Below are 72,089 nucleotides of genomic sequence, written 5' to 3'. Positions count from 1 at the left end.
AAAATTTATGTATTGGCTCTCTATCAGTATACAGGACACCATGATTGGGCACATACACGATGCCAAGTCCCCCAAGGAGGCATGGGACACCTTGGTAAAACTCTATGAAACGAATACCAAGGCATGAAAGATACAGTTGAAGAATGAACATACTGTGGAGAAAAAGAGTATGTTTGTGTGAATGACTATGCATTGAAGATCAAGGGTATTGTGGAATCCCTTGCATCTATTGGCGTTTTAGTAGATGATGCTGAATGATGATGATAAGATGGTGGAAGTCTGTCTACGTGGTCTCGGGCCACAATACAAGGCATTCAAGACGTCTATTCTTCAGACTCGGGAAAACATTCCCAATTTCACAGATTTGGTGTCTATGTTGATTATAGAAGAGAAGAGCTTAGGTGAAGACCAACAGACTTCACAAAACAAAAACAGTTCAGAGCAACATGCCTTCTACACAAGTTCAAGAAGAGGACGAGGTAGAGGAGGCCATGGACGTGGCCAAGGAGGTGGCCGAACAGGTAATCAGAATTATGGCCAGCACCAGCAACAACAACAGTCCCAGAATTCACAACAACAACAACACGTAGGTGGAAGAGGCCAATTCAGAGGTAGGGGGAGTCAAAGAGGTCGTGGAAATTGGAAAGGTAGTATAATGATACACGTGGACATGCTTTTATTACGTGGACATGTGCAGGCAGATTGTTATAAGAAGCAGGCTGACATGCAAAATGGAAAATTGCAGCAAAACAACTATGCATCCTCGAGCAGAAACAATGAGGATAATGAAAGATTGTTTGTTATGCAGCATGTCATTAATGCCATGTCTGAAAATATTGAAGCAGCACATAAAGATGATGTATGGTACATTGATTCAGGTGCTTCGAACCACATCACAAGTCATGGTTCAAGGAGATGAAAAACCTTGAAAGACCAGGTTTTGTGGAAACAGGGGATGACAGTGCTCATCCAATTGCCCACGTTGGAGATGTGCCATTGTCTATGCAGGATGACAAAGTGAAATACCTTGTAGATGTACTTCATGTTTCGAATATAACAAAGAATCTGGTTTCAATTGGCCAGATGATTGAGCAGGGTTTGGAGGTTCGGTTTAAACCTGATGGTTGTTATGTTGCAGACTTTAAAGACAAGTGCAGGTTGGTTGCAAAGGGCAACAGAGTGGGTAGAATGTTTACATTGAATGTAAACATGCCTGAAATGAGTGTTGCGATGTTTGCAAATGGTTCAAGAATTGTTGCAGACACAGACATTTGGCATAAAAGAATTGGACATGTGAATGTGCAGAGAATGAAGTCTATGCAGACTAAAGGAATTGTGACAGGGCTGCCAAAGTTTAAAGTTGAAGGTATGCAAAAAATATGTGAAGCATGCCAATTTGGAAAGCAAACAAAGCATGTATTTCCACGTGACAGAAATGTGAGCAGAAATGCACTAGATGTTGTGAGCAGAAATGTGAGCAGAAATGCACTAGATATTGTGCATTCAGATGTATGGGGTCCTACTAGGACCATGTCTATGGGAGGCTGTAGGTATTATGTGACATTTATTGATGACCACACAAGGAAAGTGTGGGTATACTTCATGAAGGAGAAGGGTGAAGTGTTCACTCATTTTCAGAATTTCAGAGTTACGGTTGAGAAAAGCAAACAGGGAAATATGTTAAGTACCTAAGGTCAGATAGAGGGGGAGAGTACTTCTCCAATGAGTTCTCTGAATTTTTGAAGAAGAATGGTATTCGGAGACAGTTTACATATGCAGATACACTCCGCAGCAAAATGGAGTTGCTGAGCGAAAAAACAGGTACATTGCTAAGATTGCGCGAGCATTGATAGGAGAGAAGAATATGCCGCATAGCTATTGGGCTGAGGCTATTTCTATAGCAATTTACATCATGAACAGGACTCCAAGTACAACCATACATGATGTAACTCCAGAGGAGAGGTTTACTTTGGCAGAAAACCTGATTTGTCTCATCTGAAAGTCTTTGGATGCATTGCATATGTGCATGTTCCAGATGAGCTGAGAACTAAGCTAGATCCAAAAGCTGAAAAATGTGTGTTTATTGGGTATTCCCTTAAGCAAAAGGGATACAAGTGTTATAACCCTGCTACACGTGAGTTGAGGGTAAGCAGGGATGTTGTTTTTTATGAGATGAGCAACTGGTATGCTGTTGAAAAAGAAGCTGTTGGGGCTGATGTGAGTGGAAATGTAGTTGCACAGAATGCATGTCAGCAATCACAGTCTTTGAGTGGACCAGGAGAGTCCTCATCTAGTGGTTCAGTTTGATAGACCATGGAGTGGCAGGCTGCATCATAATACCAGTCCTGCAAATGTGATTAGTACATCACCACATAAAGGCAAAGAGAAAGTGATTGAGTCCCTTAGTATGCCTGACATTTCTGCAGGACATTCTCATGTTGATGGAGAGTCTAGTGGCTCAGAGATGAGCCTTGATGAGGATCTTGGGATACGAGCTATGAGAACACCTGGTGTAAAGAAGGCTATGAAAGCCATGAATGCAAAGCTGCGAAGATATGAGGGGAGAGTGAAGAATCCTGTGCAGAGGTTTACCTATGATGGTTATATGGCACATCACTATGCATACATGATGGTAAAAGTTGTGCAGGTTGTAGAGCCCACATGCATTGATGAGGCTGTTGGAAATGTGTGTTGGGAGAAAGCTATGGATGAGGAGATGGATGCACTATATGGAAATGAGACTTGGGATTTAGGGCAATTGCGTGAAGGCAAGAAAGCGATTGGATGCAAGTGGGTGTACAAAGTAAAACATAACAGTGATGGAAGCATTAGCAGGTACAAGGCTAGATTGGTAGCCAAAGGATATGCGCAGACATATGGCATTGATTATGAGGAAACTTTCAGCCTAGTTGCCAAGATGGCAACAGTGAGAGTTGTGATAGCAGTGGCTACGTCAAAGCAGTGGTCTTTACATCAGATTGGATGTAAAGAATGCATTCTTGCATGGGCATTTGCAAGAAGAGCTGTATATGTTTGCATGGGGATTTTCAAGAAGAGGTGTATATGTTTGCATGGGGATTTGCAAGAAGAGGTGTATATGTTGCAACCACTTGTTGGTTATGAGGATGTGAGTCACCCCGAGCATGTTTGCACGTTGAAGAAAACGTTGTATGGTATAAAACAAGCACCAAAAGCATGGTCTGACAAGATTTCTGAATATCTTGCACTATTGGCTTTCATGTAGCCAATGCAGATTTCTCGTTGTATGTGAGACACAGTGATAGAGGGGTTGTGCTTGTTGTCATCTATATAGATGACCTGATCATTACGGGGGACCATGATGCAGAGATCTTTGATGTAAAGATCTTGCTTAGACAGAAGTTTGAGATGAAGGATCTGGGGGAGCTTAGATATTTCTTAGACATTGAGGTGATTAGGTCACCACATGGTATTGGATTACTGCAGAGACAATATGGTTTGGACATATTGTCCAAGTATGGTATGACAGGCTGTAAGCCTATCTCAGTGCCATTGGAACAGAATGGCAAATTGAGTGCAGATTCAGGAGAGATTTTGGAGGATCCTACTATGTATAGGCCCATAGTAGGAAGCTTGATCTACATGACGATCATCAGGCCACATTTGAGCTATGCTGTTGGGTTGATCTACATGACGATCATCAGGCCAGATTTGAGCTATGCTGTTGGGTTGGTGAGTCAGTTTATGCAGGTTCCTCGAAAGCCGCATTTGGATGCATTGAGACGCATACTGAGAGGTATGTGAGGTCTACTTTGCATTGTGGACTATTTTATGAAACTGGGATAGAGATATGTGTACATGGGTACACAAATGCTGATTGGGCTAGTAGTATCTCAGATAGGAGATCTACTAGTGGCTTCTTGTTTTCTTTGGGGAGTGTTGCTGTGACTTGGAGCAGCAAGAAGCAGCCTACAGTTGCTCTATCCAGTACAGAGGCCGATTACAGAGGTGCTACTATGGCATCATGTGAGGTAGCTTGGTTGAGAATGCACAAATTTGGATCTATCAGTGGATAGACAAGTTGTCATTTTCTGTGACAACATTAGCAGTATACATTTGACCACGAACCTAGTTTTTCATGCTCGCACAAAGCATATAGAGGTCCACTACCATTTTGTCAGAGAGAAGGCTTTGGTAGGAGACGTTGACCTTGTTTATGTCAGCACACAAGATCAGGTCGCTGACATCTTCACCAAAGCATTGGGTACAAAGAAGCTCCGCGAATTCAGGGCTTAGCTTGGTGTACATGAGATAGAGTTGAGCTCGAGGGGGAGTGTTGAAATATCGAGCTCATCTAGTGAGGCGGTGGACACTTATGACCCGCCTGGGGGATAGGCCCCATACTTACACCACTGGCATGGTTGGTGAGATCATGGGTGATATGTGGCCAGTGGGATGACAGGCTGTGTGAGACAGCCATTCTAGAGACTGTCATAGTTATAGCGCCAGCTCATTTAGTTGGGTTCACACTATAGAGAACCCTAGTATGTATTTGGTTGAGTACCTTTTCATATTTGTGTGTACTCTTATCTTTGTATATGGTGTGTTGAGTGTTGTGTGAAGAAGAAGAAGTTTTTCAGCCTCTCACCTTGTGTGTTCTCTTTTAGGGATTTGTGAGTGTGTGTGTGCTTGCAAGAGCTCAAGCTCTCTTCTCCCCTGCATCTTTTCATCGGAGCACTAGTGTCACCATCCATATAAGAGTTACATGTTGATAGATCATGAAAAAAAAATTGATCCACCTTTTCCTTCTCTTTGCCATGTGATACGTGTATCAACATTTATAGTACCACGAGATAATGCATCTACATTCCTTGCATCTGTTCTTAGCCTACCTAACCATGGACTGACGCTAGATCCACTGTAGGATTCTCGAGGTCCACTAAGCACCTACATTGACTGCTCTCTACATGTGAGACATCATCATTACTGACTACATCTGCATCTTTAGTTTCCTTCACCAATGCATACTAGCTACCCATCTCATCAAAGAGACAACATCTCTGGTTACTCGCATCTCATGAGAGTGATAGGGTTATAGAATATGTAACCTTTTTACTCCAAAGCATAACCAATGAAGATGTGTTTCTCTATCTTTGGATCTAGCTTGGTTCTCTCTTCATCTCACAAACATACACATATACTACAATATATCCAAACACTTTTAAGTGAGGCACACCTTGTTTTTTGCATGTAAACTTCTGTTTAGACATCATCATACCATGGATAGCTACAATGGAGGGTATGTTCATAATGTAAACAGCTGCTTGCTTTAGCCCAAAAATAATGTGGCATATTCTTTTCACATAGCAAGGCACGAGAAACTTTTACAATGTGCCTATTTTTCCTTTCTGTATAAAACCTTGTGGAGCATACTGTATATGATTTGCCTCTTGATTCCCTTCTTTCTCAATAAATCCTTAAAACTCTGGAGAAATATTCTCCCCTACCAACCAATCTTAAGCATTTGATCTGTATACCTTTTTCCTTCTTGACCAAGGCTTTATATCTCTGAAAGTGAGAAAACGTCTCACTTTTCTCGTTCATGAAGTAAACCTACACTTTTCTAGTTTGGTCTCATCAATGAATATAACATAATACCTACAACCTGCCAACTGTTATAGCCTTGGTCGGCCCGCATATATCAGAATATATAACATCCAGTGATGTGCATTTTATGTGGGAAATGGTTGGTCTGCTTACCAAGCTAGCATGTTTTACATACTTTGTGCATAACATCAACATTAAGCTTTCACTGCAACAATATTTTGGACCCGCAGAGACTTCAATCGCCAATGTATATTCACATGACCAATGCACTTGTACCATATGTTAATATCTATAATGACACATGTGCCATATGCAAACATGGCTTCCTTCACTAGGCATGTAAATATCCAAAGTAAACATTGTGCTATTTCTATTACCCTTTGCAAGCAAGCCTTTGCAAGCAAGCGGCACTCATTTTTAAATTCTTTCACAAACCCTTTAGAATTGACACTCACTTGCAAACCGTGCTCAATTATCTATCTAATGAAAACCAAGTTTTTTATAATACTAGGAACGTGAAGTACATCTACCAAGTCTGTTATTTTGCCATCCTGTATAGACAATGGCACTTTACTAACATGTGCAATAATGGAGTGTGCAGTATCATCACCTGTTTTCACATACCCTGGTTTTTCCATTTTATGCATATCTCTAAACCACTCACCACCATGACTAGTCATGTGGCTAGAGGTGCCAGAATCTACATACCAAATATCTTCCAATATTGACACATCTTTTGTCATGGAACTAATCATGTGCTACATCACAAACAACCGCTCACTTCTATCATCATCCTGTTTACTTGTGATAATGCATAGTTTCCTTGATGTAACTTTTTACTTTTGATATCATTCTACTTTTTATAACAGTCCTTTGTAATATGATTTATAACAGTAATAGCACTCCATGCTATTTGTATTTTGATTTCTTTGCCAACCATCTTGGCCTCTCTAGCTTCCCCTGCCTCTAGAGTGGCCTCTTCTTTATGATGATCTGTCTCTACCTCTATATGTATTTAAGCATAAGGCCTACTCATGCAAATTTTCAAAGACTAAACCTCCCCCAATATTCATTTCCTCTCACGGATGAGGAGAGAAATCAATTCTTTCCACCTGTTTGTACATTATATTCCTCTTGCAGTCCATGATTTTTGTTTCCAAAACTGCATGCACCTCAGCCTCTAGATGATTATCTGCATCTAACTCTATATGTATTTGAGTAGAAGGCCTATTCATGTAAATTTCCAGAGGTTAAATCTCCCCCAATATTCATCTCCTCATGGATGAGGAGAGAAATCAGTTCGTGAAAATAAAAAAAGTTATCTCAAACTTCAATAGAGGTCTAAAACTGGATGTATTCCTTGCTAAGGCCATTTAAGGTCACCGACACCATATTATTGCCATCTACTAGTGATCACTAAGCAATCATTTATACTTAGTTCAAGGTCACCGACACCATATTATCGCCATGTACTTAGTAATCACTAAGTAATCATTTACACTCAGCTTCTCTCTAGTCAACATTACGGAGTCCTTGCTTTAGTTGTATTTTTTGAGCTTGAGTGTTCGTACCGACACCATATCATCTCGTCATCTACTAGTGATCAAATAGAAGCAACGAAATATACAAGTCCTTTAACCTTCATTGAGTAATCATTTATACTCAACTTTTCTAGTCACATTATGTAGCTCCTGTTTTAGCTACATTTTTTGAGCGTGAGTGTTTGTACCTGTACATCTTCACCAAGGTGTCCCGAGACTCCTTAGGCCTTTATGCATCATGTATATGCATAATCATAGAGTCTGTCACACTGATAGATAGCCAATACAACGCCTTTTGAGCCCTTTCATACCATGCTTTACATGAATGCACCTGCTGTGGGGTGGGAATGTCTTCAACAATCTCTAGCTCATTTCTGTGATGATGAACTCTCAATGTACTTTTTCGATAAGGAAATTAGTCTTGTGAACTTCCATGCTTGAAAGTTATCTAGCTTCTCTCTCACAATCTGGGATAAACTACCAGACATGATTACATGTATATCAACTTACCAAAATAGTACTTGTAAATACTTTTGTACTTACAACAAACTTGCAATCTCCAACAGAGCGATATCGTACACGTGTTATACTATAACTATATATGAAACAGTCACACAAATACACATCCACCAACAACTTGCAAATCTCAGAATCTTTGCAAAGACTACCTTATAACCAAATTTCTATCGCAACTATACTGCAACAAAAAATTGGACATACACGGTCAAAATTGACATTTTCATTTGCAGAGCCAAAATGGGACCCGTGAAATGCACCTGAAATGCCTTGAAACACGAAAAACAGTAGTTAACAAATTTCTTTATACACGAGAAGATTTTCTTTCTTCACACCTAGGAAGATGCCTCAATTTGAGAGAGTGACTTTCCTGCCGCCTATCTGTAGCTCATAACGTACCCAAAGGTATTGCTTACCCTTGTACCGCTTCCTTTGCTTGCCTCTTGATCTCTTCACACAAATCGACGCTCTGATGGCATGAAAAGAATGTAGAGGATAGGATGACCTTAAGCTCCTTGTTGTGCAAGCAAACACACACACACACAAGCGTAGACAAGCATGAAAGAGAGATGGATGGTTGAATTTTCTTCTATACTCTTCCCTTCTCTACAACCATAACATAAACATGGATGACTAAATTTTCTTCTATTCTGTTCTCTTCTCTACAACCATAACATAAAGATATAAGAGTACATACTAAAGGGAAAGTACTCTCCTACTATAACATAGAAAGTCGGTTCATAGTGTGAACCCAACTACATAAGCTAGCGCTATAACTATGCCATAACTATAGTACACCAAAGTGACAATCACATAACCTGTAAACCACTAGCGGTATATCACCCATAACCTCACCAACCATGCTAATGGTATAAGTGCGGAAGCTATCACCCAAGCAGGTCTTCAATGTCTGCAACACTAGTTGAGCTCGATATTTCAACACTCTAATGCTTATGTCCTTATGCCAATATTCATCATACCTTCCATGATGATCATGGTGTTTCCCTTAAAGTCCATGGTATTTTTTTCCCTCATTCCCATGACGTTATAAAGCCCCTGAAGCCCAACATGCTGCATAATTATAAGCCCTTGTATGGCTTTAATGTTGCATGTTCTCACGTATATGTTGGCTTTTTTTTGCAATTAAAGAAGCCATGTAGAAGGTTTTAAACAAGACCATGCCCTCTTCTCTAATGTTCTCTTATACCCATGAACTCATATGAGGACCAAGAACTCAATGATTTTGCATATGAACACCATGATGCCCAATATGTCCTCTATTAAGTCCACGAAGTGTCCTCTATCAAAGAAGTAATTGTCATGACTCATGTCCCATGTCTCTTAGCCAATTCTTGAAGCCCGTGTTCTCCATCATCTTGGCATTTGTTTTTGCATGTAGAAGTTAACTCCTTATGCCAATGTCCATCATTGATCACATGAAGCTCATGATGTTGTCCTTGAAGTCTATGCTCATTCTCTTTCTCATGACCATGAAGCCATTTTCAATTCTATAAACCCAACATTCTCATATCCTCCCCTCTCAAGCCCATGATTCTTGCTTTTTCGGATTTAACTATCCTTGCTTGGGCAACTTTCTCCAAATAACCATGCATTGAACTACTTTTTTTTTGTTAAGGTCGTGTATACCATTATTAGGACTTGGAATTTTGTGGTTGCGTGCATTTCTTCACTGTTGATCTGATGTTCTCACGATGAGACTAGCTCGTTTAAATGTTGCTATGTCTATTGCAATTCTTTCATGTCATAACTAAAGATAAATCTATCAAAATATTTGTGAAAGTATTTGTAGAAGTGCCTGATTTTTGTGTTTACATGAATTTGCACTTGTAGATTTGACATGACCATCCAAATTTTCTTTCAGTTAAAAGATTTCCAAACACACATTAGTTGATATGTGCTTGCAATAGGGATAGTTTCTTCTATAGTTGCTCACAATGCTCATATAACCCGGTTTGTAGTGTAATTTCCCCGACTACCATACAAATGCCGGGATTTATAACTAAAATGCACAAATTCCATCCCTTAAAATTAAAGACAATGTGGAGTCCTAAAGTTTTTAGTGATTTTCAAGTTTGAATCCCAAGTAAGCCTAAACATTGCTTTTAATTTTAAGGTTTGAAAAAAACATTTTTTTCGAGCACTGCTTGGTCGTGTTTTCTGCAGTTGCCACACCAATTCGAGATTTTTGGTTGGCGGGTATCATGCTTGGGAACTATATGATCAAATTTCCTTTGTAGAAGCATTGGGGTTCAAGTAAGTATTAGGGTGCCCAATGCTGTTGGGACTTTTCTTGTTTCATACTATATATGCCAACTCATATAGTCATTGATGACTTAACTGACTTGTCTATTGACTCACCTACCTGTTGGCTCATCCATTTGTCAAGTAACATGTCTTCATGGGCATAAGATTAAGAGCAAAAGATTTCCTCCATTAATTCTGTCAGAATTAGGGTTTAAGCAAAGGAATTAGCTTGCACATGGTGGAATCTTTTTCGCGAGGGTTGAGAGAGAGAGAGAGAGAGAGTTCTTTTTTTTTTTTTTTTCCGGAAAAAAGATCCTTCTATTAGTTAATGAGAAAACGCCATATGGCTACAAAGCTCACCTCGCAAGGAGGGATAAAACACAATGAACACCTGAGCTCCCCCCCGTGGCTGGCCGCTCTCTGGGGGGGGCTACCTAGTAATACATGAAGGAGGTGAGAAAAGCCAAACTGGTGGCCGATAGTGCCAAATGACATCCTCGTCCCTCGCGGTGAGGAAAGGGCCAGGCTGCCAAGTGCGGAGGAAAGCCTTGCGGCGCCCTCTCATGCGATCCGAGTCTCCCTGGAGTTTCCCCCAGTGTCCTCTCAAGGTGTGGATGATGTCCACCCAGAGGGCCTGTATGACCTCCGCCGGTGGAGTCGTCTGGTGGTCAATGGCCTCCCTGCATCGGGCTCTCCATATGTGCCAGGCCGTCATGCTGCTGATCAACTCCCATCTCTGCCCGACCCCCTCCTGAGAGGCTGCCGAGGAGAAGTCTGGCGTCGGAACCACCGCCATCGCCCTGTCAGAGACCTGGATGGTCACACTGCCAGGAGCGTCCTCATATCCAAGTGCAGGGCCGCTATCCGTGGCCCAAGCTACCGCACCCCATGTCACCAACATCTCCCCTGGAGAACCTGCAAAAACCATCCTGAGAGCGCGCTGCCAGACCTGCTGTGCCTGTGGGCAATCCCATAAGCAGTGCCGCTGTGACTCCTGTGCATGATCGCACCGAGGGCAGGACGCTGGGTGTCTACCAAAAGCAAGCCAAGCCCCCACAGCCAATCCTCTATGCGCTGTGAGCCAGAGAGAAAGTGTCACCTTCCGGGGACGGAAGCTGGCCCAAAGGCGCTGCCAGAAGTCCCTAAGAAAGGCAGGGGAGAGCCCCTGTCGCCGCCAATGCTCGGCCGCTGCCGGGGTGCTCTCTATCCTGTGTCTCTGAATCCGCCGCCCCAGCCTCGCTGTGTACTGAAAAAAGGGAATGGCAGGGCTGGTAGGGGCCGAGTAGGGATCTCGCCAAAACCACTCCCCTGGGTCCCACTGAAGGCGAACAAGAGGCTTGCTGTCCCAAGCCCAGAGTCTCCAAGAACAATCCTCCCCTATCGAGGCCGGTGAGGGGTCTACATACCACTGTCTCTGATGAAAGCCGACCACCCGAACCCTCTGAAGGATACAACCCTGGAACCCATCCAAATCTAGTCGTGACCTCTGAAGCTGGCCACCCTCTCCCACTTCGAAAGTGAGTGGGGCGACTCTCTCCGCTGTGCCGCAGACCGCTAGGAGGATCTCATGCCGAGTAAAGACACCCATCCACTGTGGAGGTGAAGGGTCCTGTACTGGGGTCCGCCACTCCCGGGGGATGGCCGCCTCAATATCCTGTCTCATCAACTCTCTGCCCCTCATCCCACTGAGTCTCCTCTCCTGAGCCTCTGGAGGCAGCTGCTGAAAACATATCCAGTCGTCTAGGGACTGGGCTGGGCCGGAGCTCAACGGGCCCCACGACACGTGAGACCGCGAGCCAACCATATGGCCACTGGGGAGACGAATCAAGGGGTTCCAGATCAATGGCTGCCTCGGGCGCTCCTCATCGGTGCCCGGGGGAGTCTGGAAGAGTGCCGGCCTCAGATGCGCCCAGGCCCTCAGAAGGCTGGCTGCAAAACGCTCCTCGAAGCCAAGGCCCACTCCTCTGGAGCGCTGCTCCGTAAAGATCCACCTGATGCTGGGGTTCCAGGGGCCGCTAAGAGACGGAGTGCGGCTGAGCATCCTGGAAACAAGAAGCTCCTTCCACGGCTCAACACCTGGCAGGAGACCACGAACTACCAGCTTGCCAAGCAAAGCTCGGCTTTGGCAAATAGGATCTACAATGCCCAGGCCGCCTCTCTCCCTCGGCTGAGTGATCACAGCCCATGCCACCTTTGCCCTAGCGGGTCGCCCATCGCCTCCGGACCAAAGAAAGTTCCTGATGAGCCTCTGCACCTGGCCAATGCACGCCCGAGAGAAGGCCCAGCAGGAAGTGATGTACCACATGGTAGCGAGCAGAACCTGGTTGGCCACCACTACGCGGCCAGCCAGAGATAAACGAGCAGTACTCCAATACAGAAGCTTCTTCCGAGTGCTCAGAAGAAGGGGGGCTATCTGCTGCTCCGGAGATATATCAATGCCCACATAGCAGCCCAAATAACGCACTGTAGTGCCGGGGGGCAGCCACTGAAAACCATCAACTGGCCTCCAAGTCGGGGGGGGCATAGAACTGACCCACAGCCCACACGACTTGTGCCAGTTGATCAAAGCGCCCGAGGCTCTGCAAAACCTGTCCATGGCTGAGGCGAAGCGGCGGAGGTTCTCCTCACCTCCCTGAAGATAGACAGCAGTGTCATCCGCAAACTCCGAGTCTAGGAGCTCCTCCGAGGTGCGGATGGGAAGCTGGAGGCCCCTCAAACCTGTATCCTGTGCCGTCAAGAAGGTGCTCATGGCCTCCGCCACAAAAAGAAAAAGAAAGGGCACCCCTGCCGCACCGAGCGCGAAAGCTGGAACCTCTCTCCGCACACACCCTGTATCAGCACCTGGCTATGAGCCGAAGTGTAGAGTGCAGATACCCCACGGATCCACTGAGGGGGGAAGCCCATCCTCTCCATAGTGCCTTCCAAGAAGGCCCAGTCCACCCGATCATATGCCTTCTCGAAGTCGAGAAGGAGCACCGCCAAATCCTCCTGCCGAAGTCTAGCCAAGGCCGTAGCCTCCCAGAAAGAGAAAATGTTATCCAGAATGCTCCGATCCTGGATGAAGCCTGTCTGCGTGGAGTGGATGATGTCCGGAAGGTGAGGCTGAAGCCGCCTGCTGATCGCCTTAGCTAGGACCTTGTAGGCCGTGCCTAGCAAGGTGATCGGTCTCCACTGTCTAATCTCCAGTCTGTCTCCGCCCTCTTTGGGGATCAAGTGAATCAACCCCTCTGCAATGCTGTCCGGCATGACTCCCGTCTCCATAATCTCCTGGAATGCCAATCTGAAGCCCCTATGAAGGAGGCCCCAGTACCTCTGGAAGAAAGCCACTGAAAGACCGTCCTCTCCTGGGCATTTGCCCCGCGGTAATGCCTGAAGAGCCTCCTCCAGCTCCGTATCCGAGAAGGGGGAGAGAAGGGAGTGCTGTAGATGGGCCGGCACAACCGGTCTCGTGAAGCTCCAGACTGCCTCCCTAGCCTCTCTCACCCTGTCGTCTGCCGGCTCAGCAGAGAGAAGAACCCTGTAAAAATCTGTGGCTATCGCCCGCACCCTGGGGGGATCCACCACAACCTGGCCATCAGCCTGACGAAGCCGCCTGAGACCCTCTCGTCTGAAGCGAGGCCCAGTCGCCTCAAAGAAATCCCGAGTCACTCTATCTCCAGCCTGAGTCCAAAAAGAAGACCGAGAATGGAATCGGAACTCCACCCGCCTCTCCTCGATGGATCTGATCTCAGTGCGAGCTGTCTCCATCTGCTCAGAGATCCAAGGGCTCAGAGGATCTCTCTCCTGGAGTCTCTGGAGGGACGCTAAACTCCTCCGAAGGCTCCTCTCCTGCTCCCTGAAGGCCTCCAGACGGTCCAAGGCAGCCAGTCTGAGCATCCGACTAATCTCCTGCAAGCCACTGGCAAGATCACTGGCTGCCGAGCCTCTCCTGAACTGTAGCTCCTGCCAGACCTGCTCAACTCTGAGTGCGATGTCAGGCTCCTCTATGAGACAATCAGGAATCCGGACGCTCTGGCCCCGCTCTCCTCTCGTAGGGTCCTCAATCTGGAGAAGCACTGGGAAGTGGTCTGAAAAGGAGGAGCCAGCAAGTATGCCCACAGTGCCGCCTCTATCACAGGCCCACTCATCAATGTAGAATCTGTCGATGCGGGAAAGGTTAACGCCTGTGGCTCGTCTATCCGAGCGCGAGAAAGATAGACTCCCCTGCAACCTGCCAAACTCCGGGAGAGTCCACGGATCCTGGCCTCTCACCTATAGCACTAGCTCCTCCCAGGCAGCTAGCTCTGGCCCATGAATGGTCTCCTGGCTGCCCCCCATCCTATCCTCTGCGTCCTCCAGCATGTTGCAATCCCCTCCTAGGCACCAGTGGTCTGCCAAGGGGAGGGACTGCCTGATGGTGCTCCAGAACTCGGCTCTCCCGGACGCCCCGTTAGGGGCGTAGAAGTTGAGGAAGCCAATGCGGTCTTCCCCAACCCGAAGGATGACCCACTGCGCTCGACCCTGAACCAAAGTGCCAGAGTCCACAACCTCAGAAAGAAGCTGCTCGCTGACTGAGATGCATACTCCGCCCTGGTTCCCCTGGGGGCCATATGCCGGGGACCAAAAAGTGTGACTCCTGCCTGGCAAGATCTTCCCGCAGATGCGGGTACGCCCGGCAGAAAGGTGGTGCTCCTGGATGAAAAGAATATCTATGGGTCCTCCAACGAGAGCCCTCTGGATCTCCTGACGAAGTCTGCCCCGACCAATGTGGCAGCGATGTCCACCGAGACCCTGGATGTTCCATGAGAGGATCCTCATGGATGAGCTGAGGCAAGTGAAGAAGCCGCCACTGGCTCACCCCTCTCAGCCGGCCCGGATGATCTGCCCTCCACTCTAGGAGTCTTGGGCGCCGGCTTGGAGGGAGAATAATCACTGTCCGTCCGGGTGCGGAGTCTCTCCAGAAAGAGGGTGACCTGTGTCTGAGTCCAGCCCCACTCCGCCTTCGCCCTATCCAGAGCATAGGCGTGAGACCAATCCTCTGCATATAAGTACCTAAAGGAAGGCTGCACCCTCGGGGCGGCATGGAGGAGAATCAGTAGCACCGCCTCAACTGATGTGTGGACCGGATCCACCCGCCAATCTCCTATACCAAACAGGCTCATGCGGGCTGAGTGAAGTCGGGTCTGCAGTAGATCCGTGAGCCCCAGGTCGCTGAAGTGGTGAGAAAACTCCAGTATCTGGTCACGCAGAACTTCCTCTACAGAGCTGCAATCCCAGGCTGTGTCTGGGGCAACGCTGAGAGGAAAGGAGAAGGCCACCATGCTGCTCACCACTGAAGGAGAACGCGAGGGATGGCACACCACGCAAACTCGCAGGGGCGCGACCAGAGTCTCGAATGGGCCAGCATCCAGCTGGAGGCACCTGAAAAAACTGTAATCCACTGGTAGCCCCATCACTCGCGGGGGCCCCCCAGGGGAGGCTGGGGCGAACTCTGTGGCGGGTGAAGCGAGGATCGCCATCTCCACCGGCCCGGAGTGGCGGTGAAACAGCCGCTGGACTGAACTCTGGCCTACCCAGCTGCGCTGCCCCGGGGCAGTGGGTGGTCTGGCGAAGTATCCTGGAGAGGCTGAAGGAGGGATGGGGGCGCGCGGCGAGGAGGGGGGAGAGCGAGGGGAGGATGGAAAGGCATCTGCCAGAGGATAGGAGTCAGGGGGGGCCGCCGGGGGAGGAGGGAGGGGGGGGGCGGGGGGGGGGAGGGGGGGAGGAGGGAAGAGTGCTCTCCGGGTGGGGGGGCGGGGAGCCGGGGGTCGCAGAGTGTGGCCGGGGATCCTCAGGGAACTGCTCCAAGGAGGGGGCGGGGCCCCCCGCGGGGGGAGGCGGGAGTGGGGTCTCCACGTGGGAGACTCCTCCATCGGCCTCAGCAACGGGCACTGAGACTGAATCCTCGTCCATCGGGGTGGGACCTACCGGCCGCCTATCCCTGACTGGAGCATAAATACGGGTAGGTGCCTGTGGGCCAGCCGGAGTCGCCCGTCCACCATCCTGTCCGCCAGCCTGCGCTGCCTGCTGGCGTCTGCGACGGTCCCTGCGAGCCGGGCGTTTCCGCCGGCGAACCTCCTGCCAGCCTCCAGCCTCCTGAGTCTGTGCGGTGTCCTCCGCCGGAGCCTGCTCGTCCGATGGTGGCGCCTGCTGTGACGAGCCAGAGATGTCCGGTCTCGGAGGTGGATGGCCACCTCTCGGGTCTCCCGCAGGGGGTCCAGAGGCAGCAAAGCGTGAAGGATTAGCCCCCTTGCGGGGACAGGAGCGTGCGAGATGGCCCATCTCCCGACATATGAAGCACTGACCGGGGAGGCCCGAATACTCCACGCGCTGAATCAGATGTCCTCCAGAAAGACAAGGGAGGAGGATCGTCTTCGGGAGGGACTCCGGTGACGAAACAACAACACGAATGGCCGGGAGTCCTGCTGCCCGAGCAACCACTGAAGCCGCGGTCTGTGGCACCTCCACCACCTGCCCGATAGCCTTGCCTATGGCCGGCAGGAGGGGCAAGTACTCCCTTCGGAGACCTGGAAAGCAGACGGTGATGGGGAATCCAGTCGCGCCTGCCAGTGGATCAGACGATGGGTCGAAACCGTGTGTCCATCGCGCCAAGAACGCCCGAGAGGAGCGTAGGGCAATGGGGCTCCGAGCCAGCACCCTCTGAGCTGCTGGTGGGGACTCGAACTCCACCTGGTAGTAGCCGCGGCCTAAAAAATCCACGCTGACGATTCTGGCAGTCTCGCCGATGAGGCTACCCTGAAGTAGGTCGCGTAACTCTCTCCGCATTGGGCGGCTACCCACCACCTTGCAAACCAAGGAGGAGGCCTCCAAAGAAGAAACGGAGGACGCGAGAAGCTGCTGCTCTGCATCTGAGAAGTCTAGTCGAAGACCTGTATCGGTCGGGGCTGACGGAGAGGCTGCCATGGAGTCCTCCTAGGGGAAAAAGACCAGGTACTGGCTGAATCGACGAGACGAACCCAAGAAAGACCACGCCACTCCGCTGAAGACGCCGAAAAAAACAAAAAAAGGGGGGGGGGGGGATGGGGGGGGCTGAGGCAGGGAGAAAGGGAGACGCAGGGACGGGGGGCGGAGAAGCCGACGACGCAGGGAGGGGGGGGAAAAGAGGTGGAAAAAGGCGGGCGGGGGGGAGGGAGAGAGGCGGAGGAAGAAAGATGGCGAGGGGGGGGCTGCGCAGAGAAGGCGAGAAAAAAGGGGGGGGAAGTGGAGGGCGGCGCGGAAGAGGAAGGCCAGGGGCGGAAGGGTCTGGCTCAGGCGGGGGGCAGAGGGGGGCAGGCGGAATGAAGGCGGAGGGGAGGAAGGGCTGCGGGGACAGGCGGGTGAAGGCGGAGGGGAGGAAGGGCTGCGGGGACAGGCGGGTGAAGGAGGAGGGGGAGGAGGCGGCGGCGACTGCGAAGGGGGAGGCGCTGGGGGCAGCGGGCTACGCGAGAGAGAGTTCTTTTGGCACCATAGCCAAGTGAGAAGACCACATATAATCCATATTGGGAACGATATATGATCCATACAATGAACAATGTATATGATTAGTGCAGAAATGAGAGTGAAACCCAGGATCCCTCCATAAGCAATCAGATGCATGAAAACCATAAGAGAGAGAGAGAGAGAGAGAGAGAGAGAGAGAATCTTCTCCCAGCCAGTCCAATGGGCTGTAGATCTGTCTGTAAAGGTGCTTAAGAGTCCTTGGGGAGAGTGAGGTAGCAGCTCCAATCATTAGATTAGAGAAAAATTTTAAAGCTTCTCACTTGGATGGAAACAACAAAGAAAGATTGAGCTGAAAAAGACATCAAAAACTTCACAAAACACCATATTGCTGCCCAACTTAAAATCATAGATCCATTTAGGACTCTCTGACAAGTCGATTGAATTTCTTAATACGCAACAACATGTCGTAAACCACCCATGGGAAGCTTAACAAGTGAGCCTCTCCATTTCCACAAGGGCCATTCGCCGCAAAAAACTTGGGATGGTATGTCACATGATACCATGCTGAAGCTCTTGCATACTCTTCATTTGCATGGGGATGTCCAGCCTCATTGCCCATGCCATCAAACCAGCTTCTGGCCTCCTTTTTGAGGGCAACAACAGCCTCCTGTATTCTATCTTGAACCCTTTTTGATGAATTGTTCAGGGTCGGGTGCAACTGGCAGAAGAACCCTGTTAGCATCTCTGCCTCACTCTGGACTCCATAAAACTCCATCAATGCAGTAAGCTTTTCATTGTAAAGTTTCTTGTACAACAGAGCCTTTTTTACATGATCTTCAAGGCCCTTGACCACCAAGTCTTCATCATAGAACTCACAAAAATCTCTTGCACATCTTGTCACAGGATCTGCACTGGCTGCTGCTTTTGCTGCCCTGTAAAGCTTCCCCAGAATTCCAGAAGATGTGTAGATTTTCTTACCATTCTTGCCGTTTTTCTCCATGAAATCAGGATATGAATGCGGGCGCAAGTATTTGGGAAGTATAGCTGGCACTCCGGTTTTTGGGAAGTCCACAGCAATTGAAGAAAGCTCGGCAAGTTCTTTACATTGCCAAGATCTAGCCTTTTCAGGCTCCTTGTCAGCAAAGACTACATGAGCATTTGCTATAGTCCCCAGACTGTCATTGCTCATGTAGTCCACAAAATATGTTTGGATTTCCTGAACACAGTTAAATACAATTCTCAAATTGCTCTTTTTTGTTTTTTCAAATTTGACATCTATTCTAAAACAAAGAAAGGAGGGCCACCATTTCCTTGTGTCATACACAAATCCGGCTCTCCTTGCTACTCAGTCCTTCACACACACCATGGCATCACCTAAATCTAAACAAAGCATAATGTAAATGAAAACTGGAAACTAGAGGTCCTCCCAAGATGGATGCCTGTGTGTGTGTGTGTGTGTGAGAGAGAGAGAGAGAGAGAGAGAGAGATGATTGTGCCATGCAGAGAACAGGCACATCACGAGTGTGTTTGTTCTTATAAAAAAAATTACTGTGAGAGAGAGAGAGAGGGAGAGAGAGAGAAAGAAAGAAAGAAAGATATATTAAGGTCTCCTAAAGGCCGAAATGGCCCATGAGACCAAAACAAGGTACAACTGATGAGAGAGAGAGAGAGAGAGAGAGAGAGAGAGAGAGAGAGAGAGCATGCACAGCAAAGGCACATCACAAGCATGCTTAGAAAAAACATTACTGACATAAACTGCTAATTTTTGTATGTTTTGATCGTTCTACCATCGTAGCTCGAAAGTGGATTGCAATGTACCTGAAGAGTTGGAGGATGATCCAGAGAAACTGGATTAGGTGGGTAGTACTCCATGGGCATGTCCATCCCTGAAGGAATCAGCCTCACATCCCATGTCACAAAGTAGAGATCCCCATCTAGATCACTGCCAGAGCATTCATTTGGATGTGGTCTGCAAAGTCAGATGGTTTCTCGTAAGCGTGATTTGTTTCTCAACAAGAATGGCAAAGACAAAGTAAAAGCACGAGGCAATGGCATTATTTATAATTCTAGTGGAAAGTCCACCCCATCTTTAGTGTTGCTGTGCAGCAGAAATTGACAGTTACTTTAGGTCCTTGTAAGCATCACTCAAGCATAACCATTTGAACCATTATGCCTTGCAAAAATTAGAGGCAATACCAAAGCTAGGAACATTTTCCATTTTTCGAGAGGGTGTCTGGGTTTAAACTCTTGAGTAGGGTTCGCCATGAATTAACCACTTGGGTAGGAGCCTGCTAGTACTCAAAACAGATTTTACACTGGAAGAGAAGAAAATAAGCTTCAAAGAAGAATACCTGCTCCCTTTCTGTGGAAAAACAATACAATCAACCATGTGCTGAAGAAGAGGTGAATCTACTGCATGCAAAACACGAATGTCCCCCGGGTGGAGGCAGGGATTCTTTGCCACGACAACTTTTCCTTGAACGACATGAGCACTATCATGTGTGGCATTGGATGTCGAGATTTTCACAAAAACTTCCCCATAATCTAAATTTGCAGTCTCGTCCAAGCAACCCATTAACACTCTTCCTTTCGGAACAAAAATCTTGGACTTTTTGCAAATCTCTTGAATTTGGGCTGCTTTAAAGGCTTGCAACATGCTAGAAAGAAATGGCTCACAACCTGGATGGTATCCGGCCGTGAGCATCTCTACCAAAATCTTATGATACTCCCCCCCACAACAGACCTGTATCATCTCCAGAGCAACATCCTTGTTAGTTAGGACTCTGTTTATTAAGGAGATCCTCTCCATTTGCATCTCTTCAAAAATATTGTCTTCTATTCCAAGTGTAGATAGGAGGGTGATGATCTGCCGGTTTAGGTAGCATGGTAGAAAGCGGGTCCATTCAAGTATATCAAGTGAAACAAGCTTTGACTGAAATTTCTTCATGCTTGGCCTTAAAGAAAGTTTGTAGGAAGATGTCGGATCAATGGCCACCACACCTTTGTAGCCACCATACCGTATTTGGAATGCAGATGGTGCTTTTCTTCCCAAGCTCTTATAGCCACATTTTTCTGCCACCTCTGCGGCAAAAATCGTGGATATTTTTCCTATCCCATCTGAAAAGCAATACTTCATACTCCCAACCTTCCTTTCAATATCTGGAATCTCCTCGATTTCATACCCATTAACATCTGGGCCCTTTTTTGATGCACTGAAGCACTGCCCCATCCGAGCTGCACAATTTGCAATGTTTTTGATGCTCATGAAGTCGCCCATCCATGCTCGAATGCAACCTGCTGTAGTGGTTTGACCTGAAGCAAACATCCAAACTGAATGTTCTCGGAGCTGGCTTGCAGAGAAAGCAAGGAATTCAAACCTTTTCCCACACAATTCAATACCCTCCTTTAAGATCCTGCGAATCCTGTGATAGATTTCTGTGTGTTCTGATTTGACTTGAATTTTTGAGAACTTGTCTGAAGAGACTGTCAATGCTTTGGAAGAAAGAGTGCCCATATCTTCGTCAGTAAAGTGGACCCGAACAAAATCCTCCATGTGATCCATATGGTGCCGGATGACTCGGTTTGAAACCTCTACTTCGGGTCCTAGGCAATACACCTTGGTTGGAGTTATGGTAAGACGGTACACGCGTATCAAGCCTTCATCTAGCTTTCTATTGAGGAAGTTTGTTGAACATCCATCTTGTAGGGGTTTGACTTGACTTTGAAACCAATCCACCAGATTGTAGCAGGCCTCTTTCCCGTTTGAAAGCTTCTTTAGCACCATTTCTGTGTAGGGAAGTGGTGTAACTGAAGGATGTAGCATGTTAAAACACACACTCTTAAGGCTTGGACCACTAAGAATTCCTTGTTGTACAAGATTGTTGATTTGAAAAATTAGATAAAACGGAAGCTTGTAAATATCAGCAGATCCAATGAGAGGTACAAGACCATGTGGTACGGAGTACAAACAACCCGTTTCTACAGAAATGTTTTCTGAGTATTGGAATGCCTGGACACCCAACAACCTGTCAGTTAGATTCTGATACAAGTGTTGTTCTGCTGTGGGAATCTCCAGATAATAAGAAGAAGACTGTCCGATACACTGGTTGTCTGTGAAATCTGTGCACCGGTACCATGGATGCTCCTGATCCTCCGGGTTTTCTCGGAAGAAGGTGTATCTATCAGTGACAAATTCTTTGCCCCTTTTCCTTTTGTTTGCTACAATCTTTTGTCGAATCTTCGGTGCATGTTTTGTCTGCAGAAGAAGTATGCCATTGTAGCTTCAAATATGTCAGCTATCACTTCAAAACATTTGATATCAGTTATCAACTAGACATATTTCAAAAACAGGAACTCCCAAGAATTTACCACTGAAAATTTCTTGAAACAATCTACACCAACAAACCACTAGTTTGAAAAAAATCATAATAGCAAAGCTTCTCCATTACTGATGTTAGTTTGCACTTGATTCTCAAAGCATCTAGTTCCAACGCTGCTAAATCAGACAAGCTCTCAAAGACATATTACACAATACAGCCAATCTCCATGGTGGGAGTTTCTCTGTGAGTAAACACTAGCTTCACCAAATAGATGTGATAATGCTAGTGTACAAAGAGACGAACACACAGTCTAGTGCTTTCATAAAAGCATCTCTTCTGAGATTAATATAGTGTCATGATTGTGACTTAACACCTTCAAATTCATTAATCGCTCAAATGAGCCTTTCACTGCATATTCTTATTGCATTAGCCTAGCACCATCAAGTCCTACATAAAACTCAACTAAGGCTTTCCATACAGCTCTGATGCTGCACTATCAAGTCCTGTGCTGTGCACATTATTGGTGTGTGTAGGTCGTTCAATTGTCACCTGGACCAACTGTACTAGGGTGCCATACGGACATCTGTAGAGAGTAAACTGCCAAGTTACTTTTTTGATGAGCATTGTGCATGTTGTGAGCCATCAGGTCTAGGTCTAGGTCATAGGAGGTGTCAAGTCAGTGCATTTTCCCGCATGCAATTACAACCCACTTGGACTGATCTTTGTGCGTAGGTCTAGGTAGCTTATTAAGCCAAGAGCCAGGTGCTAGACATAGTCAAAGTCGTGTCTAGAACCACGAGGATAAGCGCAACACTGAATACCCAAGCTCAGGCAACAACAATAGACACCAAGGCATGTGCGTTTGGCCGGGCAAGAAAACATATGGGTTCCCAACAGGGTGAATCGATGGTCGGATCGAGAATAGAAAAATATTCCCTAATTTTTGCCCTATTTTTTCACGTCTGAATAGTGTAGCGCTTGCTAACTATATGAAGCCCCCCCCCCCCCCCCCCCCCCCCCCCCCCCCAAAAAAAAAAAAAAAAAACTATAAAAATGATCCTTGTGTTCCCTAGATGTTTTAACCTCTGATGTGATCCAAAACTCGTGATTTTTGCATGGTAAAACTGATGTTTTACTTACCTTTGTTCATGAGGTATGAGCTCTATCCTTTAATGTGGCAAATATCCAATTATTGGCTTTGTTATCTGGGATTGTGTGGTAGAGTGCTAACAAGTGGGTTATACTAGTTCGAACCGGTCCCAATAGCATTGTGATGCTGTTTGGCATCTGGATTACCTTGACACAGTGATTGGGCAAAACTTGAAGTTTCAAGATACTGCAAGCAATCAGGATTGGCTGGGCTGAGTTCCTGCTCATGATGATTGTCCTCGGTTTGTCAGCCAGCAGAGAATATATCACATTTTGGTGGAATGTTGTACGCATTCAGCACCAAGAGACCATATGATTTTGTCAAATATGCCTAAGATGATGCTAAGCATAGGGCTCTTGGCGATAGCTGGGTTATGTTTAGTACAGGTTTCGATAGCTTGGTTTTCCTTGAATTAAGAACTTGAAGGTACAACTCTAGGAGTAGGTAACCCTGGAAAAGGGCGGATGGTTTGTAGTCATTGCATGGATTTGCATTGACAGGTATTGACTTGTACTAGAGGGTTTTTATTAGCGGTGTTCTGGTTTGAACAGAGTCTCGATGTCTTATATCAGTGTTGTTCTCGATTGAACACGGTCTTGATAGGAACGTTCTCTAAGTTTACTTATGATGAGAGTGCAGAGATACCTGATAACTATATGATTCTCGAATAGGGAAGTATTTGTTGATCATCCTCAATCTATTGGGCAAACATCAGGGTGCATTAGGTTTTGGAGGATATGCTTTATGCATACGTCTCCAGGTGACCATCTGATTGGGAGGGATACATCCCGATGGTCAGCTTTGTCAATGTTGTACTAGCATTTGGATACTGATTACAGTCGGAGTATGCTGATGTATGGGTTTCAACCTTCATCTCGGGTAACTATGGGACTTAAGCACTGTTATATTTTGATAGGAGGCATTCACTCAGGGGAGTCACCCAAGAGTTCTGAGACATTACGATCGGGGAACGTTGGGAAGTCATTCCCTACGTATGGCATAGAATGCTGGTTTGTTTGAGAGTACCCAAGAGTTCTGAGACATTATGATCGGGGAAGGTTGGGAAGTTATTCCCTAGGTATGGGGTATTATGTTGTAGCTGTCTCTATCTCGGTGATTCACGTTTCCAACTTCTCGAGGATTTGAGGGATTGCTATGTTCCTCAAGAGCCTAAGTAGGTTCTGGTTTTGTCTTGTTTCCACGGTAATAGTCTGGAGGAATAGCAGCTTCAGTAGAGCTTATTCTTGGATACCTAGCTATGTGGTTTCGTTAGACAGGTGTGAAACCTAATTTTGGAGGCAAAAGTTTGAGGTGGCTATGTTTCCTTTGCTTTATTTCCAAGAGTGGAAATGTCTTAAGAGAGGAAGTATGTTACTGTTAGCATATTCATCCTCATATTCTTCCCATGTATTGTGCCCATATTTGATCCCTTTTATGGCCCTTGGTTGTGGGTTGCCCACCCTTACTTTCTCCTGTTTTTCCCCCATTTTTCTGGTATTTTTCCAATTGGCCAGATTATTTGTCGAGTCGGCCAAATGGGGTCTCCTCCTCTATCTGTGAGGAAAGGGCCGGGCCTCCAAGGTCGCAAAAAAGCTTCCAGCCACTTCCACATGCAATCTGAACCTCCCTATAACGTCCCCCACCGACCACCGCGGAGGGTGGGAATGATATCAAGCCATATGCTCCTGATGGTCTCCACCGACGATGTGTGGGTACCCTCGATGGCCTCGTTGCATCTAGCATGCCAAATGTGCCAGGCTGCTATGCTATCGCAAATCTCCCATCTCTGGCATGAACCTAGCCGCCAATCGCGCCTGTGCCACTGTGGCTAGTACTACTGCAATACGATGGTGAGAGATCTTAAGGCCTAGCCCTCCCCCATCCTCCTCACCATAAGCCTTGATCACTCTAGCCTATGTGGCCCAAGCGACAATGCCCCATGTCATGATCCAGGTCGATGCCCAATCCATAGCGAAGATGCGTAGAATCCTATGCCAAATCTGCTCAGCCTTCGGGCAATCCCAAGGGCCAAAGGCAATGTCTCTGAGTCTCCTGGGGGCGGCCGCACCGCGGGCGGGTCGACCACCAACTGCCAGCCAAGTACCGACCGCTAAACTCCTATGTGCCATCAACCAAAGAAAGAGGGTGATCTTTCTTGGCCGAAAGCTGTCCCATAGTGTCTTCCAGAAATCTGAAAGGAAACGCTGTGAGAGGCCCTAAGACTGCCAATGTGCTGCTGCTGCTGGTGTGCCATCTATCTCGGGCATTTGGATCCTATGGCCTAGCTGCGTAGTGTATGCAAAGAAGGGGACATCCAAAGTCTCCTCCTGATCCGCTGGATCATGTCAAGTCCACTCTCCCAGATCCCACTACAGGCGTGTGATAGGGCGGCACTCCCATATCCATAGCCGCCATAATCTCTCCCTGGCTAGCTTAGCCGGTGCTGGATCAATATGCCATTCCTATGCCCGAAAACCAATCACACTCACCCTCTGCAAGGTGCAACCACTAAAATCCTCCAAAGCAAGCTCAGATCTCTCTAGTCTGCCATGGGATACAATAGGGAAAGTGAGCAGACCACTGTCCTCATATGCTCCGGGGACTTAGACACTCCTGAGGGATAGCTGAGTCGATGTCGATGCTGAGCCTATCTCCACCTCAGATCCCTATCAGGCCTCTCTCCTACACCTTCGGCGGTAACTTTCTGTGGGCGATCCAATCTCCAAGAGACCTAGCTGGTCCCATGCTGAAGGCACCCCAAGAAACGTGCGGTCGGGCCCCTAGCATGTGGCCACTGGGTAAATGGATCAAGGGGTTCCAGACCAAAGGCTTCTGAAGCCACTCCTTTGATGCAACTAGAGCTATCTGTCTGAGGGTGGGCCTAAGGTGCTCCCAAGCAGCAAGTAGGCTGGCTGCAAATATGTCCTCAAAAGCTAGGCTAAAACCATAGGCTCGCATCTCTATGAAGATCCACTAGGTACTCTGCAGCCAAGGGTGTTGAGATATCGAGCTCCAGTGAGGCGGTGGACACTGATGACCCGCCTGGGGGATAGGCCCCACACTTACACCACTGGCATGGTTGGTGAGATCTTGGGTGATATGCGGCCAGTGGGATGACAGGCTGTGTGATAGCCATTCTAGAGACTGGCATAGTTATAGCGCCAGCTCATTTAGTCGGGTTCACACTATAGAGAACCGGTGTATGTATTGGTTGAGTACCCTTCATATTATGTGTACTCTTATCTTGTATATGGTGTGTTGAGTGTTGAGTAGAGAAGAAGAAGATTTTCAGCCTCTCACATTGTGTGTTCTCTATTAGGGTTTTATAAGTGTGTGTGTGTGCTTGCAAGAGCTCAAGCTCTCTTCCCCCCTGCATCTTTTCATGGTATCAGAGCCTGGTTCGTGCTAAGGGCTGAGCTGCAAGCAAGAGAACCACAGGAAGCGGTACGAGGGTAAGAGCTTCAACTACTCTTCCCTATTGTGTTGGTGACTACACCCTTGTCGGGAGCTCTACGGGAGGCACCGGCAAACGGTCTCTGATTGAGGAGCTTTCTTCGCGGGAGTAAAGCTACAGGGCAACTATAGAGTCCTTCGGACTGAAATTTTCGGGCCGAAAACGTGTCTCGGGCGCGTCTGGACCTCCGTTTTTCAGAAAGCAAGCGATTTCGAGCACTACGGGTAAGTCATCGATTCTCTGCAGAACTCTGTTTTAAGAACTGCAGGAAGACAGATTGACTGTGCAGACACTGTGGGTGCTGCAAAGAGGTCTACAGTTGCCATTGGGTGTATATATGTGCATTGAAGTCACTGGTTGTGACATTTAAGAGTACTGCAGTACCGCTGTGCAGAAAATACAGCATTTGTGCAGAAAAAACCAGAGTGCAGGTTCTGGTAAAATTGTGTGTTTGGCAAGATGTCTAATGATGGCATAACACAGATTGTGGCTGAGAAGCTGGATAAGAATAACTTCCATGCTTGGAGGTTCAGGTTGACTAATTTCCTGATGGGAAAAGGCTATTGGGACTACATAGAAGGTGAGCATGAAGAGGCACCGGAAATACCGGATATAAATCCTACTGCTGCAGATGTGAAAGAGTTTAAAGACTGGAACCAAGGAGCCAGGAAGGTTATGTATTGGCTTTCCATTAGTATACAGGACACCATGATTGGGCATATTCAGGATGCCAAGTCCCCCAAGGAGGCGTGGGACACCTTGGTAAAGCTTTATGAAACAAATACTAAGGCACGTAAGATACAGTTGAAGAATGAACTTCATACTGTGGAGAAAAAGAGCATGTCTGTGAATGACTATGCACTGAAGATAAAGGGTATTGTCGAATCCCTTGCATCTATTGGTGTGTCAGTAGATGATGATGACAAGGTGGAAGTCTGTCTACGTGGTCTCGGGCCACAATACAAGGCGTTTAAGATGTCTATTCAGACTCGGGAAAACATTCCCAACTTTACAGATTTGGTGTCTATGCTGATTATCGAAGAGAAGAACTTGGGTGAAGACCAACAGTCTTCACAAAGCAAAAACAGTTCAAAGCAACAGGCCTCCTACACGAGTTCAGGAAGAGGACGAGGTAGAGGAGGCCGTGGACGCGGTCAAGGAGGTGGCCGAACAGGTAATCAGAATTATGGCCAGCAGCAACAGCAGCAACAACCGTCCCAGAATCAACAACAACAACAACACGCAGGTGGAAGAGGTAAATTCAGAGGCAGGGGGAGTCAAAGAGACCGTGGAAATTGGCAAAGGCAGTACAATGATGCACGTGAATGTTATTATTGTGGTAAGCCTGGACATGTGCAGTCAGAATGTTATAAAAAGCAAGCTGACATGCAAAATGGGAAAGTGCAGCAAAACAACTATGCATCCTCAAGCAGAAATAATGAGGATAATGAAAGGTTGTTTGTTATGCAGCATGTTGTGAATGCCATGTTTGAAAATGTTGATGCAGCACAAAAAGATAATGTATGGTATGTGGATTCAGGCGCTTCGAACCACATGACGAGTCATGGGGAGTGGTTCAAGGAGATGAAAAACCCGGAAAGACCAGGTTTTGTGGAAACAGGGGATGACACTGCTCATCCAATTGCCCACGTTGGAGATGTGCCATTATCTATGCAGGATGGCAAAGTGAAGTACCTTGCAGATGTACTTCATGTACCGAACATAACAAAGAATCTGGTTTCAGTTGGCCAGATGATTGAGCAGGGTTTGCAGGTTCGGTTTAACCTAGATGGGTGTTATGTTGAAGATTTCAAAGACAAGTGCAAGTTGGTTGCAAAAGGCAACAGAGTGGGCAGAATGTTTACGTTGGATGTAGACATGCCTGAGATGAGTGCTGCGATGTTTGCAAATGGTTCAGGAGTTGTTGCAGACACAGACATATGGCATAAAAGAATTGGACATGTAAATGTGCAGAGATTGAAGTCTATGCAGACAAAAGGAATTGTGACAGGGCTGCCAAAATTTAAAGTGGAAGGTATGCAGAAAATATGTGAAGCATGCCAATTTGGGAAGCAAACAAAGCATGTGTTTCCACGTAACAGATATGTGAGCAGAAATGCACTAGATGTTGTGCATTCAGATGTATGGGGTCCTACGAAGACCGTGTCTATGGGAGGCTGCAGATACTATGTCACTTTCATTGATGACCACACAAGGAAAGTGTGGGTATATTTCATGAAAGAGAAGAGAGGTGTTCACTCACTTTCAGAATTTCAGAGTTTTGGTTGAAAAGCAAACAGGAAAATATGTGAAGTGCCTAAGGTCAGATGGAGGGGGAGAGTACTTCTCCAATGAGTTCTCTGAATTTTTGAAGAAGAATGGTATTCGGAGACAGTTTACATGCAGATACACTCCGCAGCAAAATGGAGTTGCTGAGCGGAAAAATAGGCACATTGCTGAGATTGCGCGAGCATTGATGGAAGAGAAGAATATGCCGCATTGCTATTGGGATGAGGCTATTTCTACAGCAGTATACATCATGAACAGGACTCCAACTGCAGCCATACATGATGTAACTCCAGAGGAGAGGTTTACTGGCAGAAAACCAAATTTGTCTCATCTGAAAGTCTTTGGATGCATTGCATATGTGCATGTGCCAGATGAGTTGAGAACTAAGCTGGATCCAAAAGCTGAAAAATGTGTGTTTATTGGATATTCCCTTGAGCAAAAGGGATACAGGTGTTATAACCCTGCTACACGTGAGTTGAGGGTAAGCAGGGATGTTGTCTTTGATGAGATGAGCAGCTGGTATGCTGCTGAAAAAGAAGCTGTTGGGGCTGATGTGAGTGGAAGTGTGGTTGCACAGAATGCAGGTCAGCAATCACAGTCTTTGAGTGGACCAGGAGAGTCCTCATCTAGTGGGTCTGTTGATAGACCATGGAGTGGCAGGCTGCGTCATAATACCAGCCCTGCAAATGTGATTACTACATCACGTAAAGGAAAAGAGAAAGTGGTTGAGCCCCTTGGTATGCCTGACATTTCTGCAGGGCATTCTCATGTTGATGGAGAGTCTAGTGGCTCAGATATGAGCCTTGATGAGGAGCTTGGGATCCCAGCTATGAGAACACCTGGTGTAAAGAAGGCTATGGAAGCCATGAATGAGAAGCTGCGAAGATCTGGGAGAGTGAGAAATCCTGTGCAGAGATTTACCTATGATGGTTATGTGGCACATCACTCTGCATATATGGCAAAGGTTGTGCAGGTTGTTGAGCCCACATGCATTGATGAGGCTATTGGAAATGTGTGTTGGGAGAAAGCTATGGATGAGGAGATGGATGCACTATATGGAAATGAAACTTGGGATTTAGTGCAATTGCCTGAAGGCAAGAAAGCCATTGGATGCAAGTGGGTGTACAAAGTTAAACATAACAGTGATGGAAGCATAAACAGGTACAAGGCTAGATTGGTAGCCAAAGGATATGCGCAGACATATGGGATTGATTATGAGGAAACTTTTAGCCCAGTTGCCAAGATGGCAACGGTGAGAGTTGTGATAGCAGTGGCTGCGTCAAAGCAATGGTCTTTACATCAGATGGATGTAAAGAATGCATTCTTGCATGGGGATATGCAAGAAGAGGTGTATATGTTGCAGCCACCTGGTTATGAGGATGAGGGTCACCCCGAGCATGTTTGCAGGTTGAAGAAAGCCTTGTATGGCTTAAAACAAGCACCAAGAGCATGGTCTGACAAGATTTCTGAATATCTTGTCACTATTGGCTTTCATGTAGCCAATGCAGATTTCTCGCTTTATGTGAGACATGGTGATAGAGGGGTTGTGCTTGTTGTCATCTATGTAGATGACTTGATCATTACGGGGGACCATGATGCAGAGATCTTTGATGTAAAGATCTTGCTAAGACAGAAGTTTGAGATGAAGGATCTAGGGGAGCTCAGATATTTCTTGGGCATTGAGGTGATTAGGTCACCACATGGTATTGGATTACTGCAGAGACAGTATGGCTTGGACATGTTGTCCAAGTATGGTATGACAGGCTGTAAGCCTATTTCTGTGCCATTGGATCAGAATGGCAAATTGAGTGCAGATTCAGGAGAGATCTTGGAGGATCCTACTATGTACAGGAGCATAGTAGGAAGTTTGATCTACATGACAATCACCAGACCAGATTTGAGCTATGCTGTTGGGTTGGTGAGTCAGTTTATGCAGGTTCCACGGAAACCGCATTTGGATGCTGTGAGACGCATACTGAGGTATGTGAAGTCTACTTTACATTGTGGACTATTCTATGAGACTGGGACAGAGATATGTGTACATGGGTACACAGATGCTGATTGGGCTGGTAGTATCTCAGACAGAAGATCTACCAGTGGATTCATGTTTTTTTTGGAGAGTGCTGCTGTGACTTGGAGCAGCAAGAAGCAGCCTACGGTTGCTCTATTGAGTACGGAGGCCGAGTACAGAGGAGCTGCTATGGCAGCATGTGAGGTAGCTTGGTTGAGAAAGCTACTTGCAGATTTGGGTCTATCAGTGGATAGACAAGTTGTCATTTTTTGTGACAACATTAGCAGTATACAGTTGGCCAGGAACCCAGTATTTCATGCTCGTACGAAGCACATAGAGGTCCACTACCACTTCGTCAGAGAGAAGGTCTTGGCAGGAGACCTTGACCTTGTTTATGTCAGCACAGAGGATCAGGTAGCTGACATCTTCACCAAAGCATTGGGTACAGAGAAGCTCCGCAGATTCAGGGCTTCGCTTGGTGTACATGAGATGGAGTTGAGCTCGAGGGGGAGTGTTGAGATATCGAGCTCTAGTGAGGCGGTGGACACTGATGACCCGCCTGGGGGATAGGCCCCACACTTACACCACTGGCATGGTTGGTGAGATCTTGGGTGATATGCGGCCAGTGGGATGACAGGCTGTGTAACAGCCATTCTAGAGACTGGCATAGTTATAGCGCCAGCTCATTTAGTCGGGTTCACACTATAGAGAACCCGTGTATGTATTGGTTGAGTACCCTTCATATTATGTGTACTCTTATCTTGTATATGGTGTGTTGAGTGTTGAGTAGAGAAGAAGAAGATTTTCAGCCTCTCACATTGTGTGTTCTCTATTAGGGTTTTGTGAGTGTGTGTGTGTGCTTGCAAGAGCTCAAGCTCTCTTCCCCCCTGCATCTTTTCAAAGGGGCCCCAAGACTCGTAGTGCGGGCTGAAATCCAGGCCAACAGAAAATCCTTCTAGGGCTCACCACCGAGAAGGAGACCTCTAACAATCAACTTGCCCAGCAAGACGCGGCTTTGAATAGCCGAAGGCCTAGCCCCCCTCTGCGACGAGGGTGAATAATCACTCTCCATGCCACCTTGGGCCTGGCTAACCTCCCATCACTTCCGGCCCATAAGAAATTCCAGATCAATCGCTGTACCTAGCCAATATAAGCCCGAGAAAAGACCCAGCACGAAGTGATGTACCACATGGTGGCCAGAAGTACCTGGCTCGCCACCATCACCGTGCCTGCTAGGGATAGCCTCACCGGGCTCCAACAAAGAAGCTTCTTCCGAATACTCAGAAGAAGAGGGGCGAGCTGCTGCTCATGACAGAGATCAATGCTAACCTAGCAGCCGAGATATCGAACTGGAGTGCCCCTCAAGATCCACTGGAAATCCTCAATTGGTCGCCAAGTCGGGGCGGGTGCTGAGCCTACCCAAAAACCACATGACTTGTGCCAATTGATCTGTGCTCCTAATGTGCGGAGAAAAACCTCAATCACCTCCGCAAATCTTTGTAGATTCCCCACATTTCCTGCCAAGAAATCTATTGTGTCATCTGCAAACTCTCAGTCTAGCAGCTCCTCCTACGTGCGGAGGGGAAGACGCAATCCCTGAAGCCCCCGATGTCCTGGGCGGAGAGAAAACTACTCATGGCCTCGGCGACGAATAGGAAGAGGTAAGGTGCCAGAGGACAGCCCTATCTAACCGAGTGGGAGAGGGGGAATCTGTCACCACGGGATCCCTGAATGAGAACCTAGCTGTGTGAGGCTGAGTAAAGTCCTGCGACTCCACGAATCCACTCCATGGGGAATCCCATCCGGCACAGTGTACCCTCCAAAAATCTCCATATCATAAGCTTTCTCAAAGTATAGGAGCAGCAAAATGAGGTCCTGTTGCCGCATCCAGGATGAAGCTGTCGCCTGCCAGAAGATAAATATGTTGTCCAGAATGCTCCGATCCTGAACAAAGCCGGTCTAAGTGTCGTGGATCAAGTTTGGGAGAAACGACTAAAGTCTCCTCCTAATGGCCTTGGCGAAGATCTTATAGGCTGTTCCTAGAAGAGTGATGGGTCTCCATTGCCGAATCTCCAATCTATCACCACCCTCCTTGGGAATCAAGTGAATCAAGCCCTCTAAGAGCCTCTCTGGCATGGCACCTGTGATCATAATCGCAGTGAAGGCAGCTCAAAGGCCACCTTCCATGAGGTCCCAATGGCGAAGAAAGAAGGAGATTGGAAGCCCGTCCGCCCCTAGGAAGTGCTATCAATGCTTCCGCCAACTCCTCAGCAGTGAATGGTGTTAATAAGAATGACCAAAGAGAAAGCGAAACCACCTCCCTCGTATGCCGCCAGACCCCCTCGCATGCTTCTACCACCTGTGGAGATGCTGGGGCACTAGTGAGGAGGGATCGAAAAAATTCCGTGGTGATGGCTCTCACCTGGGGGGGGGGGGGCTAAAACAATAGCTCCATCCTGGCCACGCAACCTCCGAATACCGTCTCTCCTCCTGTGGGGGCCGGCTATCTCAAAGAAATCCCCTGTGACTCTATCGCCTGCCTGAGTCCAGAAAGAGGCCATGGCATGATACTTGTACTCCACCCTCCTCTCCTCTATGGATCTAGTCTCCATGCGAGTGGCGGCAAGATGACTCTCGATCCACTGGCTATCCGGGGACCTCTCCTGAAGCTACTGTAAAGAGGCAAGACGACTCCTCAAAATCCTCTCTTGCTCCCGAAAACCCTCTAGTTGGCTCTGGGCTACCTCCTACAAGACACAACTAATCTCTCGTAAGCCCTCATCCAATGCGTGCGCAACAGAGCTCGAAAGAAAATCCAATCCCGCCCATATCTGCTCTATCCTACTATAAATCTCGGGGTCCTGAATGAGGCTGTCCAGAATCCTCGAGCTCACATGCATGTCATGCCTCCAAGTGTCCTCTAAGGACCAAATAACCGGGGCATGGTCTGAAAATGAAGTGCTTGCCAAAATACCAATCATAACCCCTCGGCTACAAGCCCACTCATCAACATAAAATCTATCTAGTCTGGCCGGTGCTGCTCCTATCCGATCTCGAGAAGCAAAGGCTCCTAGGGCTACGCCCAAACTCTGGAAGATACCAAGGGTCCTATCCCCTAACTGCAAGAATCATCTCCTCCCAGGTTGAGTACTCTGCTCCTGAAACTGTGACCATGCCACCTCCAAGTCTGTCTTCTGCTGCCTCTATCATGTTAAAGTCACCGCCCAAGCACCAAAATTCAGCCTGAGGGAGGGCCTGCCGTACTGAGCTCCAAAAGAGGGCTCTACCTGCAGCAGCGTTCGGAGCATAAACATTAAGGAAGCCAACACTATCCTCTCCAATAGTAATGGTAATCCACTGTGCCCGCCCCGAGAAATGTGCCCGCCCCGAGAAATGACTCCTGAGTCAGCCAGTGCCAGCAACAGCTGCTCACTAACAGATACACGCACCCCTCCCTGCACCTGAGGGGGCCGAAGGATGGGGACCAGAAAGTGTGACTCCTACCTGGAAGAGTCTTCCCGCATCTGTGGATACACCCTTCTGAGAGATGATGCTCCTAGAGGAACAGAATGTCTATGGGTCCCCCCACTATGGCCCTCTGAAGCTCGCCATGTAGGACGCCTCGTCTATGAAAGCACCAGGGCCCCCCTAAACCCTAAACGTTCCATGAAATAATCTACTCGGTTTGACGCCGATGGCAAGTCGAACTCCACCTGGTAGTATCCGCGCCCCAAAGGATGAATATCAGTGATCTTTGCAGGTTCGCCGATGAGGCTGGTCTGAAAAAGATCCGTGAGCTGTCCGCGCGCAGGGCGGCTACCAACAATTTTGCAGAACAAGGTGGAGGCCTCTAGTGAGGCAACAATCGTAGCAAGAACCTGTAGATCCTCTTCAGAGAAGGTAATGCAAGCAAGGGCGGCTTCAGTCGGGGATGACGGAGCGGATGCCATGGAGTCCTCTTGAGGGTTAAGACCAGAAAAGGCCCAAGCTTTCCAAAAAAGCTGAATACCCCAAAAAGAAAGCACCAACCCGCAGTCAAGGAGAGAAAGGAGAGGGACGGGGAACGAAAAGGAGGATGGAATGAAAGGGGAGGAGGGGGGGGAGGGGGGGGGGGGGGGGGGGGGGGGGCGAGAAGGCAAACGGAGGGCGGAAGGAAGAAGGGGGAATGCGCAGAGAAGGGGCGGGCTGAAACACGAACGGGGGGAGGTAGCACTAGGGTGCTATGCAGGCAGAGATGGATGCTATTGAACGGAATGGCACTTGGATTTTAGTGCCTAGGCCACAACAGCATAAGGTGATTGGTGTGCGGTGGATCTTCAAATCGAAGTACCGACCTGATGGTAGCTTGGAAAAGCACAAGGCGAGGTTGGTTGCCAAGGGCTATGCTCAGCGCCCTAGAGTCGACTTCGATGAGACCTTCGCTTTAACGGCCCGGATGACTACCATACGAACCGTTCTTGCTCTTGCAAGACATCATAGATGGGCCTTATTCCAAATGGACGTCAAGTAGGCTTTCGTGAATGGAGAGATTACATAGAAAGTGTATGTTGATCAGCCGCCGGGATTTGAGGACCAGATGTATCGGCTGAAGAAAGCTTTGTATGGTCTGAAGCAGGCTCCGCGGGCTTGGTACCAATGGATTGATGAGTTCTGTTACGAACCTGTGTTTTTCCTTTGGACAGAGTGCAGGTGGGCATGGGCACGGGATGGACAGTGTGAAAGGCATCAGCTTGGAATCAAGAAAGAAACCTATGTGTGGCCAGCCCAAGTGTGAAGGGGACAAAAGGATTTAAATTTATAAGGTTTTATAACCTTTGATGATTAAAAATAGTAAATTTTTTTTTGGAAGGATGTGCTTTTGCTATTGCTTTTAGTTTTTGCATAAAAGCAGGCTGAGGCACCTCCTTAAAAAGGGGAGGGTGGTGGAGTTGACGGGGGTTTTTGGTTGCTTCTCCTTGGATAGCTGGTCGCCAGAGAGCACAAGCGAACACTGGTCGTTGGCACACAGCAACCGAAGCACCGCTGTAGGCAATACCAAGCCATGTCCTTGTTGGTGTTGGCACCGGCGAGAAGAAAGAGGTAGCATGGTAAAAGGCAAGGTGTTGGCTGGGGGTGCACGACAATAGCCAGTCGATCGCAAGGGCTGAGAGAAGGCATCGCGGGTGGGGGTGCACGGCAGCAGCCAGTCGCCAAAAAGCAAGTCAAAGCAGGCGTCCCACAGAACTTTGGAAGGCGGTGCAGGGGATGGGTGCACAGTAGCGAACCAGCCTGGTGCTAGTGGACGTGGAGCAGGCCACATGCTGGTGGCGGCTGCGTGTGTGGAAGCAACCAGGCGGGTGGCTTTCTGCGGCAGCCGCATCGCTGCGGCATCTCCCAGGCTAGACCGGACAGGCTTAGACCAGCAAGATGGGAGTGATATATGGACAAGCTCACCAGGTACCCTTCGCCCCCTCGCATGTAGCACCTTTTTTTGTTACGGGACATCAAACCGCCTCTGAGGACACTACCGCCTTCTGCGCCTCGACTGAAGGCACCCGCACCAGCCGTAAGATGGCTATCAATCCCTCCAAAGTCAAGGTCTCTATTGAGTATGGCTTATGTGAAGTGAAAGCTGTGAGGCTCTCCTAACGAAGAGTACAAGGGTGTTATTAAAAGTGCCTTGGCTAGCAAGTGGAAGGACTTGGATCATGGGGCACATCTAAGGTAGACTTACAAGAGAGCAAGGGCACCATGAGAGGTGCCGGCTAGCGAGTCTTGAGCCTTGAGTGTGTATGAGGTCCTCGAACACTTAGCTTGAAGGCTTTTTGAAGACAAAGATCAAGGGTTAAGGCTTTGCGAATGGCTCTTGATGAAGAAGACATGGGGTAAGGCTTGCTAAGCACTCGTGTGGAAGACCTCGGTGAAACTATAAGGGATCCTATTGATGGAGGATTCTACAAGTTGTACTTTGTACTCAAATTTGATTAAATTAAAGAAATACCGCAAGGGACGCCACTGCGATTTGGGGCCAATCGGTGTTCGTGTAATTTTTGCAGCAGAACTCTAGCTCCCCCTGGTTGTTCTCCTTTTCCAGGTTCTCAAAGGTGTTGAAGTGTTTTGTGTGCGAGTGTTCGTTTCACCACCCATCAAGTTTCTGAAGTCCGGTTTCATGGTTCCATTGCTGGGATATCGTCGACTTTCTCAAGGAGGCGAGCCCGTGATTGTCACATCAAAAGCTTCAACATGTGGAAAGTGAAAAGGAAGTGCAGGAGACAGTGCAGGAGACAGTGTGTCTTTGCCTATATGAGGTGAAGAGCAAAAGCTAAAGATGAAGCTCAGGAGAAAAGACACCAAGAACAAGAAGTAGTCCGCCAAGAACAAGAAGCAGTTGAAGTGTTATGGTGCAAAAGATGGGTTAAAGGCTATGGCTTTCGACATTTTGTCACCAGTGGTATCTTCAAAGAGGCTTCATGGGTTCGGAAGATAGTTTCTTTCTATGTTTAACAGTGGTGATCTACTATGCTTCATTGGGGACTTGTGCTTACCACTTGGGTGGAGTGCAAGCAGGTTGGGTGCCTGTGGATGTATCAGATGAGGCTCAGACGGATGCAAAGAGGATGGAGGAGGGTGAGTTAGCAGATTCACCTTAGGAATTGCAGCTTTATCTTGATGCCTTTGAGTTGGAGCCGACTCTTGCTACGGCTCATTCAGGTTCAGCAGAACTGGGGTCTGGAGCACTGCCTAATGCTCAAGAGGGGAGTAGCACCTCCACTCCCTTGTTATAGACACGCTCAGTTTTCATCTAGGAGTCGCTTGGTGACATCTTTGTATTCACCCAAAGGTACTAAGGCTGATAGTACATCTGCTTATGGGACTTCTATGATATTGTGTACTAGTCACATGAGATGGTAAAGTTGGGTATGATTCACAGTCAGCCGCACCATGAACTATAACTGCAACTATGGATGGTTTTTGCCTTTGGAACTAAAGTATGACTGAGGAAGACTGGGACATTCATCTTTGTCATATGGTTCTGGCTGTTCTTGACCATAGGATTGGTCAATTAGATATTGAGATGATGCTATTTGTGGAGTTGGTCTCCTTTGGAATGGCATGGTTTGGTTGAGCTCAAAGTCTACAGCAACCTGAGCTAACACTTCGAGACTCTATGAAGGGCATAAGTCTTGCGAGCAGTCCTAGAGTTGGTTTGGTTCATGGATATATGGATCGAACTCTTTGTGCATGTATGCATACACGTTTTGAGGTATTATTGTATTCTGGTGCCATTGGATCCTGGTACCATTGAGAATACATTGGGAAATACTCTGGATTGTGTCGTGTGATGCATGTATATTGGTATGATATATCAAGTGCTCTATTATGTTCATGGATGCATCACTGAGTGTGACTCCTGCCGGATGGCCATGAGACATATGTGGGAAGTACTTAGTGGATGTACTGTTTGGATGCATTGAGTGCTTTCATATGCTCATGTTGTATGAAACCGATCCCGTCAAGTGGGAAAGACTCCGTTGGACACCCACACGCTTAATAGCACAACTTTAAAACCACAAATATGAAATGGACAACTTAAAACAACTTGAAATTTAAATGAACAGAAATGGAAAGATGGACACCAGCACTGGGGCCGGAACGGGCCGACCCCCCCCTCAATATATGATATATATATTGGGAGTATTTAATGAATACAATGCTCCATGGGTTCTGAGAACCAGATAATGTCCATGTACATATGAAAACAGTACCAAACAAATAGGCTCGGATTTCGATGAAGAAAACTCGAAGTAGAACGACCACTAGTGTGGTCCAATCTCTACGGTCCTGTGCTTTCACTGGACTCCGCGGAGAGCGCCTCACTGGTGTTCCGAGACCACGCACAAACAGGCGCTCTCGTACTAACGCCTGGCTCTCCCGATCTCAGCACCTTTGGACCGAGGTTCGCCAATACAGCTTGGACAACCCGGTACCGAACGGGTGTTGGCCGAGCGGAATGAATCTTTTATCAGATTTAAACATAAATTGCTTTACTCAAATCTGAAAATCACTTACTTGAAGATGGTTGATATGAAACCAATACCCATGTGTGCAGTTACTAGTGACGAACACCAAGATGCAACAGCACGTCGAGGGGAGTAGTGGCCTGTAGAAAGATATAGCCTCCTGAAGAAGAGAGAGCAACCGCCTATGAAAGAAGACACAACCTCTTGCCAAAAAGAAATTGGAGTAGCCGCCTTAGGAGAGAAATGCCTTGCTGACTGCAGTGGAGGAAAGGCAGCCTGATGGAGGAGATGGAGGCACACAGCCACCTGCAGGAGAGAAGGTGGTGTAGATGCAAGAGTTGGTTGCCTGGTTGTACAGAAACGCAGCCAGCATCCAGAGGTTCAGTCGCCAGCAATAGAGGTAAAGGCATGCGCCCGTGTGGAAGAGGTTGAAGCAGTCGCCTGCAGCAATACATCAGCCGCCTCAAAGAAACATGCGCAGCCTGTGTGTAGCACACCTGCAGTTTGTGCTGGCCGCCTGCAGAAAAAGAGGCGCAGCCAGCAGAGAGTACAGAAAAATAGCCGCCTTAAGAAAAACATGCGCCGCTTGTAGAGATGGTAGCCGATTCTCACGTAAGATGAAGCGATGGGTGATGGATCAACGCCAGGTAGATGCGATGGCCCCACGCTTGAAGAAGGGAGTCCCTTTTAATAAATTATTGTGAAGATACGACTAGAGCTTTCCCACGCATGCATGAAGGGGGACTAGTGGGGGTTGGTGACCATGCCCACCCCCACACTCACTTAAAAGTGGGGCTCCCCACCTTGGCCCCAAAGTGGGTGCCCAAAGGGGGTGCCCACTTTTAAATAAGTGTGGACACCTAACCTTATAAATCAAAGGGTTAGAATATAAAACATTAAAACAACATGTACCATATACTTACCACCTGTTCACATGCACTGAAACTCGTCAGAATACAGAGCAGACTTCACGACTCACTGGCAGGCGTCCCCGCTCAGTAAGTAACACGTCAAGCAGGCAAACACACAAATACATGTCATGCGAAAACAGTTTCAAGCATGCAAATCATGTGTGCATGTGCAAATAGTAACATGGACATATCTCCCGTTCATGGAACAAGTACAAAATATCTGTCGGCACAAAACTGGCACGACATAAAACATAAAAACCTGGTCTTCCTATGGAGTGACAGTCCCATAGGTAAGACACAGTTCCAGGCACGAGTCTCCCTATGGTGTGACAGTCCCATAGACAAAACACGGCACGAATACTGGTTCTTCCATGGCGTGACAGTCCCATGGATCGAACACAGTCCAGGTCATACACGGGTGGCACTGGTCTGGCTCCCGTCCATACGACACCATCCTGCTAACACACGGGTGGCACCAGTCTGGCTCCCGTCCATGTCAGCAAAATACTGGCCTCTTCACACGAGACACCGGCCTGGCCTCAAGTGAACGAGACGCAAAAACTAGGAATGGACCAAATGGTCGGCCAATTGGTGACATCCCCCCAGGCTTCTAAAGAGTTGACCTCAACTTAAAAGCCTCAAGATATGCCTGCAACAATTGCGGATAATCTGCAAAATAATCCTCATTTACCCACTTGGCATCAATAGGTAAATAATTCTTAAACTTCACAAGGTATCTCCTGGAAAGCTTTCCTGCAGGTAGCTTTCTCTCCTTGTGAAAAACAATCTGTTCTGGCTGGAGGATCTCCTCAAGCTCTTCAATTTCTGGCGGATCTTCTGTGACAGGCTCATCAGGATCTGGCCCCACATATTTCCGAAATAGACTCACATGAAAAGCATTGTGAATCTTCCAATGACTAGGTAAAGCAAGCCTGTAGGACACTTCATTGATCTTCTGAATCACCTTGAAGGGTCCATAATAGCGAGAAGAAAGCTTAGGATATGAGCCTTCTCGTCCCGGCCTCTTCCGAAGCCTAGCCTTCTCAAATTTCAGCAATACCCAATCACCTTCTTTGACTTCCATGTCTTTTCTATGCTTGTCAGCAGCCATTTTATGCTTATCCTGAGATCTAGCAATGGCTGTCCGCACCTGACCAAAGGCAACATCCAAGTCACGAACATATTCATCAGCTGCAAATATTTCATCCTTTGTACGAAGGATGGGTGGCAAGACCACTCTGCCATAAATAATCTCAAACGGAGCCTTTCCTGTGGAAGCATGGATTGTATTGTTGTAGGCAAACTCAACAAGTGGAAGATACTTCTCCCATGCAGTCTTTTGATCTGCCACATAACATTTCAACAAATCCAACACGGCTGAATTTGCAGCTTCACTTTGGGCATCCGTTTGGAGATGATAAGCTGATGAAAACTCAAGCTTAGTACCCATATTATCAAATAAAGCCCTCCAAAATAGGCTTGTAGTCCTGGGATCTCTATCCCCAACAATGGATTTAGGCATACCATGATGCTTGAAAATATTAGCAAGAAAAAGCTTTACCATATGATCAGCTTTAATGGTTTTCTTGACAGGCAAGAAGTGAGCTTGCTTGCTAAACCTGTCCACAATAGTCCAAATAGCATCATTCCCATGCTGGGATCTAGGCAAATCCATAATAAAATCCATCGTGATACTTTCCCAGGGTTGAGAGGGAATAGGCAATGGTTGAAGCAAACCTGGAGGCTTTTGCCGGTCAAATTTCACCTTTTGGCAAGTGATACATGCACGCACATAAGCCTCAATGTCTTTACGCATGCTTGGCCAAAAGAAATACCTCTGAATCATGCGAGTAGTAGGCATAATACCTCGATGACCAGCATATGGTGGAGCGTGACATTCGTCCATAACCTTTGGACGCAAATCCTTCACCACACATAGGCAATTATCCTTCATGAGATAACCTTCGTTGATAACATAAGAGGCATGTGAATGACCAGCCATCAAATCAGTCCATATATGGCAAAAATCAGCATCCAAATGATACAAATCTCTCATAGCAGATAGATCTCCATGAGAGGCCACTGAGACTGCAGCAACATAAGGCCTCCTAGATAGTGCATCGGCCACCACATTTTTCTTTCCTGGAGTATGCACAATCTGAAAATGAAACATGGAAAGAAAATTTGCCATTCTCATCTGCTTCTCTGAAAGCTTAGTTTGAGATAGAAAGTATCTCAAGCTTTGATGATCTGTCTTGACTACAAATTCAGCCCCAAGAAGGTAGTGTTTCCAAATCTTTAAGGCGTGAATTACAGCCAAGAGCTCTTTCTCATAGATATCCATATGAAGCTCAGCATCATGCAAACGACGGCTCTCGTATGCAACTGCATGCCCTTCTTGATTTAGGACAGCTCCAATGCAATCACCACAAGCATCACATTCAACCACGAATGACTTGTGCAAGTCAGGAACAATCAATACTGGACCACATATGATCGCATGCTTGAGCTGCAAGAAAGCATCCTGTTCCTTTGAAGTCCATTTGAAAACAGTTTTCTTCTTCGTGAGATCATGTAGAGGAGTGGCAATCATAGCAAAATGCCTTATGAAACGCCTGTAATACGAACATAATCCCAGAAAACTACGTACTTGATGTACGTTTTGCAATTCGGGCCAATTCCGAATAGTCTCTATCTTTGCAGGATCCATTGTAACTCCATCCTTGGATACAATATGTCCCAGATAATGAATCTCTGAAAGGAAAAACTCACTTTTCTTGGCATTGACGAAAAGTTTATGCTTCCGCAACTCTTCGAACATTGTGACCAAATGAGTTCTGTGTTCCTGCTCATTCTTGGAGAAAACCAAGATATCATCAAAGAAGACTCCTGTAAACTTGCGATGGGATCGGAATATCCTATCCATCATACGATTAAAAGTAGCAGGAGCATTGGTGAGACCAAAAGGCATTACCAAAAATTCATATAATCCGAAGGCTGTCCTGAATGAAGTCTTATGGACATCTTGTGGCACCACGCGAATCTGGTGATAACCACTCTTCAAATCAAGTCTGCTAAAGCAAGCTGAACCATCAAGCTTATCCAAGATATCATCAATACGTGGAATAGGAAATCTGTTCTTGATGGTAAGCTTGTTCAAAGCTCTATAGTCTACACACATACGGAATGATCCGTCCTTCTTTTGAACAAGAAGCACAGGAGAGCAGTAAGGTGAGGAACTGGGCTGAACCAAACCTTTGTCTAAAAGCTCGTTTACCTGCTTCATAATTTCTTCTTGTTGTGCAGCACTTACTCGGTATGCGGGTTTGTTAGGAGGAGAACTACCTGGCACAAGATCTATGCGGTGATCTTCGGGCCTTTGGGGAGGTAATTCACCTGGCAATGAGTCAGCAAAACAGTCTTTGAATGCATTAAGAAAATTCAGCCTATCATTAGACATAGCATCCACATTTTGATGATTTGGCACAAGACTATCACGCACAAAAACCAAGTACGCTGAAAGACTCTTTTTCATTGCTTTATTAATTTGGATGTGTGATACAACTGGGATGGAATCCCCTTCTTTGCCAGCATCAATAAAATACATGCGGCCTTTATGCATAAAAGAAATCATATTAGACTTGTAGTCTTTGCGGGGCTCAAGCCTATGGTGCCACGGCTTGCCCAACAATACATCACATCCATTCAATGGAGCAACTAAGAAATGCTCATTATCAAGATAGCCCTGTATATGGATGCGCAACTTCCCAATCAAAGGGGTAACCTGCACCTCTTTACCAATAAATGCAGCTTCGGCTTCAATCTGAGGTCCCATGTTTTCAACCTCAATACCCAATGCAGCTGCCATTTGCATAGAGATGAAATTGTCAGTTGCACAGTCATCAAACATGAATAGTGCGGGCTGATCCTTGATTTGCCCCCAAGCCTTGCAAACCATACGCTCTTTTGCATCATGACCTGTATTACCTTGCACATCAGGAACTGCATGAACATTTGCTTTGGTGTGCTTGTCCTCGTGCTTTGGTTTGCGATCTGGGCATTGTCGGAACATGTGGTCTTTGCTACCACAAGAAAAGCATTTTCCATCCTTAGCATATTGCTCTCTTTGCTCCGGAGTTAATCCAAATTTGTTCTTTCTTGGGCCCTGTTCTTTGGATGAGTTATTTTCAGCTTTACCACCCTTGTAAGGCTCTTGAAAGTTCTTTTTAGGTGGCTGTCCACCCTTTTACTGATTCGGGACAGCCTTGTCCTTCCCCTTGAAACCTCCTTGATCCTGCTTGATCTTGAGCACCAATTGCTCTGTAGCAAGGGCAGAAGCTGTGAGTTGTTGCAACGTATGTTTTGGGTGCAATTCAATACCCGATCTATAAGCAGGTTGCAATCCAGAACGAAACTTCCTCTTTCTTTCATCCTCAGATATTAGCATGAAGGGAGTCACTTCCAGCAACACTTTCCAAAATTTGTTAACATACTGTTGCACACTCTCATTATCTTTTTGTTCCAGCCTGTCCCACTTTTGAGTGAGAGTTTGCTCTGCATTGGGTGGCAAGAACTGAGCATAAAATCTATCTTTGAATTCCTTCCAAGTAGAGATGGGATCCTTGGTGATCTTTTCGGTGATCCACCAATGGGCAGCAGTGCCTTTCAGAAACATGCTAGCATGGCGCACCTTCGACTTTTCTGTGAAATCCTCATCGCTAAAAGCAATGTCGAACTGTGCCACAAACGCTAACACCTTAGAAGCATCATGTTCACCATGAAAGACATCAAATTTGACAGATTTATCACCTGCTTTGAACTCCTTGAGCTTCCTGGCATGAGGCTCATGGTCCTCTCTTTTTCTTTTCCCCTTATCCAACAGGGTAGCCCTGTCTGCATGGGCTCCATGGGCCGTCAAAGAAGCTTCATGGGGCACGGTGGCATGTGCTCCACGAACTCGAAGCTCAGATGCATGTGACTTACCTGCATATGGCATAGTCTCTCCATGAGACAACTCAGAAGGCAAAATTTTTCACGAGAAGCACTAGATGGACCCCTCGAATTTGGTACTTCCAAAGGGTTGCCTTGGCTGTCCATTGTGTTCAAAGTTTGCTAGAAGCGGGATGTCCAGTACACAGGTTCGTTTCCCCACTAGGAAGAGGGAAACAACCGTGCTCTGATACCAATGAAACCGATCCCGTCAAGTGGGAAAGACTCCGTTGGACACCCACACGCTTAATAGCACAACTTTAAAACCACAAATATGAAATGGACAACTTAAAACAACTTGTAATTTAAATGAACAGAAATGGAAAGATGGACACCAGCACTGGGGCCGGAACGGGCCGACCCCCCCCTCAATATATGATATATTTATTGGGAGTATTTAATGAATACAATGCTCCATGGGTTCTGAGAACCAGATAATGTCCATGTACATATGAAAACAGTACCAAACAAATAGGCTCGGATTTCGATGAAGAAAACTCGAAGCAGAACGACCACTAGTGTGGTCCAATCTCTACGGTCCTGTGCTTTCACTGGACTCCGCGGAGAGCGCCTCACTGGTGTTCCGAGACCACGCACAAACAGGAGCTCTCGTACTAACGCCTGGCTCTCCCGATCTCAGCACCTTTGGACCGAGGTTCGCCAATACAGCTTGAACAACCCGGCACCGAACGGGTGTTGGCCGAGCGGAATGAATCTTTTATCAGATTTAAACATAAATTGCTTTACTCAAATCTGAAAATCACTTACTTGAAGATGGTTGATAGGAAACCAATACCCATGTGTGCAGTTACTAGTGACGAACACCAAAGAACAGCACGTCGAGGGGAGTAGTGGCCTGTAGAAAGATATAGCCTCCTGAAGAAGAGAGAGCAACCGCCTATGAAAGAAGACACAACCTCTTGCCAAAAAGAAATTGGAGTAGCCGCCTTAGGAGAGAAATGCCTTGCTGACTGCAGTGGAGAAAAGGCAGCCTGATGGAGGAGATGGAGGCACACAGCCACCTGCAGGAAATGAAAATGAAATGAAATGTTATATTAACGTCTTCAAAAGGCCATAATGACCTATGAGACCAAAAGTTACATCATGGTGGATCTGATACAATGTCTGGATAAAAAAACCCAGAAAAATGAAAAATAAAGATGATACTACTGGTACCTAGAAAATGAAACTGGAACTGGAATATAGCGAGGGGGGGGGGGGGGGTACGCTATGGAGGTGAGTGGAATATAGTGAAGGGATACAATATCATGTGGGACGGAGGGGTACACTATGGAGGTGCCTCCATCTCATAGTATGTGCCGCATCGAACACTGGCGGATCTCCTCAATATCCTCTGTGGTCAGCACCCTGACTGGGTGTCCCGCATGCCTCGCAAGAATAATCCGAATCTGCCGCTGCAACCTCCGTCTATGCTGGGATGCCCCCCTCCGTAGTCGTGGGCGTCTGGACCACCCAAGCTCAATCGCACGATCAATCAGTGTACCCCTGGTGTGGGCGGTATCCATGTCTTGCTGCTGCTGTGGTCCATCTGGCACAGTGATGGCTGGACTAAAGAAATCTGTAATGTGCCTCTGAGTCTGGCACAGGCTATCTCTATGTCTCCGCAGCTCAAGCAAGAACAATCCCAAACACCTCTGGTCCTGGTACCCCATGACTCTGGAAAGTGGTCCAAAACCCTCTCTGAATAAACAGTGGAAACGACCACGTATCTCATAGTATGCAGTACAATGGCATATATAATGCAGCTCTGTCTTTGGCTCCCCATGGCATACTCGGCATATCCTGGCCTCAGCTGGTATACCTCTATATCGGCCAATCTCAATCTCAAGCTGGTGTGAGGATGTGCGAATCTGACCAATAGCACATCGTACTGCATGAGACAAGTGTACATCCATGTAACTGGGTCTGATCACAAAACCATCTGCTGTGAGCTGAAGAAAATGCTCTCTGTAGAAAGCCATCTTCGTGCCCAGCTCCTCAGTCGGCTGTATCCATGTCCTCCTAATGTCCAGCTGAACTAAATCCTGACGGATGAGTCTGGTAATCTCTGTCCGTGTGAGAGTGAGAGAGGGTGCCTCCAGAGAATACTGGAAGGGAGGCAATCTGTCCATGCTAAAACCATGTGCCTGGAACCAAGATGTCATCTGTCCATACCAACAAGCTGTGTCTCCATGTAAAGCTAACTGTCGGAAGGACTCCAGGGCGAGGCGTGCATATCTGTCTCGGGGGAGATCCCACAAGCCATGTATGTAGGAGACTGATCTCGTAAGAGCCTCAATCACCAGAGGGGCAGCCACCAGCTCTGCTCGAATAATCTCATGAGGTACCACGGCCTTGGCTCTTATAATCCTAGCAATCATAGATACCAAAGGCCTCTCCATACCTCTCCACCCGCCTGCGCTATGATGGCCCACTGAAGGTCCCCATATCTGCACTCCATAAAGCATAGCTGATGTCACTAGAGTGTCAAAAAGCCAAAGTTTCGTTCGAGGTTCCTGAAACTGAACCTGCGAACACATCCTCTCCAAACCACCCAGGGCTGCATGTGCTCTAGTCAATCTAGTCTCTGCTGCTCTCCTCATCGAAAACACTGGCCCACTGAATACTACCCCAAGATATGTATATGCATCTGTATACTCCACAATCTCTTGCCCATATGTAAATGTGGAAGCTGATCGCCTAACCCACTGTGGCGTGGTGTTAAACACCATAACCTTGGTTTTGCCAAGGTTGACAAACAATCCACTATCATGTGCAAACTCATGTAAAGCATCCAGATGACGCTGCATACCCTCAAGGGAATCAGAGATCAACACAATATCATCAGCATATAACAATAGTGGGATCCATGTACCTGCTAGCTGGGCTCCTCTGTCCCCCAATCTCTCAATGTAGTCAGAAGCCTCATCCACATACATACCAAACAGTGAAGGAGATAACGGGCAACCTTGCTTCACTCCTATAGTGGAGTGAACCAAAGTAGAGACCCCCTCTGGGGTGCGTACCTGTCCTGCAACTGATCTATATAAAGCCATAATCCCCCATATGAGCTCTGTGGGTACCCCCATCTCCTGTAATCGCCTCATCAATCTGGCTCTGGGCACTGTATCAAATGCTTTGCGGAAGTCCACAAAGCTACAATAAATCCGTCGCCCATGCGACCTGCCCTCCTCAATAATGGCCCGGAGAGTCAAGATGTGGTCAAGAGTAGAGAAACCTCTCCTGAACCCTGCCTGTCCCTCTGCTCGAATGCCAACTCTCTCTGCCCATCTACTCAACTGCTGCTCAAGAATGGATGCATACAATCGTGCTAGTGTGTGACCAATCATAATAGTGCGATAGAAGGTGGTGTAGATGCAAGAGTTGGTTGCCTGGTTGTACAGAAACGCAGCCAGCATCCAGAGGTTCAGTCGCCAGCAATAGAGGTAAAGGCATGCGCCCGTGTGGAAGAGGTTGAAGCAGTCGCCTGCAGCAATACATCAGCCGCCTCAAAGAAACATGCGCAGCCTGTGTGTAGCACACCTGCAGTTTGTGCTGGCCGCCTGTAGAAAAAGAGGCGCAGCCAGCAGAGAGTACAGAAAAATAGCCGCCTTCAAGAAAAACATGCGCCGCTTGTAGAGATGGTAGCCGATTCTCACGTAAGATGAAGCGATGGGTGATGGATCAACGCCAGGTAGATGCGATGGCCCCATGCTTGAAGAAGGGAGTCCCTTTAAATAAATTATTGTGAAGATACGACTAGAGCTTTCCCACGCATGCATGAAGGGGGACTAGTGGGGGTTGGTGACCATGCCCACCCCCACACTCACTTAAAAGTGGGGCTCCCCACCTTGGCCCCAAAGTGGGTGCCCAAAGGGGGTGCCCACTTTTAAATAAGTGTGGACACCTAACCTTATAAATCAAAGGGTTAGAATATAAAACATTAAAACAACATGTACCATATACTTACCACCTGTTCACATGCACTGAAACTCGTCAGAATACAGAGCAGACTTCACGACTCACTGGCAGGCGTCCCCGCTCAGTAAGTAACACGTCAAGCAGGCAAACACACAAATACATGTCATGCGAAAACAGTTTCAAGCATGCAAATCATGTGTGCATGTGCAAATAGTAACATGGACATATCTCCCGTTCATGGAACAAGTACAAAATATCTGTCGGCACAAAACTGGCACGACATAAAACATAAAAACCTGGTCTTCCTATGGAGTGACAGTCCCATAGGTAAGACACAGTTCCAGGCACGAGTCTCCCTATGGTGTGACAGTCCCATAGGCAAAACACGGCACGAATACTGGTTCTTCCATGGCGTGACAGTCCCATGGATCGAACACAGTCCAGGTCATACACGGGTGGCACTGGTCTGGCTCCCGTCCATACGACACCATCCTGCTAACACACGGGTGGCACCAGTCTGGCTCCCGTCCATGTCAGCAAAATACTGGCCTCTTCACACGAGACACCGGCCTGGCCTCAAGTGAACGAGACGCAAAAACTAGGAATGGACCAAATGGTCGGCCAATTGGTGACATCGTACCTCTAGTCGTGGGTTTTGCGGGATGCCCATGGGTGTAAGGCTTGCGAGCAGCCCTGAGACTGTTATTTTGGAGTAGGTAGAGCATCTTGAGGAGCATATTGTTTGCGAATGCATATGTGTCATGCATATGTTTGTCATATGTAGAATGATGCATGGTTTTGTTTTTGGCTAACACAGGTTATGTGTTTCCACTTGGTTTTAAAACTTTTGCTACAGGTTCTAAAGGAACAAGCAAGAGTTGTTTCACTTTGATGTGACGGTATGGTCATATTGTGCAGAATGATTGTTTCATCACCCAGATGCACTTGAGGGTCATTGCTTTTGTCCTATGGGGAGTCTTTGCCCATAAGATGCCTACTATGCCATTGAGTGCAATCGAGGACGCTTGCCATTTTTCAAGAGAGGGGTATGTTACGACCCTGTGTTTTTCCTCTAGACAGTAAGCAAGTGGGTACGGGCACGGGATGGACAGTGTGAAGGCATCAGCTTGGAATCGAGAAAGAAACCTATGTGTGGCCAGCCCAAGTGTGAAGGGGACAAAAGGATTTAAATTTATAAGGTTTCATAACCTTTGATGATTAAAAATAATAATATTTTTTTTGGAAGGATGTGATTTTGCTATTGCTTTTAGTTTTTGGAGAAAAGCAGGCTGAGGCGCCTCCTTAAAAAGGGGAGGGTGGTGGAGTTGACGGGGGTGTGTGGTTGCTTCTCCTTGGATAGCTGGTCGCCAGAGAGCACAAGCGAACACTGGTCGTTGGCACATAGCAACCAAGGCACCGCTGTAGGCAAGACACGGCCATGTCCTTGGTGTTGGCACCGACGAGAAGAGAGAGGTAGCATGGTAAAAAGCAAGGCGTTGGCTGGGGGTGCACGACATTAGCCAGTCGCAAGGGCTGAGAGAAGGCATCGCGGGTGGGGATGCACGGCAGCAGCCAGTCGCCAAAAAGCAAGTCAAAGCAGGCGTACCACAGGTTTTGGAAGGCGGTGCAGGGGATGGGCGCACAACAGCGAACCAGCCGGGTGCTGGTGGACGTGGAGCAAGCCACATGCTGGTGGCGGCTGCGCGTGTGGAAGCAGCCAGGCGGGCGACTTTCTGCAGCATGGAGCAGGCTGCATCACTGGGGCATCTCCCATGCCAGACCGGATAGGCTTAGACCAGCAGGATGGGAGTGATATATGGACAAGCTCACCACGTACCCTTCGCCCCCTCGCATGCAACACCTTTTTTTGTTACGAGACATCAGACCGCGTCTGAGGACACCACCACCTTCTACGCCTCGATTGAAGGCACCCGCACCAGTCGTGAGATCGCTATCAATCCCTCCAAAGTCAAGGTCTCTATTGAGTATGGCTTATGTGAAGTGAAAGCTGTGAGGTTCTCCTAACGAAGAGAGCAAGCGTGTTATGAAAAGTGCCTTGGCTAGCAAGTGGAAGGACTTGGATCATGGGACACATCTAAGGTAGACTTACAAGAGAGCAAGGGCGCCATGAGAGGTGCCGGCTAGCGAGTCTTGAGCCTTGAGTGTGCACGAGGTCCTCGAACACTTAGCTTGAAGGCTTTTTAAAGACAAAGATCAAGGGTTAAGACTTTGCGAATGGCTCTTGATGAAGAACACATGGGGTAAGGCTTGCTAAGAACTCGTGTGGAAGACCTCGGTGAGACTACAAGGGATCCTGTTGGTGGAGGATTCTACAAGTTGTACTTTGTACTCAAATTTGATTAAATTAAAGAAATACCGCAAGGGACACCACTGCGATTTGGGGCCAATCAGTGTCCATGTAATTTTTGCAGGAGCACTCTAGCTCCCCCTGTTTGTTCTCCTTTTCGAGGTTCTCAAAGGTGTTGAAGTGTTTTGTGTGCGAGTGTTCGTTTCATCGCCCGTCAAGTTTTTGAAGGCCGGTTTCAAGTTCTTTCAAAAGTTTGGCCTGCATCATTCTCATGCAGATTCGAACCTTTATATCCTCCTTGAGAGGGGGTTAGTTGTTATCATTGTGCTCTATGTTGATGACCTCATCTTTACAAGTTCTTCTTCTGTGAGGATCCATTTAGTTATGGATGCTTTGGAGACAGAGTTTGAGATGACGGATCTTGGCCTTTTGCATTATTTTCTTGGCTTTGAGATTTGGCAAACCCCTCAGGGTATTTTCTTCTCTCGGCAAAAGTGCACACGAGAGATTCTTGACAAGTTTGAGATGATTGGGTGTAGAACAATATCTTCTCCTATGGATACTAGTGAGAAGCTTTCTCTTCTTGATGCTTCTCCATGGATTGATCACGGACAATATCGGGTTCTCGTCGGTTGTTTGGTATGGTTGACCTAATCCCGATTGGACATTTCGCAGTCAGCTTATTGAGTTCTTTCACATCCAAACCCCGTCAGTAGCATTGGCGGCAAGGTTCTTCGATACTTGTGTGGTACTTAGGACTTCGGCATCTTCTATGGCCAAGGGTGCACTCTTCTTGGATGGGCTGATTCAGATTGGACTGGAGATCCGGATACTCGGTATTCAATCACTGGTTGTGTTTTTTCACTTGAATCGAGGGCCATTTCATGGCGCAGTAAAAAGCGGCCTACTGTGGTGCTTTCCTCTGCACAGAGAGTATTGTATGCTGCCTGTGAGGCGATTTGATTGCAGAGATTATTGGGAGAACTTGGCTTTCTTCCTACCGGATCTACTCTTCTTTGGTGTGATAATGAGAGCTGCATCACCATCGCCAAGAACCCTATGTTTCATGCTCGTACGAAACACAATGAGATTCAATATCACTATGTTCGTGAACGGGTTCTTGCTAGAGATTCACGTTTGGAGTATTGTCCTTCAACAGAGAATGCAGCATATTTGTTCACCAAGCCGGTGCCTTAAGCTTCCTTGGCTCCTTATCTTCGGCTTCTCAGAGTTTGTTCAGCATCTGGTGCTGAGAGGGGATGTTAGCATATTCATCCCCATATTCTGCCCATGTATTGTGCCCATACTTGATCCCTTTTATGGCCCTTGGTTTGTTCAGCATCTGGTGCTGAGAGGGGATGTTAGCATATTCATCCCCATATTCTGCCCATGTATTGTGCCCATACTTGATCCCTTTTATGGCCCTTGGTTGTGGGTTGGCCACCCTTGTTTTCTCCTATTTTTTCTCCATTTTTTTGGTATTTTTCCAATTGGCCAGATTATTTGTCCGGTAGGTCAAGTCTGTTACTCCAGCCGGCCAGCCCCATATGACCTATATATAGGTGGGCTGGCCTCTCCCCTTTTCATTCAGTGTTTTGCTTGAGGTGTGGTTCATGTGTTGACACACTCTCATCTTTTGTATCCTTCACTTATGAGACTATTCTGTCTCTTGCTCAGGATTGCTTTCATTGCAATATATTCATCTTATTAGCTTCATATCTCTCTCTCTTGCACATCTCAGATCAGCACATCTTGCTTCCGCTCTGTGCACTCTTTCAGTTACGTACCTAATGCTAATCCTCAAGATTAGTGGCCTAATCTGGCAAGGTTAGAGGAGCCCTCGGATTAGGGAAAGCAGGCTGATATAGGCGGCTAAGGCTTATGGTTAATAATTACAAGTATACTAGCTATTTATGACCGGACAATCATCAAAATAGATAATCTGCATGTGTCAAGACAGTGAAGCATCTGCATAGTTCAGCGGACTACAATCATGTTAAACTTTGCAAAGCTACAACAATCAAAAGAGACTTCAAAGTTCGTAAAAATAAATTGCAGGAGCTGATGTTTTAAAACATATTTTTAAGTCTGGAAGAGGAGAAAAGATAGACCTGCAGCAAGATAAAAGCATCTTTCTGTTTTTCTGTATTTTTCTGAGCACCAGAAATCTGTAAACTCGTAAGCTTCCATGTGAGCTTATATTTTGTACCAGTAGCATTGCTATCCAGAGAAAGTGCTAATTTTCCTTTGATGCAATCTAGATCGACGGTGACCTCTCTTTCTGAAGACCATAGCTCACAGAACACATTTCTGCTCACAAGGCATCCCATATATAAAGACCTACATTGAACACGTATTTGAGGTCTATCCATAATATGTTTATGTTCAAACTCCATCATAAGTACACCCTGCTGAAACCTTAGCTGGCATTTTCCTGCAAGCTCGACAGCTTTGATTGCAGCCGCTTTGGTTTCAAACTGAACAAACCCAAAGCCTTTTGATTTCCAGTTGAGCTTCTCTGTGTGTATCTTGCAGGCAAAGACTGTGTTGGAACCTATGCTTGTATTCAAGAAGTCGACAAGCTCCTCTGCCACAGCTGTATATGGAATTCTTGAGACACGAACAGTACATGAGGTTCTTGTTGTTGAACTGAAAGAAAAGAGCAGAAACAAGCCATTATACCGGACAGCTTCACAAAATGAAAGGAAACAATTAGTTTTAAAAGAAACTGTGTGCACACTGTATATACATACATACATTTATACATGCATGCATGGGTGAATGCATACATATATACGTGCATACTTTGTTCACTTTGGAAGAGGAGGTTGAACTTGTGTGAATATTTTTTTTCCATGACTCTTGTTCAGCAACATAAACATTTTTCACCGCCATAATTTGAGATCAAAAAAATTTAGGTGGACTTCTACCTCTCATGGCCTCTGTCCGATCCTTCCATTGTCATCTTCTCAAACTGCTTCCACTCCTCTTTGTAATGGACACCTGCTCACAAAGAAAGCAAATGATGAGTTTATATGTGAAAATCAAGCAAACACTAATCCAAGACTGATGTTAAGTTTGAGCCCAAGGTAAGTGCCAAATTCAAATTATTGGAGATGTCTAGTAAATAAACTCCAAAACACACTTAATGTCCAAGGTCCTCATCTTTGACTTTTGCGCCTGCAGTCAAGACAAACTTGTCACTGCCACAACACCTTGTATTTTTTATGCATGTGAAAGCATCCAATATAGTAAGTTAGAAGAGGTTGAACGCGGATGTGGTAAAAAACAATGGGCATGGACATCAATTCAAAGAAGTCTAGCAGTTCACTACTGGCAGATAACCGGCTAATGAGAGAAGGAATCCCAAAATGTAAGCCACATACCCATTTTCAAACCCAAACGAATGGCACAGACAATGGAACTTCACAAATTCAAATTCTCAAAAACCCAAAGGAATGCCTCCCAAAAGTAATTTTGAAAAGAAAACCTGATACTATCTCACACATCCAAAAAATGAGTATAATACACCTCAAAGTGTGATTTTGCATGAATGGCACACTCAAAAGGTATGCAAATAGAATTGTACAGCAAAGACTGTAAATTTACCAGGCACCCATGTAATATCCATACATTTACAAGAATCCTTAGTAAATACCACCCAAAACAAAGAAGAAGAGATTGTATGGCACCTCAGAGACTCAGTAAATCCAAAGGAACTCCAAACATCTATATGAAGTCATATGGCACAAAAAATCTAAACATAATAGAAGAAAAAAACCACACACTTACAAGGTATCCGAATGAAATGTACACTTATAAGGTACAGCACCTTGATTTCATGTGGCATTTGTGCATGTAAAGGAGATCATACAGCACTAAACATCTCAATGAAACCATACAGCCCCGCACAAAGACTGTACATTCCAAAGAGTCCGTAAACATCTACATGAAATCATACATGGCTCACAGATCATACATCCCAATGGGCATCCAATGATTCATGTGTCCAAATGAAATCGTGTGGCACCTACATTGAAAAGACATCCGTGCATGACATGCACACATCCAAGGGGCGCATCCATGAAATATCCATAGATCTAAATGGGGTTGTACGGCATGGGGCATAAAGCTGTATGCTTGGAACATCTGTACATCCAACATAAATTGTATATTAAATGCACCTAAGAGGTTGCCTCAGTGATGAGGTACTGAGTAAATTGTCATGGTCCAAGTGGCAAGGTTGCTAGAGGATGATTCTCAGCCACAAAATCAGCTCCTTTTCAAAAACAGAATCCAGCAACTGTCGCGCCATCACTCAAGCATTCTGCTTAGAATCTGATTTATCAAAAAACAATTAGTTGTGAGGTCTCCATCAGTCCTAGAATTTCAGCAGTACCCAAATTCCATGGAGGAAAATAATTTGTGGGTCACTATCACTCCAGATCCTTGGACCATGACGTGAGGGAATGGACATTGGGTCAACCATTCTCCCACTAAAAAATGGCCCCTAACAAGGCTCCCCAATTTCCAGGGGGAATGGTCCCAAGTCCATTCCCTCTCTCGTCAAGGACGGGGATCGTCAGAGCATCAATCGAGGCCGTCAAATCAGCAAACATTGTGTTTCGCGGAATTTGAAACTCCTGCAGCTGCACATCTCCATCGAGCTGATGAAATTCCAGCCGGCTGACTGGTCAAAATCTGCCGCACTTGATTGTCCCTATCTGGTCTGAATGCAACTGCTCGAGCTAGCTGTTTCTATCTCATCGGGAATCGATTCTGCGGAATGCTGATTAAGCATCATACCATTGGAGGAGCCTTGGACTCCCCCTGTCCTTGATGACGGCTGCAAAAGGACATCAGGTGTCCTTTCCGTGGAGGAAAGGGGCGATCGGACCAGCGGGGGAAAGGACAAAGGTGTACTTTCCTGCTGTCCTTGACGCCTTGTCTTTGACAGCAGCAAAAGGACCTCAGTGAAACTTTCACTGGAGGAAAGGGGCAGCGACCGGGAATCGTTTCTTGCCTTGTCCTCGGGCACAGTTTGTTTCAAAGCTAATTCAACATGAATGAGCTGCAGCATGGACTACACAGTTGTGCTTTGTGCGCATTGATTCACAAACAAAACAATTCAAAACAACAAGAACGAGAGTGCTGCACGGCGAGGGGAGTACGAGAAACGCAGAAAAAAAGCAAGCAAGTCAAAGAAGAACCCAGAGAGATACCTAGAATAGCACACCTGATCGACTGAGTTGATGGAGTCCCAAAGAGGAAGGTGGCGGCAGCCTCGTCCTGAAGGAGCTTCCATTAAACCATTCCTGTGTAATTGCTCGTTTTGCAGCTGTAATTGTTTCGCATGCACGCACTCATAAGAATCCAAGGTTGCATGCATGATGATGATTTTAAATCTCACGTAAGCACTCGCATCTGTTTATATATTTAGTATTGAAAAACGGCGGCGTTTTTCTAATAAAATATCTCTCGATTTGAAAGCTCAAGTGAGTTGAGTTGGGTAAGCTCAAGTGAGTTGAGTTGGGTTCTAGCTCACCATACCTTGAAACTTGTGCTTGGTGTACCCAAGTGAGTTGGGTTCTAGCTCACCATACCTTGAAAGTTGTGCTTGGTGTAGCCAACCACCCGTAAACTTGTAGCATGGCAGCAAGTCCATCTCGGCTACTACCGATCGCTCTTATAAACAAGGTATCACCGAACTCGTGGTTTAGTCCCCATGGTTAAGAATACATAGATAGCATTTAGTCATGGGGCAAGGACTTGCCAAAGACCCGCCTGAACTACTTGTGAGAATGTCCCTCTATTAACCACATTGACAAGGCGAGAGTGGCCACACACAATTATCAATTCGGATGGCATCCACAACGATCATGGCATTACCTATATGAATTCCAACATCATAAAACAAGCTCATTATTCAAGCACACACACACACTGTGCTTCAAGGATAAATTATGTGAAAGCTTTATTTGAGCTTATGACATAATGATGAACATTATGGTGGGGCACATTGGGTTGTTGTAACTCAAATGTGAACACAAAATAGTGATGCTTTCTCATTATGCAACAAGGCTCTCCCATTTGCACAATTAAGTATGCTCTTGTATCTTCACTTGCCTAATCTTGTGTAGAGATTATGAGCGTGTGAACTTTGCTTGTTGCTTGTGGGTTTCTCTTTCTTCCTCCTTCTCACTTCTTCTTCATTTCTTGCTTGCATGAGTATGAGTGAGCTAGGAAATCAGAGATTTGCTACTACGAACCTCCTGCAAAGCTATGCTTGAGCTTGGCTTATTAGTAAGTAAACCATGACCTTATTGATGTAAGGTAACATCTTAGCCACCATCACCGAGGAGGCATGTGGAGGCAACTAAAAAGAAATCGTATGCTAGTTCTTAAAAATTGAGTAAAATAGCTCCGTGCTATCCAACATAAAATTGTCAGCATGAGTACTTTCAACCACCTTCTTAATTTAAATCTACAAATCTAGTCCCATTAAGGTATCTATACACTCTTTACTGTAATAAAATGGAAATCCACAACAAAATAGTACTTTCAATCACCTTCTTAATGGAAATCTACAAATCTTGTCACATTAAGGTATTTCATAGGCTCTTTGCAGCAATACAATGGAAATCCTTTAGGTAAGCCATAAATTGAGCCCACATACAACAAGTTTGAATGTACCACGGTAGCTAGATTTTTTTTTCAAAGTCGAGATAAAGGACAAAGGGGATTGGAGAAAGCATTGGAAAGATATCATAATAGACTTTAGAAGTAGAAATATTGGTTAGAGTACAACAGTGGAGGTAATCCAACAAGTGTATATGTACAAAGAAATCTCCCTACATCCAATAACCCAATTATAAAGCACAAGCCTAAAGGTAAGAATACGACTTTCTAATTAATTACCATATTTTTATATATTTAAATTTTTGAGATAAAGATATACTATGTCTTCTATGTCTTTCAACATTATATCCAGGTGTATGCATGATAAGGTGCACCACTATTTGGACTATTTAGTGGTTTGCAATAGTGGTGGCTATTAGCACTTTCAAAAGGGAAAATGCGGTTTAATTTCAAGGAATAAAAGTGGAGTGGGGTATTTAATAACAAAAGAAAACGGTTATGTTACCACCATTTTGTGTCATCGTTTTAATGAAAAGGGTCTATCCATGATGGGAGGCAACTCACACTTGAGGAGACATCTAATTTGCATGCTCAACTGAGGAGACGTGTAGGGTTTGGAGAAGATGGGTGCACGTTAGTCTGTTCTATAGAGTTTGAAGCTTCCATTACAATGGGGCGTCACACACTAGGGAGTCAACAATCGTCCTTCAGGTTAAAAAACAAAGGTGTGCATTTGTTTATCATCACTGATGCATGTTCTATTTCCATTCATACGCTCCTTGTTTCAACAACATGAGCCCTCATGCACTACCAAGTTGTCATCTCAGAGAGGGTGATCACAACAATGGCATCTAAAACAGGCTCGTCTTTGTGGGTACCTCTGTTTGTTGAGCTTCCCATGCTAAGGCGATCACACAAAGCACGATTTTCATATCGAGCATGGGCTTAGCTTGGAAGGGGCCAACCCAAGGCAGTTGATGGATGCAGACATACCAATCAAAGATTAGCTATCAGTATTCCAAGTTTCTAGGATAGGAAAAACTGGGAAGTGCAGGGATTTAAAGCCCCACCTTTATCCATAAACGGTAACCTTGCATTATAATGTGTACCACCGAGAGCCCATTAATCATGAGATTTCCATTGCCTTCTCTCGTGGTTTTGTTTATGAGAATAGCACAATAGCCCTTATTACTGCTATGCTAATAGAGGAAAGTATAGGGTTGCATGGGCTGAGTTTGTAGAGTCTGCTAATGCAAATGTTAAAGCACATGGGAAGCTGGAGAAAAAACCCCAATGGGTTACTAAGTATTGACTCTAAACAACCAGCACTGACAATAAGCCTACCCAAATCGCACAAGAGACTACTCACAGTATTGACTCCAATGGGTTACTCACAGTATTGACTCTAAACAGCACTGACAAACAATAAGAATACCCAAATCGCACAAGAGACTACTCAATTTGTGTACAGCTTAGAAGATATGAGTAGATTGGCTGCCTTAATTCAACAAAGCAAGAGGAGCATAGAGGATGCGAAGGCAAACTTTGAGCACATAGCTAATGAATTGGAACAGGCAAAGAACATGCTTCACCGCAATGCGAGTGTCATGGAAGCTGTCAAGAAATTTAATTCTAGGTTGGCTACATTGGAAGCGGAATTACAAACTACAGATGCTGGAAAAGCTCAACAACTTACAGCAAAGATATTGGAATGCAAAACAACAATGCAGCTACTTGGGCACTTAGATGAGATGGCAAACATGATGGAAGAAAAGGTTGCATCTTTGATGGTATGTTCATATAGTTTACATATTTTGGAGTTCCATCCAAGGTTTAGGTTTTTACGCTAACATGTTCTCTTGCTTGATTGCTAGGTAACCTTTACAGAGAAGAAAATGGTACTCGAGGAGGCAAAACTGCACAAAAGTTTGTTGCTTTAGTTTCCTTAACTAAAAAACCACCAATAGTCATACTTGAGTTGCCAAACATTGGAGACAAGGAAGGCCTTACTTGTATAGTTGCAAAGGCTTGCTCAACATGTGGCATGACATTCAGTGATGTGGAAGCTCACTACTTGGTCCTCCCATGTAAGCATGTGTATCACTTATTTTTTTTCACGAAAATTTGTTTGGATGTGGATACGTGCATGGAAGTAAATTGTTGTCAGAAGATACCTGCAGCTTCCAAGAGGTTCATAGTTTCATGTGCTTTAAGAATGTAGACAGCCAGACTTGGTAGGTTTCTGAACTAGTAGTCTAATAGTATTAAACTACAACTAATTAGCATGATATTCGTATGCTATCATATTGCCGGTGTTGGTAGTACTATTATTAGTGCTATGATATTGTTTGTGTTGTTATATGACTAGTAGCACCATAAGGACTATTAATAATAAACTATTACGAGCGTTGCTTTGCTAAAACTAATGGTACTATGAATATTCTATTAATACTATTAGGATTCTATTAGTAGTCAGTACTATTATGATTCTATAAAGAATCTATTATTATTCACTACTACTAGTATTGTCAGAACTATTAGTATTCTATTAGTGATCAGTAGTACTAAGATTTAGGATTCCATTATAGTCATCAGTACTATTAGTAGTTTGCACTATTAGTATCCACTACTATTATTATTAGTATTAAGATTCTATGAGTAGTCTTACTACTTGTATTACCAGTACTATTAGGATTCTATAAGTACTTTTACTACTACACTACAAGAGAATGAGAACATAGCCGTGCAAACTAGAGAGAGATGGAAGTGAGAGAGGGGCCATGGGAGAATTTACGATCTGGCGGGGTTTACGCGGCTATATGCACGGATATAGGCGCGTCTATAAGCGCGTCTATAATGATATAGACGTGCTTATAGACACGCATATAGATGCAAGCATAGACGCGCATATATTATACGCGCATATAGATGCGAGTATAGATGCATATAGATGCGAGTATAGACGCATATAGATGCGAGTATAGACGCACATATAGACGCGAGTATAGACGCGTATATAGACGCGAGTATAGACGCGCTCTGTTAAATTTTTTTTTGAATAATCCCACCCATGTCGACGTCGCAACTATTTTTGCTTCCCCTCTACTCCCTCTGCTATACCTCTTCCTCATGATGGCTGTACCTCGCCCTTTGTCCTCTCCTCATCACAAAGTTTCCTCTCAAGTCTCCTCCCAAGGATGATTCCTCACAAGGTAATCTCTATCCCACTTGTCTCTCCCACCTCTTCATATATTCATGGTTTTTGAATGTTATGTTTAGAATTAGGGTTTTTGATTGGTATTCTCTTCACTCTCTCTTTCATGCATAAGCTTCTTATGTTTTAAATTTTTGATTGGTATTCTCTTTCTCTCTCTCTCTCATGCATAAGCTTCTTATGTTTTAAATTTTTGAATGATATTCTCTTCTCTATCTCTCTCTCTCTCTCTCTCTCTTTCTTATGCATAAGCCTAAGAGGCTTATGCATAAGAGGCCTCTTATGCATAAGAGGCTTATGCATAAGAGGCCTCTTATGCATAGCATAAGAGGCCTTGCATAAGCCTCTTATGCATAAGAGGCCTCTTATGCATAAGAGACCTCTTATGCATAAGGGGCCTCTTATGGCCCCTTATGCATAAGAGGCCCCTTATGCATAAGAGGCCTTAAGAGGCCTTATGCATAAGGCCTCTTATGCATAAGAGGCTTATACTTAAACCTCCTTATGCATAAGGCTTAAACCTCCTTGTGTATCCATGCTATTCACACTTTTAGGGTTTTGTATTACTAATTCTTTTCTCAACTTTTTATTTTTTTTTGTAGGTCTTATAATCATCTCTTTCAACTTCACCAAAAAGAGGTAAATGCTTTTCTCTCTATCCTCTCTTTTCGATTTTGTATATATGCATTAGGTTCTTAGGGCTTTTTGTATGTATGCATTACTAATCCTTTCCTCACCTTTTTGTTGGTTTTGTAGGTCTTCTAATCTTCTCTTTAAACATCACCAAAAAGAGGTAACTGGTTTCCTATCTTTTTATCCTCTCTTTCCTCTATTTTTATCTACCAAAAAGAGGGGTTTTGTTTTGTAGGTCCTCTATGCATAGAGCTTAATTTATGAATAGAGCTCTAATCATAGAGCTTAATCTATGCATTAAGATCTATTTGTAGATCTTAATGCATAGATTAAGATCTATGCATTCATTCATAATGCATAGATATCTATGCATAGATTAAGCTCTATGCATGCATAGATTAAGCTCTATGCATGCATTAAGCTCTATGCATAGATTAAGCTCTATGATTAATGCATAGATCTTAATCTATGCATTAAGATCTATTTGTAGATCTTAATGCATAGATATCTATGCATAGATTAAGCTCTATGCATGCATTAAGCCCTATGCATAGAGCTTAATGCATGCATAGAGCTTAAACTTTTCTATTTTGTATGTATGCATTAGGTTCTTAGGTCTTTTTTATATATGCATTACTAATCCTTTCCTCACCCTTTTGTTGGTTTTGTAGGTCTTCTAATCTTCTCTTTCAACATCACCAAAAAGAGGTAAGTGCTTTCCTATCTTTTTATCATCTCTTTCCTCTATTTTTATTTACCAAAAAGAGGGGTTTTATTTTGTAGGTCCTCAATGCATAGAGCTTAATCTATGAATAGAGCTCTAATCATAGAGCTTAATCTATACATTAAGCTCTATTCGTAGAGCTTAATGCATAGATTAAGCTCTATGCATGCATTCATAATGCATAGAGATCTATGAATAGATTAATCTCTATGCATAAACCTCTATGCATGCATTAAGCTCTATGCATAGAGCTTTATACACGCATAGAGCTTAATCTTTTCATGCATTAAGCTCTTGCATGCATGCTTAATGCATAATGCTGGGGTATGGTTTAGTTTAGGCTAGCGTGGCTTGCATAGTGCTTTATGCATAAGGCCTCATGCATAGGCTTTATGCATAAGGCCTCATACATGCTTTATGCATAAGCTTTAGCATAGCTTGCATAAGGCTTGCATAGCGGCATAGTTTTCATAAGGCTTGCATAACGGCATAGTTTTCATAAGGCTTGCATAGCGACATAGCTTGCATAAGCTTTTGTATGTGTGAATTACTAATCCTTTCCTCACCCTTTTGTTGGTTTTGTAGGTCCTCTAATCCTCTCTTTCAACATCACGAAAAAGAGGTAAGTGCTTTTCTATCTTTACTCTATTATTATTGCACCCTTGGTTGTTGGGGATTTTTTTTGTAGATTTGTGCATAAGCTTTATGCATAAGCCTCATGCATAAGCCTCCAGCCTAACCCCATCCAGTCCCATGGGTTAGCCAACCGCCCAACCACTGTAGTGATGGGATCCAATTAAGTGCTCGGGATTTATTTTGTAGGTTTGCGCATAAGCTTTACGCATAATGCTTTATGAATAATTCTCACACGACCTCCAGATCCGAAGTGTGACGATCCATATCGCTCCAGTTATATTCGTCGCGCTTCTCTTTGTATTACTGGTTCACTACTCCTTCTAAGAGCTCCTTCTTGGCTTTCTTCCACTCGCCCTTATGTGAGCAGTAGATGGCTTACCGTGTCCATTTTGACCGGCATCTATTCGGGCTTTCTTCCCCTTTGCATGTCTCCTTTACTAGAGACCTCCTATTCTTAAGTATGTCTTTGATTTTGTGTCGCACCCATCTACTGTTAAACCTTTGGTCGTGAGAATTAGGATACTTCTTGTGGACGGCTTTAATGCAATCATCCACTAAGCTCTCCCTTTGCTGCTTAAAAATGTATAAAGCAGTCTTTATAGTGTGCAAAAACTACTTGGTGCAAGTAGTTTACCACCTCCTTCCCACGAGTCATCAACTATGCCACCCATATCTGTGATATCATAATATGATATATCACCATGATGTGGTGGTGACTCTGAAGAACTATCCCCACACCCAAAGCACTACCCTAGGCATCCTCTATCTCCTCTACCTCCACTCTCAGTGCTAGTGCGGCGTGAGGTACGACTGCCACTATCTCCACAACTACTCTCCCTACGATGACGACTGCCACTCTCATGAGAGCCATGATAACGTGAGGTGTCACATCTCCTGAAGGTGGAGGTGTAGGAGATGTTGTAGCACTAACTAGGGTTGATGGATGAGGGGTGAATGTAAAGGCAGGTGAAGTGCCTGGTAAAGGTAAAGTTCCCGCGGCAAGGGACTCTGTTGGGCTATGGGGGCGGAGCTTGATGGTAAAGGGTGCCCGCAACATAGGCTACCAACTGCTCGGGGGTGGGAGTATAGCCAAAGATGCTCTCTACCTCCCTAGCAAACCATCGAGACTCGATGAGAGCCTCAACCTATGGGTCTATGGGACAAGAGGACGAGGACCCATGCCACATCTATACAAACAAAGAGAATATTAAAAAAATATTATGCAAGTCTTATACAAACATTATGTTTAAAGTACTATGCATAAGCTTAAAACACTATGCATTATGTTTAAAGCACTATGCATTATGCAAGCCATTACTTAGGCCTTGTATAAAGCATTATGCATTAGGCCTTATACATAAAGCATGCATGAGGCCTTATGCATAAAGCTTTATGCATAAAGCTATGCATGAGGCCTTAAGCATAAAGCTTATGCATAAAGCACTATGAATAAGGCCTTAAGCATAAAACTATGCATGAGACTTTATGCATAAGGCTTATGCATAAAGCACTATACACAAGGCGTTAAGCATGAGGCCTTAAGCATAAAGCTATGCATGAGGCCTAATGTATAAAGAACTATGCATAAGGCCTTAAACATGAGGCCTTAAGCATAAAACTATGCATGAGGCCTTATGCATAAAGCTATGCATGAGGCCTTAAGCATAAAGCTGTGCATGAGGCCTTATGCATAAAGCATGGTATTGGATTTGTTACTTAAAGAATCATAGAATGCCTGTGGGGTGAGTTCACTGAGACAAGGAGATGATTGGACTATTGAAAGTGGTTATTCCGCTGTCTAACAAGAAAAGAATACAAAAGTGTTTGGAAGAGGCAAGGAAAGGCTCCACTTATGGGGCCAAGCGGTTGGAGGCAATTCTAAATCTAAAAAATGAAGATACCCATTCAACTATAGCATTTTGTTCCCAGGTCAACTGGATACAAAAATTTTAACCTCATGTTTTCAAGATATCAACACTGCCCAAATAGAATTTTGGAAGATGTTGAATGCTATTGTGAAGAAGTGTGGATATGAAGTCCCTCAGTTCAAAGGATTTATGGGGCAGATGAGGCGAGTGCAAATTGGATTGTAGTATGTAAAGTAAACTTCAAAGGGAAAGATATACCCAACAAGGAGTAATCAAGATCATTTCATTAGGAGCAGAGTACGATACAACACACGAAAAAATGTATTGGGTCTTCTTCTCATGAAGAACACAAGGTACTTTGTAGAAAATGGAAAAATGCAACCACGGAGATAAGAATGAAGAATTGCAAACAAGATTTGCAGCAATGGTGGAGAAAGTGAGTTGCCATTCTTGGAGACATGGATTGCATGGATGCGTTCCATTAGAGTGACTTGTTTTTTAAGCAAGAAGATAATGGGCCTTTTGCACCTACCACTACTTTGGCAAAGAGAAAACACTCTAGCATGAGAGTGGTTATCGGGTATAGGAAGCACCTGAAATTATTTGAGGCCACACTCGTTGACCTCTCTATGATGGTCCTTCAAAGTGCACATTGCGATTCCCATCTCACTGGTGGGTATACTAGAACAAGGCTTAGCTCAGTGTTGGAAGAAATCATGGAACACTTCTAATCTAAGAAGTGTTGTGCCTCCTCTAGTAAGAAACCGATAGACTTGACACACTCGATCATGGAGGAGGCTCATTTAAATAGTCCACAAATGTAGCATGTTCACTATGAACAGAGAAGCTGACGAAAGCGAAGTATATGGGCCATCCCAAGTGCTATACTAGAAAATGATAGTCATAGACGAGAATATGTAACAGTGAACCAGAGGAAGGCAACACATAGCATGCCTACAAAGGACTCTTAGTTGGTGACAAGAGAAAGCCAATGAATCGAAGCTTCTGGGACATTCGTCAAACTAAGCCATAGAGAAAATTTATATGTTTTGGCCTTCTAGAAGAGATTGGTGTGAGATGTGGTTCTTTTATTAACCCCATGGGTGGGTCAAGCAAGGAGGAAGTGACAACCCCTTGTTTTTGGGGACATTGCACTACCCTGGTGGTATCACAGAGGGATTTGTTTGATTCTCTAGTTCTAGTTAACACACACTCATGGAAAGTAGATATCATAAATGTCATTGGGCCACTAGGGCCTACTCCTAGGGTTTGTCCTATGGCCTAGGGAACTAACCTAAGTATTGATGAAATACCAAGTTTGTAGTCTGTAGGATTTATATTAGATGCATGATTGCCATTTATAAGATCAGTTAGTACACGTAGTAGATGAGGTTGTATAATAGCAGGTAGTGTCCATAGTCGGTGGATGTTTATCTAGAGAGATTTATGAATACCTTAGAGGGTTTTGTGAGGCAAAGAGAAAGGCTTGAAGGGAGTATGGTCGAAGGTTAGTTAGTACAAGAATCACTCATATAAGTTTTTTAGCCAAATAGATCTACCTCAACTTTGAAACAATAAAGATGACGAGCGAGTAATTGGAGAGGTGCCACAAGATGGGGATGAATCGTCACTCTACAAAAGGTCAACAAGTTTTGTATCTTGAATTCTCTTGAAATGGACAAGTGAATTGATAGATATAAAGATGCACACATGGAAAGATCAAATGCTAGGAGACTTTTTAGGAGAAGAAGATATAGGAAACTTCCATAAATAAGAGAAGGGGAGGGTGAGAGAGGATGAAGGTTGGAAAAGCACTCAAGAGGAAGGAGACCGAGGCACCACAAAGGGGTAAGGGGGGAAGGAGAAGCAGGTGTGCAGATAGGGTGCAAGCCAAGAGATGCTCTAGTTTGTCGTGGGCAATTGGTTTCTTCCTCAAAGTGTTACACTTATCATTAGCAAAAATTTGGGCTCAAAATGGGTCCTTTAAGGGCTTTCTCTCTCTTCTTGGAATCTAGGAAAAAGGAAAATTAATATTACTATATTGGGTTTCTCTCTCCTTTTAGAATCTAGATTAACCTTTTTCCATATTTTCTAAAGAGATTCAATGTTTTTTTTTGTTCTAGTGTGCTTAAAGTGTGCTTAAATTGTACGTAACTTCAACCCACTATATGAGTCAAAATTCATAAATGTGAAAAGTTAGTATTCTACCAAGTAAGAAAACAAGTACAAGAATATTTTTAACATATGTAACTATGCAACTATATTTCTGACATAAATACAACATGGGGTTAAAAGATGTCGATTGGAAAAAGTGGTGTTTTTAAAAAAACTCAAATATATCTTAAAGAAAACTTAGTATTTTGAAAAGTTTTTTTTTCGGCGTGTATAAACACGCTTAAGTTCTGTTTTAGTGCATTTTCATGAAGTTATGGTGGTTGTTGTTATTGGGTAAGTTTTCCTCATTCAATAACCACTCTTTTGACCCAGCCTCCCTCCATTCAAATCTTCAATCTCTTAAGCAATCCTCTAATCTTTCACCTGAATCTCCTCTTTCCTCACATACTATTTATGCATTGATAACAATGAAGAGATATTTGAATCTCTGGTGCCATCAAGTTAAACAAAAAAGTCATATTTTCCTTCATTGATTTTATATACCTGATTCATTTACTGCCAGGAAGTGTTGTTACATCAAGAAGGGCATTCAGAAGTGTTGCTATAGTGCTCAATGGAGGTATGGATATGTTTAGAATTCATTAATTTTATGTTATTTGAAATGCAAGTGTCTGAAATTAGTGATACTATTTTACTGCACTTATATTTTTGCAAAGAAAGGAATTAATTACAATTTTAGTATTGTTTTATGGTTTACGGAACATCATAAACAGTTTTAAGAAGTTTATACATATGGACCTAGATGATGAGTATGCTCCCCTCTATAAGAGAACAGAGGCTTTTAAGGTCAATCCATATGTAATGCAATAGGCCATGGAATTAGGGAGAAATCATGTTGATATATGGGTGGAAGGATCAATTTACCCACTTGATCCCTACACCCAACAACCACCTAAATTTTCAAGCCTAACTTCTTTGATCAAATATGTTTGTGTGATGGCAATGCTAGCTTGCTCGATTACACAACAAGGCTTGCTAGTCAGGTGCAAAGTATTTAGATATCATCACAAAGGATGCTGCTGATGATGAAGGAATCTCAGATCAAGTAGTTAAGTGATCAATTGTCTAATAAGGAGAATGAATACAATGAGTTGGTAGTTGTTGTTCATGCTCAGCATTTGTAGAACTGTGAATTGGAACAAAAAGCAAAGGATCTAGAGACAAAGAATAGAATATTAGAAGTGGTATTAGAGAAGAAAGTCAAACATGGGCCCACCTCTAATTAGGATGCATGTGAATAAGTAAGGGAACAAAGACCACTTATTGAATTGTCAAAAAATAATGGAAACTACAAATGTCATACACATGCCAAGACTAAGAAGTTGAGGAATCTTAAACAATACAATGGATCATTCTCACAAGTCTTGTCAAGAGAAATCATTCTCACCGGGTGAAGTCTACACTATTACATTCAAAGTTCAAAACAATAGTAATGGTGAAGTCTACACTATTACATTCAAAGTTCAAAACAATAGTAATGATCTCATGTATGAATGATTGCAAGATGTATGAATGATTGCAAGATGTGAAGAATGCATTTATTACAACTGATGTGCAAGGTATTTGTGACAAAGCTGGTTTAATTAGAGAATCCTATGCAATGATCTACAAACAAATGGATGCAGGTTTTAAGTTCGTGTTGCAAAACAGAAGGGTAACTCCATTGTCATGTCCTTTTAGTGTCAGAAAAGCAAGGCAACAATTAAATAACAATGTCCTCGAACTCATTTTTTTTAGCCTAGATACATAGTTCACTATTATGTATTCAAGCATTTTGTTAGAGATGGGACCTTCAATCTGAATGCAAACAACAATTATATCTTGGATGTGTACAAATAGCAAGCTGCGATGGTAGTTCTATGATATGTCTATTAAAGAATGTGGTGGCACACACTGAAACTTGTACTAAAACTTAATGAGAGTGAAATTGTGAAGAATCAAAAGATAGAAAGAGTAAGTTTGACATTGATAAATAGGGCATTGGATCCTTCCATAAAAGCAGTATTATATGGTAAGATCTCCAATTTATAATGTTGTCATTTTTATTCTAGCACATTTTGGAGGCTCATGGTACCTACTTTGCAAATCAGGGAAGCTTAGCTATCTGGTCTACCCCCAAGGCATGGAGCAGTCACATTGGCAAGCTCATTATGGGTTTCAGAAGGCCACCTCTCGCATGGTGGTGGAATCCATGAAGTCACTGCATTGAGGCAATTACTCTTGTGGTGGTACAAGAGGATTGCAGTTAGGATAGAGGAGAAATGGGGGAGAAACAAGCCAATGTCGATAGAACACATTGCAGTTAGGATAGAGGAGAAACGGGGAAACAAGCCAATGTCGATAGAACACATTGAATTCATGAGGCTTAATGCTTTGGATATTGAAAATTTTATTCTTCAATAAGCTTCACACAATTAAAAATTTGTGACTTGAAATTTTAATTGCTTTCAATTTATGCTTCACTATATTCACCACCTCCCATCTTACATAGCAGGCCTCCATAGGGAATCCATTTATAAACTTGGATACTTTCAAACTTTCAAACTTTAAAAACATGGATAAGATTCAAGAGTTAAGGATATAATAATAGAGCTAATTTAGAAAGGCCCTGCTTATACTCCATGATCAATAGGTTTACTTCATAAACAAATGAACATAGCTTGAAGTGTCATTGTATTACATTAAAAAACTACTTTTTTACAAGAGATGGAGGTCTACTACTACTCTTGATCCTGCCGACTATCATCCTTTGGTGTGTAAAGCCTTATAGGCATCATCTTGCAACTATTAAACCTACAAAACTCTTGGTCTTTTGAATCTCAGAAGCTCTCTTTTGCCATATTCACTTAGAATCTTGGGATCTCTCTGATCCCATATATTAATCCGTATGCAATGTAGGCTAAGTAATATTTACATGTGGGATCCTTGCTCCCACATGTTTATTTGTATACAATATAGGCTAAGTAATACTTACTCCTTTAGAGCATACACTTGGGGGACCTACCTGAAGATTTGCACCGTTAACTACTTCTCTAGAAGTATGATTTTATATGCATTCCATCTGATAAGGTATCCCCAAGATATCTAGATAATATCTTGATTGCAAATAAGGGGAATTCAGCTTTACCCTTTGAAAATGTTTTGAAGAATATAATGAATTATGGAGATTTCAGTCAGTTAATGTACTCTTTGAGTGTTGAGTCCTTTCCCAATCCTCCCACTCATTTTTCTGATGTGTGCACGAGAAAATCATCATCATACACCACCAGCTGCTACAAAACAAAGTTGTCCATAAGCCAACAAAACAAGTGCAATATGAAACTTCATCACGATATCAAAAATTATTGTAACCTTTCAAGATTCTTGTCATTAACAACAAGTAAATCGTTTGTCCATATGTTGATTGTTGAGTTGGCCGCATCCTAGACGGATGAAGACTCCCCTTCCCTTCCTATTTGTGAAATATTGAGCCTTTACTGAATAGCTTGAAATTCCTCTTTAGTGGGAAGGCTGTCTTTATAGTGAATAGCACCCTTGTACATCATTGCTAATGTTTGAGCAAGAATATGGAACTCACTATCCTTGACATTTGAATCTAGTAGAAGATACTTATCCATATGTGGATTGACAAAATCATCATCATCTTCTTTAAGATTCTGTGTGATGATGGTGAGACAGTAGTCCTTCTTGATGTCAAAACAATGTTTGAATATCTGTTAATAGGACATACTAGTTGTCACCTATTGGATATGTGGGGGAGGACTAAGGTCAAAATGTGATCTGTTTTCTCTGTCACAATGGGGTCCTCATCAATAGCTATAACCACTTGGGTGTCTTCTCTTTTGAGGGCATCAATATCAAGCTACTCATTGAGGTCCCTCTCCACAACCATGTTTATCTCCTCCGGAATCTCATGAACCTCATCTTCTTCTCTTGAAGGTTCCTCTACTCTCTCCTCACCTCCTTCTATTGAAACTTGCTCATCCTCAAGAGAAGCAAATACAAATAGCAAATAAACTTGTGGTGGTAGTTAACAAGACAACATTTGCACTTGTGTACTAGGCACTTACTGTGTGTCTTCTTCTTATCCTCTGGAACCTTTGAAATATCCATGTTTACCTTATGTATTTAGGATATCTAAGAAATAAGATCATCCACATGCATGTATTGAGCATTGTCCAGGATGACACCATCATTCAAAGTGATCTCCTAGTATTGTTGCTCTTTCTCTTAGAGATACAAGCATGCAGACACGATCATATCTTTGATGGATGCAATATTGCAAGCAAGCATATGTGTTATCTCATGTTGGCGATTGTGCTAGATGACTATGTGAAGGAAGTCAAACAACTTACGAGTTTCTTGAATCCCAATATCAGATTTGACCTCAATCTCAATGGGATGCATCTACAAGTAGAAAAATATCTCAAAACGATTGTTAACTACACAAAAAATGAAAGAAAGATGTTGATTTGCAATTACAGCGCAAAAGTCAGTACAACATAATTTACAGTGGATATTGGCAAGTAAAGCTTGATATCGCATTGTACTAAATTAAAATATATAAGGTCAATGTTGCACAAATATACAACTAACAACTAGCTTTAAAAGCTTATGATACTATAATTTTTCATTGAAAAGACTGGGCCATTCGGCATATGGTTCCATATTTGCGCTATATTGATTTGCATAATAAAAAACTAAGCTAGCATGACTATGGGCTGGAAATCGGGTTCCATATTCGAGCTAAACTGATCTTATATATTGTAAGTCAATACATCACTATTTAGGGTGGATGTTGGCAAGTGAAGCCTCATATCATGTTGTGTAACATAGACCTTATATATTACATTTAGGGTGGATGTTGGTTGGCAAGTGAAGCTTTATATCATGTTGTATTAAAATGTAATATATAAGGTCTATGTTGCATAAATATGCAACAACCACTAACAACTGGCTTTAAAATCTCGTGATACTATAGTTTTTCATTACAACGTTACTATGGGCTGGCGATTGGCCACATAGGTCTCCATATCCGCACTATACTGACATTGCATATTGCAAGTCAGTACAACATGATTTAGGGTGGATGTTTGCGAGTGAAGCCTTATATTGTGTTGTACTACTGAATTGTAATATACAAGGTCTATGTTGCACAAATTAGCAACAATCCCTAAAAATCGGCTTTAAAGCTCGCAAAAATACAATAGTTTTTTGTTACAACAAAACTACAGGCTGCAAATCGGCTGTAGGGTTTCATGTTCGCACTATACTGACCTTGTATGTTGCAAGTCAGTACAACACAATTTAGGGTGGATTTTTTCAAGTGAAGCCTTATATTACCGTGTACTGAATCTCAAAATACAAGGTCTATGTTACACAAATATGCAACAACCATTAAAAATCGTCTTTAAAAGCTTCAATACTACAATTTTTCATTACAACACGAATATGGGCCAACGATTGGCCGTAGGTTTCCATA

At 44.9% G+C, this 72,089-nt stretch overlaps 2 protein-coding genes across 2 annotated transcripts; both read right to left on the bottom strand.

The window, feature by feature from the left end:
- Nucleotides 1-17,592: 17,592 nt before the first annotated feature.
- Nucleotides 17,593-21,675, bottom strand: LOC147605984 (putative RNA-dependent RNA polymerase 1). Its single transcript, XM_086792699.1, has 3 exons — nt 19,718-21,675; nt 19,185-19,335; nt 17,593-18,582 (listed from the first exon to the last, which is right to left on the bottom strand). Exons 1-3 carry the CDS (start codon nt 21,187-21,189, stop codon nt 17,782-17,784), a joined length of 2,424 nt encoding a protein of 807 aa, XP_086648825.1. The 5' UTR covers nt 21,190-21,675; the 3' UTR covers nt 17,593-17,781.
- A 31,039-nt stretch (nt 21,676-52,714) lies between these two features.
- Nucleotides 52,715-56,110, bottom strand: LOC147605983 (putative RNA-dependent RNA polymerase 2). The gene is made up of 4 exons (XM_086792877.1): nt 55,941-56,110; nt 53,649-53,721; nt 52,830-53,367; nt 52,715-52,729 (listed from the first exon to the last, which is right to left on the bottom strand). Exons 2-4 carry the CDS (start codon nt 53,681-53,683, stop codon nt 52,715-52,717), a joined length of 588 nt encoding a protein of 195 aa, XP_086649003.1. The 5' UTR covers nt 53,684-53,721; nt 55,941-56,110.
- Between the last annotated feature and the right edge of the window lie 15,979 nt (nt 56,111-72,089).

The sequence above is a fragment of the Cibotium barometz genome, chromosome 58, assembly GCF_041138505.1.
Source record: "Cibotium barometz isolate CiBa-2024 chromosome 58, ASM4113850v1, whole genome shotgun sequence".
NCBI lineage: Eukaryota > Viridiplantae > Streptophyta > Polypodiopsida > Cyatheales > Cibotiaceae > Cibotium > Cibotium barometz.
This window is presented reverse-complemented; position numbering and strand designations above follow the sequence as displayed.

Excerpts from the sequence above, each read along its gene's own strand:
- LOC147605984 (XM_086792699.1), bottom strand. The coding sequence starts at position 21,189 with ATGCTACATCCTTCAGTTACACCACTTCCCTACACAGAAATGGTGCTA. Across the intron at positions 19,336-19,717 it reads TTTCCACAGAAAGGGAGCAG|ACCACATCCAAATGAATGCT; the intron begins GTATTCTTCTTT and ends CTGACTTTGCAG. Across the intron at positions 18,583-19,184 it reads ATCATCCTCCAACTCTTCAG|GAAATCCAAACATATTTTGT; the intron begins GTACATTGCAAT and ends AACTGTGTTCAG.
- LOC147605983 (XM_086792877.1), bottom strand. The coding sequence starts at position 53,683 with ATGACAATGGAAGGATCGGACAGAGGCCATGAGAG. Across the intron at positions 53,368-53,648 it reads TCGGACAGAGGCCATGAGAG|TTCAACAACAAGAACCTCAT; the intron begins GTAGAAGTCCAC and ends CTTTTCTTTCAG.